This window comes from Lytechinus variegatus, chromosome 7, assembly GCF_018143015.1.
Source record: "Lytechinus variegatus isolate NC3 chromosome 7, Lvar_3.0, whole genome shotgun sequence".
Taxonomy (NCBI): Eukaryota; Metazoa; Echinodermata; class Echinoidea; order Temnopleuroida; family Toxopneustidae; genus Lytechinus; species Lytechinus variegatus.
In genome coordinates, this window is record NC_054746.1 from 3259781 (window position 1) to 3320728 (window position 60948).

Here is a 60948-nt window from a genome sequence, read left to right on the forward strand (position 1 = left end):
AAGACTAGAATTAATGCAAAATAAAAGGATTATAATTTCATCCATTGCATTATTTAGGGGAATTAGTTTCAATCCTATTTTAATGATACTTTTTCAGTATTTACACATCTTCTTTTTGTTCAAAGAAATGCAGCTTGTCCCATCTTTATTACATGTATGGATAGATTTAGAGACCTTTAAAAAAATAATTCATGTTCTAACTGTCAATATTATACACAGACCTGTATGTGTGGGGATGTATATCGAATCCTATGGGACACTACATGTAACTGCGCGTGCTTTCCGCTCGTGTCTACCACTCTATAGAAATACCATTGGAAATTTCATGTTTTGTTAACAATTTTGTCATTCCTGAAAAAAGTTCCCACTTTTATCCCTAGTTCCAATGATATAATGCTGATGATCATGATATCATATTATTTCCATTAAATAATTGAAATTTTTGCAAAGATGTTAACTACATTCACGTTTTTGGGTCAAAAACATCCCTTTCATATCAAAAATAGGATGAAACTCAACGTAAAATCCTACTTTATGTCACCACAAACGATTTCCCCCTCGTTCCAATTTTGCTTGATGGTATCCTACAGCTTAGTTCCCATGAGCCATTGTGCAGTTTTTTCTAAGCTTTACGATGATGTAAGAATGATGTTCATTGGTCAAACTTTGCGTTTGCGTTTTAGCTCTAAATAAACGTGTGTCAGGCCACAAGCCAATGGCAAAAGTTGTCATATTCGGGCAGGGCGCGTACTGTACCTAATATGCAGTGCAGCAGGCAGGGGCCACGGCCGCCATGCCCTAGCGTATAGCCCTAGGCCCCTAGCGCTAGCTGGCTGGGCTGCGCTTGTGCGACTGTGCGTGCGCCGCTGAGCATTTGCCCGCGCAAGGGGTCCAAAAGGCGTGAAAGGACTTGATATGTGTGAACTCTTGATTAGAATAGACTCTTAATTGTTGTACAACGCCTACTTAGCTTGTTGTACGCGATCAAATGGGAGGCTGAATGTCACACATTCGTACCGTTGCACACAAGACGTACCATCCAAAATGTACCATTGCACACGGCTTTAGGAGGTGACGTCACAATGCGATTTCATTGAATAAGGTAACTGCCCGTACAGCCCGCTGGCTAAATGCGCATGCTGTCCAAGACCATGTGCGCTTGTGGGCCCGGCTTGTGGGATTTTGCTTTTCGCTTTCAATATTTTTGCTCCCTTTTCATAGATTACTTGAAGGAAAAAACTCTTGTTTTTTTTTCATATTTTCGCTAGATTCCGAGGCGTTGTACAACACAAATAGCGAATATTCTTATTCGTGCAATGGTGCGAGATTTCGCATTCGGTGAAAGAAAGAAACGCTCTATTCAACTCGGCTAACGCCTCGTTGAATAGAGTATCTTTCTTTCACCTCATGCGAAATCTCGCACCATCGCACTCATGCCTATTCGCTATTTGTATACTGTTTAATGACCTCTAAATGGGGAAGGAGGAGGATTTAATCAGTGGCAATCCCATCATGATGATATGGGCAGATTCTAAACATCTCGTAGTCATCGCATTGGCATCGTCTGAAATCTTGAAGAGATTTACGTGAAAGAGACAAATTGCTCTGTGGCTCTTCTCTGATTTCTGCTAAGTGATTTATTTTTAATTTTAAGTTTTCTGGTTAATAGTTTTTGATAGCCCCAGGTGTGCGAACATCCTTGAACTTCCTCAGTATTGCAGTACTTAGTGCACTTGGGCTCTTGAGACTACATCAATGAAGTCCAGGTCAATTTGACTAGAGTTTGTCCAGTGACGATAGCCAGAGGACAATCTCGAGAAGCGATATGGAAGCTTGATACAACAAAAATAGCCCACAAGTCTCTTCTATTTTGGTTGATAATTACTGGGTAAATTATCCAACAGGGGTGTGGATTCAATCAAAGTGAGATTACAGAAATCATCATGCCTATCTGGTGAAGACGGAGAACTTGAGAATGAATGAACTCTTGGCAACGCACTTTCCTTGATGAGTCAAGGGTTTTTTAATCGCTCAGTTCGGTATGAATGAAAACTGAGATGGAAATTAATGTAAACAACTTTATGAATTGTCTCTTAGTAACTATAGAATGACACACAGTACTTAAAATTCATTGGAATCCTGATGCTGTTTTCCCTTTTGCAGACATTGATTGACAATGGTCCGAAAGTACTGGGGCTTCAGTAGAAAAAATTACTTCCATAATATTTTAGCTTAGGTAGACCTATGCAATACATGAATGTTTTACAGACATGTGCACTTGTACTCATTTTAGTGTAGCTTAAAAGTTATACTCAACAAAAAGCATCCAATATTTTGTAATAGAAAGTTATATTCAGTTCATACACAGTTCGAGAAATGTTAGGTAACATAGTGAAAACAGAGATATTTTGCAAAACACATTACCGGTTAATAATGACTGTCCTCGAAAATGTAATGTCAGCAATGATGTTTTGTTTGTATGTCTACTCTCACTCATCATCTGTTTCATCGATGATTATTTATAGGGAGATGCCAGCAGATAGTTATTGTCAGTTTGTAGTGGACAAGGACATGAATCATGTTGTACTGAACATTAAAATGGACTGGGGCACTATCTCATCCACTCCTACATACAGTATCTTACTGACTGTTTGAACTCTATATCTGCTGACAAGACAAGCATCATCCACACTTAAATTATTTTCAAGGGATGTCTTTGAGAAATGATTTACAATTCTTCTTAAGTTACAAAAATATCCATCTTGTACAGTAAGTATGTGGTGACTGGTTCTCTGGAAAAGTCTGAGGACTTTCATGAGGTTATACTTCTGCTCTCAAATCCCACCGCAGCTCCAAAGCACTTATTTCATCAATGGTTCAACATTTCTCTGCATTTTGGAACTCCTGACCCTGGTTTATAAATGGACACGAGGCAGTAGGCACCTCATAAAATCCAAACCTGTCTCAAATGCTCGAGATCACATAAGGCGGTTTCAAACCGCCTCGATCACAAGAATCCCCGTTAAATTACGAGAACTTTTTAAGGCTAAAAAATACCCGTTAATTATTCCTGCATTCACACCGCCCCGAAACACATCCTTCGGGATAAGTTCCCGAAGTTACGAGCATGCGCAGTATGGTCTGATAAGCAGACAAGGCGCGAGATTCAAAATCACTAGCCCAGCAGCCACCCACGCCGCCGCGCCGAACGACACGCTGGGATAAAAGTTCCCGTAATTTGCTTTCACATCGCCAAAATACCTGCGACCTTGGAAAAATCCCACGAAAGTTCTCGTAATTTCGCCAAGTACCTGCTATTTAGCGGGTATTTTCTTTCGGGGATATTACGCGTAGTTTGCTTTCACATTACCAAAATACCTGGTATTTTCTGATCGGGGTAAATTTCCCGATCAGAGAATACCTGGAACTGGCGAACTTCGAGGCGGTCTGAAACCACCTATTGATGAACGAACAACACCTTCAGCATCACATTTTTGCAGATTACATCATGCACAAATTTTCTAATATGAGGATTTTAGGGATTGCAGGTACATGTATTCTTGCACTGATAATGATGTTCTATGTTTTGAGTGTAGGGAATTAAACTTTTATAGAAACAAAAAGAAAAGTGGTGCAATTGGTATTATTATTAATTAATCATTTGACTCATGAATATATATCTGGGGTACTTTTGAAAAGCAATGTTTCTAAAATCTAATGTAATACAGCAACATATGATTGTGCCACCAGAGCTGAGAGGGGTCCAGATAATTTGACTGGTTCAGTCAGAAATAAAGAGGCCTAACTCCTGCTTGTCAAATGTGATATACAAGATCATGTTTGCTTTAAGAGGTCCCAAGAGTGAAATTGCTTTTCTTGTTCTTCAGGGACCATCCATTTTATAAGACCTACTTTCACCCTTGTCTCGTAAATTATTCCCCCATTCCTCTGACGTGGAGCTACTTAGATGATGAAACTATTAATAAAACATAGGGTGTTAGTTTATTGATGTTACTAGAGTGTGTGCTTTTCACTGCCAAACTCTTTTGAATTTTCTTCCTCTAAATCACTAATTATTTTCTAAATAATATCATTCATTCAAGTACCATAGAGTTAGTGAGACATTAAATATGGACTTTGACTAATTTTCTTTTGAAAATAAAATAATACTTAGAGTGATGGTTTGAGAAACAAAAATAAGAAAAAAACACATTCAGAGCTGCCAATTATAAGGACTTCATGCTGTTGAGTAGGATTATTAAGGGGATAGTGACACTATATAGGATTTTACCCTAGACATATATTTTTTTTAATGATTTTTTATGTTTTCCAAAAAATTAAATAAAAGTTAGATTTCAAGCTTGAAAATAGAATAAAAAGAAATAAAGAATAGGATGTTTTGTAATTGAGTTTGGGAGCATTGATGGTTAATGCTACGTGTACATGTAGATCAAAACCATAAAGATGACAGGTAAGAACTGCCTGCCAATGCATATTTGGTGCTTTTATACATGCACCTGTAAAAATTTGCATTCTTGCCTTGTATTTTCTTTCAAACCAATAGATCCCAATGACATTTCATAATCTCAGAGGAATAGCTCATCTATTCTTGAAAAGTACATGAAACTCCTAATGTGTTCTTTTTGGATTATTAGCACATTTTCTCCACACTGGCAAAATATAACATACACAGTAAAAATGTTAAAATTTTTATACAACATTTGAACCTTACTACACGTAGTTTTTTTAACAGTTTGAACAACCATGCTTTAAGGGATGGTTAAGGCTGGAAATATATCTCAAAGAATAGATTAAAATTCACCAAGCAAAATGCTGAAAATTTGATTAAAATTGGATAACAAATATATTGAGTTTTAAAGATTTGCCTCATTCCAGTGAAACAGTTCTAGGCATGTCTTTATGAATATACATTAGATGGGCTGATGTTGTCATATCCCCACTTGTTCTTTTGTATTTTGTTATAAAAAATTAGGTTTATTCAAAAATTTTCTACCAAGAACTAAAATAACTGGATTGACAAAGTGCCTTTTTAGTTACCGGTATTTATTGCTGCGACTTATTTCACCATAATGGAGACACATCATTTATGAAAGTTTAAATTAAACTTTGCTGTTTGAACACTTTTTTAAAACTATTCAAACAGTCAGGTTTATATATTTAAAGAGAAATGCCAGTAGTTGCAGTAAATACTGAATTCATGAAAAAGTCTGTAAAACAAGGCTTAATTGTCAGTATATCATCAAGGATCTAGATCCGTACAGTTACATAAACAGAACTTTGTGAAATCTTGAAATCTACGCTGACAAATGTTCACGCTGAAGATCACCAACACAGATAAGCGCACGTGGGACAGTGTATGATTATTGCCTTGAATGTCATGCCCGACGCTTGACCCAAATCCTGTGCTTATTTGCTGATTTCTCAGCAATTACACTATTTCTTCCAGAATCCTTTGGCACATATTTTTTAATTATACAAACAAACAACTGTCATTTCATTGGATTCTGTACGAACTCATTTTGATTTCGTTACCATAACTGGAATTTACCTTAACAGTGTTGTATTAAAAAAAGATTAAACAGCATCTTTAGTAGTGTACATACATTTAGGTCTTTTTTATGATCTGATTGGTATGAACATTATAGGTCTATGGTATGAAAGTACCAAGCTGGAAGCAGTGAATGTTTTGCAGTTGGGGTTCATAAGTTTAAAGACTGTCATCAATTGATATTGTGAACATCTTGTATGCTGATGATTTTATGGGAAGATGAAATGACTGCCCAAGTACCACTTCATGTCAAGTATGTAGGCCTGTATGTTATCAGGTATTCATCAGGAACCTTCTCCTTGTCAGGTTGAACTGTTAACTTATCTTTGAAAGTTGTGCACAAATGGCTCAAGTGCATTAAAGAGCATGCCTATTTCAACAATAATTTGATTAAATCAAGTATGGATGTAAATTAGAGAAGTTATCCCACTTTTAAAGTTTCACTCACATTCACAAAACAGTCACACAATGCTGGTCAAAGCAAACAAGAGAGAATATGAGTAAACACCCAACTTGTAGGCCTTACTTTGTTGTGTCAGGAATATCAAGAATTTTAGATTGATTTATATATCCTTGCAATTTGAATTTGAAAGTTTCATAGTGCATTTGAAATTCAAAGTTGGGTCACTGTCTGATGCATTGATTATCTGTACTTTATATTAAAAAGCAAAATGTTGTAATATTTCATATGATTATTATTAAAAAAACCCTCCAAAATAGTGAGTATGAGCTGCATCACTTTCTGCCTGTATCATGTATAGCTCGTAAAATAATTAAAACTATGAGATGCTTGAACTTCAACAAATCAACTTGTTGGGTTGACTTGGCCTGATTATAAGATTGGGCAGGTGCAGATCTAAGGGGCATACCTCAATTTTCAGGACTTTCTTTGCCTCTAATTCTGCCCCCTAACTTTCTCTGCTAAATCCTCAATCCATCCCTTATATTGTGGTTTAAAAGGCCTATGTTTTTATGTTCTTTCCTTTTGCCCCCAAAATATGAAAAAAAATAATACTCAGTATTGAAGAGGTGAATTTGGGAAAGATTTTTGAGGATTTTTTATTTTGCATGTCAGAAAATTCTCTGCTCTTGTAAAGTAATGAATTATTAAATTGATGATAGGGACACCTCTCTATGTAGCCTCCATCCTGTCATCTCTCTTTAAACTATGGAAAGTGATATGAAATCACCTTAAGTGACTGTTTATCTTGTGGTTAAACAGGTGTTGTTTTATTGTTTCTATGATCCTATCTGGCTATCCATAATTCTTCTGACCTTATTATGATCCTTCCTTGGTTATAATCCACGCTGGTCTTGACCTTTCTTGAGCTATCAGAATCAAGCATGGCAGTCGTAAATCTCCTCTAGTTCCACCATGTATTGTAAATCTTGAAGCGTTTCCTATAGACCTACTGGGGTAAAGGGCAATGGGGCAAAAGGTAAATTCTTCATTTACCCCACATGATGAACTTTACATGTATACTGAGGGGCTAAGGGTTGATTTCTCATTTACATCCTGCCTGAGTTTAAGCTCATATGACCAAGGTCAAAGCTCATTTAGGGTCAATGAACTTAGGCCATGGTGGGGGAATCAATATCGAAATCTTAACAATGGTTAAGTTTTTGAATTGTCATAGAAAGTATATGAACCTAGTTTATGAAACATAGACAAAGGGGTAAAAGTGTATCACTGAAGATTCTGCCTCAGTTTCAGGTCACACGACCAAGGTCAAAACTCAAAGGTCACTGAGGGTCTACAAACTTTGATAATGTTGAGGGTATTTGTGGCATTGTCATCATGACTTCAAAAGTTTATGGATCTAGTTCTTAAAACTTGGACTTAAGAGTAACCATGTATCCCTGACATGTATCCCTGAATATTCTGTGAGCATTTCAGGTCACATGACCAAGACTGAAGGCCATTTAAGGTCAATGAACTTTGGCAGTGTTGGAGGTATTTGTTTATTTCCATCATAACTTTGAAGGTTTATGGATCTGGTGTTGTTTTATAAAGCTGTTCATAAGTTAAGAGCGACTTTAAGAATGACTGGTGATCATTTCTTACGCGCAAAACCCTCGCCAACAAACGTTTTTATGTATACCATTTACCACAAGAAAGGAGCACCAGTCGTTCTTAAAGTCGCTCTTAACTTACAAACAGCTTTATGAAACGGCCCCCTGGTTTAAGCACCTTGGACTGAACATCACTGTACATCCTTTGTGAGTTTCAGGTCACATGACCAAGGTCAAATGTCATTTACATGTAGGGTCAACGAAACATAGACAGAAGGGTTATCAAGTATGTTCTGCAGTCTTTGACCATAATCATATGAGTGTTTTTTTTTTTTAAATAAGTATTCAATAGCTGCTTCAAAGTCAGCACTGTTGCTATATTGAATCGCGTAATGCAGGCGAGACTGCTAGAGGTGTTCCACTTGTTTATAATTCTGTGTTAGTTTTATTCCATTCTGCGAACATTTTATTTTGTTGTTGTTACCAGTACCAGAGTTGATCTTTTAACACTTTTTTAGTTCAAGTTGCAAAAGAGCCGTACTAAAGGCTGTAGTTGCTCCTGGTTTTTGAAACACCATATAAATAAAAATCAAAGTTTTCCTTCCGTGCTTGTAGGCCTAGAAGTTGGGAAATAGCAATATTTGTTTTACAAAAGATGACATGTGACAGATATTTATTATAATGTTTAGCTGAATACAGGCCCTATTTCATTTTTGATAACAAACCAGGATTCCAATCAATAATGAAATCAATTTCATTTTGAAAGGCATTATTCATTTATTTATTGTGATGTATGAAGGCTGTATTCACTTATCGACTGGGCATGTTTTCTTTGCCACAGGCAATGAGATTCAGTAAACATTATGATCGTTCACTGCCAGACCATGTTGAGAATAGTAATCAGATGTTGTGATGCCCAGACTTTCTTCATAGAACCCAGAGCCATATTTTATGATCAGGGGGGTGTTTCACAAAGATTTAAGTATGACTTAAGTTGCACTTAAATGCCGACGCGTACATGATATGCAACGCGCGATCTTATTGATAGATACGTAGTAGTATGCGTCCTCATGACACGATCTGACCAATGTGTCAAGCCTTTCATACTGTACGCAACTCGGTATTTAAGTGCGACTCTAAGTCATACTTAAATCTTTGTGAAACACCCCCCAGGCAAGGCAGTCTCACATTTTATATTGGCAAATCATGAATAGGTTTGTTTTTGATGGCAAAAGGTTTGCTGTTTGTTTTATTTTACAATATAAGATATTATTCACATCAGCAAAAAATAGTGTAACATTTGCAGATTAGAAAATATAGGAACTAATCATAAGCAAAAGATGTCTTTTAATTCGTTGAAGTAAAACATGGATAAAAAAAATTTATTGTAACAGAAGCAAGGTTACTTTTGTTAGTAAGTAATGATTTTTTAATTGCATCCAGAAAACAATTAGTAAAATTGGGTATAATCTCATTGAGGTTCAATGAATGTTTTGCCAGCATTACTGAACTACTACACAGACCTCTTTGTTCTTTGAGACATTGTTTATCTGTTGTGAATTTTCAACACATGGCCATTGCGAAAATTGATCGTTCTCAACTTCTCATCCAAAAAATATAAATTTAGGCGTACATATTGAGTGAATGATAACAACTGAGTAACTAGGAAACTCTGTTCAGTATTAAGCTATCATGAAGAAGATAATAAAATGGGCATTGATATCCCTTTTTTGTGATTTCCAAATAAAAGAAATAAATAATTAGATGAGGAAAAAAAAATGTGTCATAATTTCCTTTTTTAACAGCATTTTTCTCAGAATCAAGACTTGATATGATGGAGAATATATTATTATCATGGAGAAGGATTTCGTGCCAATTACGTATGTTCCAGGTTGTTTTTCAGAGACTCTGTCCTGAATATTTGTTGAACTGTTGCTCGTCATGAAATATTCATGCTTGATTTTTTTTCCTTGACCCCTGCTAACCAAGCCAAGAAGCATACCGGTTTGTGCACCTGAATATATGCAGGTTGTCGGAGGGAAGGCGAGATCTCATTTTAGATGCAGTTGAGAACTGAGCCTGAAGCATTAATAAGCTGTTTGTTTAGTAACTGGACATTCACCCACATGCAAAATGCAGGATCAATACAGGGAAACCTGTGCCCGTTTTGACAGAAAATAATGTGTCTCCGATGCCTTGTTTTTTGCACAATGCATTAAACACACTCCGAACGTCCATCTCGTCAACCTTGTGTGTGGGGCATGATGATGGGAGGAGGGTCTTGGTAATAGGAGACACACTCCACTGCTCGGCCACGCAGTCGCTTGGAACAAATTACCGGTGTAAAGCAAGATGCTCACTTCTTGTAATATTCACGACAATCAACGTAATTTTGTAGACCATTTGCATTTCGTCCGTGCAAAGGGGGACCCTGTTGTATTTGCTTAGAGATTCCCCTAGTGTTTAGTGTACGAGGAGGCTTAGTCATCTCATTTACTAATCATCTGCCTGAGACAGTGGTCATTTTGATTGCCCTTTCTATGAATATTATAAGGGGGTGTTTGTCATAACTGATGAAAAATAGATAGAGATGAGAGAATTTTCATGTAATGGGTTACATGTACATGTTAGTAAAAAAAAATGAACTCCATGAATTTTGTGTACACCTGCGGTTTACTTCATGTATGTCTGCATGAACATTAGATGGTTTTAACATTCAAAAATTCTTTTCTGACAAGTGAGGAGTACCTTCTCAAATTCTGAAAACAGCATAAAGTGTATTATTATAAAGTTAGTTATATTCTATTTCATTTACATGTAGATATTACGTTGACCTGCCTGTATTGTTTACTTTTCAATCTCTGTTTCAGGCTGTAGATTCTCTAAATTCAAATTATAAAAAGTATGTGGATGGTGATAGTTTTTATTCCCAGAACATTAAACAGAGGAAGTTTTGATACACAGAAAGCTCGTCAGAGGCTAGTCAGACATATTTAATTGGAGCTTGTTAATAAGAAAAATATCCTAAATAATGGAAGAATATTGTGAAAAAAAATTGTAGATAGCACTGATAAGGAAACAATGTGGTATATTTCATAAATTTATGAATGTTGTCTTCTATTACATTAACAAAAAGTAAAGCGATATCCTTCATACACCCAAAGTGACTTAAAAACATAGAACAAAACACATCATTAACGAAAGGTACATGTAGGAGTTTTCATACAGAATCTCAAGTTCATGAAGTTATGACCTATTCATTAAAAGTGATCCAGTTAACACATAGATGAGATTATTCTAGAAATTTTGTAAAACTTTGCCATTGGTACCTTAATAGTACATTCATGAATTTTGTCAATATTTCATTGTGAAGATACATGTACTGTATAGTGTGTTTGTCTTGTTCCATACTTCTGTGCAAGGCATCATTAGGAGTTTGAATAGGTTATGAAAGCAGGAAAAGTCTAAAAATGATCCAGGGAAAAATAAGTTATATTTTGCTCGTTTTCAAAAAAATAATTAATATTCCATTAAAAAAAATCCAGAAAGAGTTATTGTGAGAATATGAAATACAAACTCTTTACAAGTATAAACAATACGTGATATACTTTGTCCTTGCCAAAAATCCTCAAAGAACTGTACATACATTGTGAGAGTATGAAATGTGAACTCTTTACAAGTGTAAATTCTCTTTCAATCTTAAAAATGCAACAATAGCAGTATGAAAATGAACATGTTAGTGTATTGATCAGTGATATGGCATAATAAAGGGAACTAAACCTGAACTAATGCTATGATCTGAGTTTCACATGGTCTGATTAACTTGTCCAATATGGATTCTAACTTAAAGGTAATGAACTGGAATGATTTCCATGACCAAGTACAAAAGGGGATTTGCTGGATAGGGCTGTTGCTTCTGACCACCTTTTACACCCGCCATGCTGCACCTTCTCCCTTGAGGAATTGTCTACTTCCCTGAATTAATAATTTTTCTGTTGCTGCTCCTGTGTTTCACGGCCGGAGGAGATGGGGGAAAAACATGGAGGTAAAAGATGAAAGCATGCAAGAAGAAAGGGAAGATGACTCATCAGGAACATAATTGAATCGTCCATTACGACCATAATATTGCCTGGGGCATTCTTATCACAATTCATTGGGAAGAGACCAACTGTGGTGGCTCGCCTGGCATTCATTTACTCTCGTTCCCTCCCTGGAGTCTCTGCATCCACTCTCCATCATCCTCTCTTCCGGCTGGCTCAACCTTTTTCTTTTCTTCCTCATCTCCCATCTCTCTTACTCATCAAATTGGCGAGAATACCCCCGGTGTATGAGCACACAAACGCAAATAGTGCTAATGTTTGCATTCAGGGACGGCAGCAGGCAGCGAGTCCGAGTGTATCATCATCATCAACAGCGAGGGGGGGATGAGGTTGTGAATAGCAACGCATCCTTCCGCCGACTCAACCTGAGCCTCACACGTAGACGTGGACGCCGTGTGCCGTATTTGCCCTCAGTGATTGCACACGCGCGTGTGCGTTACACAGCACCGCCTGTATGGCCGCGGTGGCGTATGCGCCCATCGAATAGAACAATCCTTTGATTATTGTTGTGGAAAATGGCATAGAGCTGATCTCATGAGATATATTTACCTTTAGGTAAACATGGGGGATCCCACTCCGCAAGACATGGCCAAGATGAAGGTATGTCATTTCTTTCATTCAAGGAAAATGATCATTATTCCACTTTTATGCAACGGTTGTTTAACTGCCACTGTTCAGCCTGTACGCACACAGTGAGCTCACCTGTAAGATGAGTGTGTCCCTTAGTGCATTTTGTAAAGCTGTGAGAGTGGAGATTTGGTACTTTTGTTTAATCAGCGTTGCTGCTGAATATGACCTTTCATGGTGTTATCCAATGGAGTATTAGTTACTTCAGGACTGTGATTTTTTAAGGGTAACCATATATAGTCTTGTTATTTTGTGTGATCTAATCTACATGTAAGAGTCTTGTGGAACTTTTATTTGTGATAATTTCTGAGAGGTTATCTTTTTTTCTTGCCACTGTGTTAGTGATCCTGCAAATTTTGCGATTGTGTTAACCAGTTGTGATTTGGAAATAAGATTGAAATATAGAATAAACAAACAATAGGTATCCTTCCTTGTCAATATATAATTAACTATTGAGTCATCAAGATCTGAGACCTCACGTATTTTAAAATTTGATGGATCTTATCTGATCTTGTTATTACTTTTGAGAATTAAGTTGAGTGTTACTATGTTGCTATCTACTGTAGATAGCAACACACAGTCACATCTTGGGGAGCATTCCAACTTTGCAAGATGTGTTACATTCTCAGAAATTTTCTTTTTCCAACTCCAAACCAACCAATAAGTTGGTTATAAAAAGACTTGAATTCATTTTCATTTTATTTTATTTCATTTATGTCTATATCCTACAAACAAACAATGAGTTCATAATGTACAATAGGTAGTTAAAAATGGGTTAAAGGGGACTGCTGAAAAGCCAGGTTTTAGTAGATTTTGCATGCCAGTTGCATGATTGTGCAATATGCATGCGATTTCATTTTAAACAACGTTTGGTCAACACTAACAATCATTGGGCAGTGGCAGCAGTGCATAATTTTCGTTGAACCAACTTTATAGGATGGTTAAACAAATTATGATGTAAGCAGATATCAGGATTTCTCTTACATGTACATATTCTGTGTGAAATTATGTAACAAAGGATTTTGTGAGGAGATGAAGATGTACATTGCATTATTTAGAATTTTCCTCTTAATTTTCATCAGTAATATATAAATACGGTTATAGGTTAAGATATCTTGTCATGTTTCAATGATCAATGAAAGAACTCTTTTGAGATAAAAGAAGATTACTACTTATGCCATAGCTTTAAATTGTAGCTGTTTTATGAGATGTCATCTAATCCTTAATATTTTGCTCAGGTACATAATGTGAAGGCCAACCAACAATGTAAATTCCCTCAGTAGGTGGTTTCAAACCTCCTCGATCACAAGAATCCCAGTTAAATTACGAGAACTTTTTTTGGCTAAAAAATACCCATTAATTATTCCTGCATTCACACCGCCCCGAAACGTACCCTTCGGGATAAGTTCCCAAAGTTACGAGCATGCGCATTATGGTCTGATAAACAGGCAAGGCGCGAGATTCAAATTCACTAGCCCAGCAGCCACCCACGCCGCCGCGCCCAACGACACGCTGGGCTAAAAGTTCCCGTAATTTGCTTTAATACCTGCGACCTTGGAAAAATCCCCGCGAAAGTTCTCGTAATTTCGCCAAGTACCTACTATTTAGCGGGTATTTTCTTTCGGGGAAATTACGCGTAGTTTGCTTTCACATTACCAAAATACCTGGTATTTTCTGATCGGGTAAATTTCCCGATACCTGGAACTGACGAACTTCGAGGCGGTCTGAAACCACCTCCTATCTTGAATGAATTGTCAGTTATGGGTTTGTTTCCTGGGTGAATGTCTTTTAGATGATGAAGATCTTTAAGATTTTGTCAAGGCCAATGTTTGAAAGTGTTGCAAAGAAGTATGGGAATTCTATGGGAATGATAAATTCATGTGGAACAAAAAAGCTCTTAGAGCAGATGAGTGTTTCATAAAGCCATTCGTAAGTTAAAAATGACTTTAAGATGACTGGTGAACCTTTTTTTGTGGTAATTGGTATACAAAAAATGTTCATTGGCACAGTTTAGTGGGTAAAAAGGTCCACCAGTCGCTCTTAACTTAAGAACAGCTTTATGAAACACCCTCTTGGTATGGTTTAAAGTCACTTTTAAAATAATGATTCAATATTCATATAGCATCTATCGAAATTTCTCTTAGCGCTTTACATCGCAAAACCTAAGTACTTAACTTAATAAACTAAACTCACTTATCAAATAACTACCTTACATAACTTAACATACAACGTAACTACCATCTATATCTAAAAACAGTAAAGTTACTTACTTTGGATGATTAATTAAGGTGTCATCGTGTATTTACAAACATGCCAATTCATACCATTTTAAGGTGAATTCTATAATTCTTAATATTTATTGAATTCAACAAAAACATTCAATTTAAGTAAAATATTCTATTTATTCCAATCACAAATGTATCTTTTCAGACTGTTTTACTTAGTTTAGATAAAGAAATTCAGAAAATAACTTTATCTCAAAATGTCAAAAGAAACTAAGATATCAAGATTTTCATAAATTTCATGCAATGAGAAATTTGATTAAATTAGTAGACTGATTTTCAGTTATTCAGAGAAAACTACACTGTAAAAATGCTGTTTAAAATGTTCTTTTACAATTCTTTTAACTATATTTCCCTTTAAGAAGTTGTTTAACCATTTAAACAAGTGTTTCAAAATCTTAAACAACAAAGTTTAATTTGTAATATTAATCTTCAATAAATTAAGCGTGGATGTTAAACAACAACTGTAAAGTTCATATAGCCAACAATAATGTATAACATTACATGTATAAACATTCCTTTTACTGTATAGTTCCTATGAATTTAACAATTTTTTTTTGCTTTGAATTTCTTGATTTATCCTTCCAAACCATGGAATATTTCAGAAATAGAAACCTATGCTATGCATGTACAGTATGTAGTCAGGGACTTTGTGGTTTGTAGGGAAACTGGCTTGCATGCAGTTTGAAAACAATTATTGCTCTTGACTGTGCATGTAAAGCTAATATTCTGCACATATTGACATCTTGAAGATGGTGACTCATGAATTTGAAGTGTGCCAGATCGGTACCTCTCGCACACAACACCAATGCCTAGGGGGACCTAGGGCTAGGATAAGTAACTTTATATGTCTATAGTGCATGGACACCGGTCTTGACATTTTACAAGAACGTCTGATTCTGGCTCAAGATTATATTTTTCAATGTTATGTATATTGAAGACTTTAATTGTTTAAATGGTCTGTGATTGGACTTGTAACAAAGTTTTTTAAAACTTATTTATTTTCCATACACAGGGAAGCTTCTTCAGTGGATGCACTGTTAAACAAATTAATACATTGGTGAAACAAAACGCTACATTTAAAGTGCTACATTTAAACCAAAATGCAGTATTTCAAACAAATAAAAAAGTAAACTAAAGGTGAACCATTCCCAAAATAAGGTTAAAATCTCAAGGGGTTAGACAATTTCTCCTCTTGTAAGAAATAAATTCACATGATCAATTTTCTGGACATGAAACAAAAGTATCATACATGTATAAATAACATTTTCTCATTAATATAATCCATTAATTTCCTCTAAATGAATTCATTCATTCATCTAAAGAAGACAATAGCTTTCCAGATATTCGATATACTATAAGGGTAAATTTATTTCTTTCCACTTTTTTCCAATGATTGAAAAATGTTTGAAAAGGAAACTCAATTTATTAGTGTGCGTTTTATACATACTTAATGTCAGACTTTGTGATATAAAAAGAACACTTTCCCTCTACATGCTGCTTTACTTCTGATTACTTACTCTATGAATGAGTTTTGTATTGTACATTGTAGGGGTCTTTTTCAGTCTTATGAAAACATGAGCATACTGCAAGCAGGCATTTTCCCCTTTTTGTCTGGGTGCTGATCGAGTGGAATCAACCGCCACTATGATCGATACTGTTGCTTCTAAAGGAAGTAGTAGTTTGTCTTTAGTGGTAACATTTGCATGAAATCTATCAACCGCAATCCAATAAACCTGGGTTGAAGGAATTAAGGGAATAAGGATACTAATCACATGCAGGCAGACTGGAATGCAGCTTGCGGTTTATTAATGCCTTGATGATTTCATCTTTCCATAACAAATTGAATTCATAGATCCATAAGATTGTTTACATATTGATTTCTCGGAAGGAGGGGGGGGGGTGTTCGAAAACTTAGAAACATCTACTATTAAGTGCTTTATAACTGTTGTAATTGTTATTTTGTATTATTAACTTTTTAGCATATACTTGTGGAATCTAAGGTTGATCATTTCACATTTTGTAGATCTACATTATAAAGGCTTAAAGGTTGTCCTATTAGAATGCTGGAAATTTTTAGGTAAATTTTCCAGTGTATTGAGAGCAAATGTTCAATATTTCAGTATTAATACAATACAATACACAGTTTTTTGTTGGTAGATGAGATGCTACAAGAATAGGAAAAAAAATCAACCTTTCATATTGTAGCTAGCATGATGATAGATGGTATCTTGAAATTAATCCAGGAAATATTGTAGAAAAAATACATATCTACAGTTTTTAATATAAAATTACATTTTGCTTTTTTTCGTGACAGTGCATGATGATATTTGCAAAAATGATGCAAGAATATCCTTTTATTCAACATTTTCAATCAAGGATTTGTTTGTTACATATTTCATTTTTTACAGTGAGCGTTATTGTGGCCTAGTGGATAAGCACACTGTATGTGGACTTTGAAATAGAGGGCTGTGGGATTGAATCCCAGCCGTGGCGAAATTTCCTTCAGCAAGAAATTGATCCACGATGTGTTGCACTCAACCCAGGTGAGGTGAATGGGTACCGGCCGGAAATAATTCAAAAAGCTGTGCATGAGCACTTATGTAACATGGAAGATATGTGCACTATGTTATGTGTATCATATAATTGTGTTGTTACTAATCAAGGCAAGTTCAGATTCAACATACAGGCTACAGCAATGAACAGGGTTTAGTGAATTCCAATCTGATGAAAGATGAATATTGTCGGAAAGACTTAGAATGAATGAATAGACAAATCCACAGACAAGTTGAATAAGCTTCTATAATTCTAACAAATGTAACTCACTTTTATCATTGTTTTTAGTGAAGAACCTGAATAAACTTCACAGAAAGTTCTTAAGGCTATAAAGGAGCACCCAGTATAAGTTAGCTGCACTTATTCATGGGTTGTTGCTTTTATATATACAGTATCTATCTATTGTTGCTCATCTTTCTTGCTGCCTCTTCCTATCAGTTTACCAACACCGCACCTCAGTGTAATCCCTATGGCCATGCAGTGTCTTCACTCGTCATGACCTACTATCGCTTCCATCATCATGCAATACCTTAGCCGCTCCTGGAGGATTAGCTCTGTATCCACCAGTGTGTCACCAGCCCACCAATTGGTCCGCTCTTGTGGCATAGGTATGATGACATGTATCGTCTGCTCAAATGGTTTCCAGCCACTCATACGCCTTACACGGACTAATGCCTTTATTGTTTTGAAGAAGAAGATAGATATAAATTTACACTTTTACAACTGGACTGGGCCCTGTTGCACATTACATGCATAATAACTCTGCCATCCAATTCTATCTTCAATGTAATCCTTATTTTAATTGGCTGCTGAGCATTCTTTACTGTGGTAGTTTCTATTGGGTGGCAAAATTACAACAGAAATGTCATTTTTCATGCAACGGGGGCCGCAATTTTTGTTCTTTTACCGGGCCCAATCATTGTGGCTGCCAAGTAATAAACAGCGATTGTGGACCTTTTGGAAGGATGAAATACCCCGAAATCTGTATCAAAGACCTAGCATAAGAAACAGTTCTATCTATGGGAAAAAATAGTAATTGCTTATATGATGTCAAAGGTGGAATAATCTATTGATTATTACAAACACAAACCTAAGTATTGATGATACATTGCAGGTATTTATCCTTGGCTGGTTAGATTTCAACTGTGAATCATTACATTTCTTACAGCCGTGTACAAGTATGCTTTTGGCAACTAACCAAATGCAAATATTATTTTATATGTTAGCATGAAGATTACCATTAAGTATATCAACGGTAATTGATTGCGAAGTATCAACAGAATTCACATAGAGATAAATTTGCTAGTTCTCTCAAGATAATACACATAAGATAATCCTTTGTTGTTCCAATACAAGATGAGGTACATGTAGAACAGAGGTATTTCACATTGTATTCTCTTGCTGCTTTCAAATTTGAGATTTTTTATTGTTTAATTAGCATTAACACCCCCCCCCCTTCTTGAAGATTCTTGAAGATGCAGATTCCAATTAGAAATTGAAAAGAGGCTCACATCATGCTCACAAACATGTGATAAATCATTATTTTGTACTTTACTTTGACATAAGACAAAAATAAATCTCACTAAACAGGCAAGATGTGTTGGTCCCTCCATAATTCATGGTTTTAAAAACAAATTTGCCGTGAGACACAGAATGGATGTCGATGGATGCATCGCAGTCCAGATTTGCAATTTGCCCCACATTCCGATTTACATCCCCCTCTACCGAGCCCCCACACCTGGGGAGAAGCACTAAAAATTCACCTGGTTATTTATACTTTCACACCTTTGCCCATCTTGTGAATGAATTGGCCTCTGGTAGCTGTTCCCTGGTGGCATTTTGTTATAGGAAGAGGGCTACATGAGAGCCACTTGAAATGACCAGAAAATGGAACTTCTCTCGCTCTGCTGAATTTAATGAGGTTAGGTGCATAAAATGCATCCAAAAACACCTCTTTGCTGTGTTGTTGTTAATGTAAGAATTTACTTCCACACAACCCCATATCCTGACCGTACATGTGTATATTTACTTAGAACAACCAAGAAATGAGATTCTTTTTGGCCTGATGAACGCAAAATTATGGGAATCCTTTATACCGATTGTGTAAATGGTGATAATGTTTTTAAGAGCAGTGGTTTGCTAAAAATAAGAAGATAGCACCAACTCTGTTTAATATCAATCAGATTAGAATCTACATTAAGTGTTAAGACCATGGGTTTAATTTATAGTGCTGAGAATTCACTGTATATGTACAAACAAGTAAAAAAAATCTTATAGCACCGGTACTGTAAAGAGCTGTGACCTTCAATTATACATATTTCCACTTAGAATGACTTTGTGACAACATAACATACTTTACACACATAATGTCAGAGGCATCATGGAACGAACACAATGTAACATGTTCACATCTGCATGAGATAGCAAGGTGTACCTTAATGCATGCACATGTGTGTATGATAAGTGTTTTGGGGCTATTTTTAATTTCAACTGGTGGTGTGGGTGTAGTGGTATCATAAATGTGTTTGATGAGTAATTCACATTTGTGATATGTTTTGCTCAGGTTGTTTGTCAAACATGTCTCTTACAAAAAATATTTTCCTTTTAGTAGTCTAGTTGTTCATTATTTTTCAATTAATTCTTTCTCTTCATTAATCATTCTATTCAGTATTGTTTCTCATCTATTCCCAATCTTATTTTGGCAAGGTTGATTTTTTCTTTTCTTTAGTTTTTTTAAATTCATTTCAAGTCTTATTTTGGCAAGGGAGAACAAAAAAAAAACTCTTATCTTTATCTATTTATCTCTATCTTATTCTTTTAAAATCTTATTGTGGCAAGGGAGAATTTGTCCCTACATGTAGACTACATGTATGTTAACTCATCCATTATTACCTCTTGATACTGGTTTCCTCAGTCCAGCATATACCTGTCAGCTGCCTGCCTTCTGGATGCCTTCCTAGTATCCTGTCCTTGCCCGAGATTAATAGATCCACCGTTCTCGGTTACCATAGGTTAGTCCTTGGGGCTAGTCTGCAAGATGGCTGAGACGGGCAGAGCCTTCTTGTATCAGGCATCAGATATCTTGATTCGTATTCTCTTTGTTTTTGGATCCTTTTAGAGCGCGCACCTTTACATGTCTGAAGAGTGATTTTAGGAGTAACTTATATTGATTGATTATAGAGAGTGATTGTCTTAGGTCTTCCATGTTTAATATCTAGTTTGTAGACTTCAATGAATATCTAGACAAGTTGCATTTTAGATTTAATAATGACTTAAAAGGGCTACATAGAAAACACTTTTGATTTAATAATTAAAACCTGAAACAAGATAATAACTTGCTATTTGAAGGAAAATTAAATCCACTCGTAAGTTATATTCAAATGCCATTATGACACTGTACATTATGAAGAGAATGCCTTTCAATCACAAATTCAAAATCACTTTGAGATGATGGAACGAAATATAAATCATACAAGTCTTCCCTTTTTTTCATTTAATGAAAAATGAATGATCTGGTAATAAAATATATATAAATAACGTCAAGAAATATAACCAGAGCTCCCAACGTAGTACTGAACAATGAGTATACTGATGGTTTCATGTAAAATACTGATTTATGAAGTTTAGTTTTATGAAATATCCTACGGTATTTCTTTGAAAATCCTTATTCTCTCACCAAAATGCTGATTTTTCAGCTTTTAAAATACTGAAATTTTCTTGTTCAGGTTGGCAGATCTGTATTACTCAATCAATCTATACCGTAAATTAACAGTAAACTATTTACAGATTCAAATTTCATATTGTATTTGTAGTGATTTTAGTGAGCTGAATTTGAATCTTTTAATACTTTTGCTTGGTGTCTTATACTGCCCATTCAACCTATTGATTTAATGTATGTATGCAGATGGGCCACACTTGACTGACTTGGCACCTCGGGTTACCTTGTTTGTGGCTTCTCTGCAGCAGTATCTGAAGTTCTGTTCATATCTGACAGGAGTTGCAGAATATGCTGTTATTGTATATGGAAATATGCTTCCAGCAGCAGCAGGACACACATAGTGTGAAAACTGAATGATGTTTTGGGGTCCTTTTTTGTTGGTGGTGTTTTGTTTTAAAGTTTAAAATGAAAATCTTGGTAGCTTGTAAAAAGTTGGCTGTTTACAAAATGTGCTACATAATCATGAAGAAGAATTGAATGTCAATCTAAGATGACCTATTATGCAGCAAATGAATAATCAGTTTTACCCATTTCAAATGTTGTTCAGGCCCTCAATGATAAAAAAAATTAAGGTTTGATAAGAAAGTTTCTACAAAGTAGTTCAACATTTAAGAATAGTCAAGAGGGGAAGATTGTGACATACATGTATCTATTTTACTTGAATCAAAGTCTAAAGACTATGCCTAAATATCAGAAATAAATGAATGAATTATGAATAAATGAATACATTGATAATAAGTCAATGAATAAAGAAACAAATGAATGAGCAAATAAAAGGATATGAGTATAAAAAAGATTTTAAAAAAGAAATGAGAATGAAACAGCCAAAGGAGAACAATATATGGGTTGTAGTTTTCAAAAAGCATGATAGTGCTGATTGGTGTGCGAAACAATTCATTAATTACCGATCAGTTTGAAGAGTATTTGCAGCAGAAGTGACGTGACGAAGAGTTTTAATAGTCAAATATTATTACTGCTCAACATGTTTTGAATAATTGAAAATCTTTCATGGACATCTATCATGAACAGTGGACAATCACAAAACATATTGCCTAACCGATGATGCCATTGATAATGTGTTCACACATTTTGCTGATATGAACAGGTTTGTTTCAGATAATCTGATACTATGTGGATGTAGGTCAATGGAACTCTTCCTATAAAGCAACTCCTGTTTTCCTGACAGCAATCGCCGTATTCTACTCGGGGGTAGATATGGCCCTTGTAGGAACTGACCGTAAAGATTCCCTTTCTAACTTGCTATTGATTTTCAGTGCAGTATACATGTACGGTGTATCGGTCCAATTTGAATAAGTTATCTAGCCTCGGTATCTGATGCAATGGTCACAAGTAGGCTAATTTGTTTTCATGAAAATTTGTTGTTAAAGAAGAAAGTGGATTGCTAGCTCTTTTTGTGTTAAAACCCACGTAAATCTAAGTTTATGTTGTCTTCTTAGATAAAAAACAAAACTTTCTTATTGGATCTGTATGTTTTTCTATTAAACATCTTGGGTTCTTGACCAAACTTTTCTTCAATTGTTTTGACTCCATCCCAAACTAATACCCTTTTCATAAACCCAATTACTATGAATTAGGCGGCTAATAGCAGCATAATTTGGTCGTAAAATTGGAGGAGGACAAGAGTTATCCGCATTACTCTGATGCTGCTATTATCCGCATAATAGCAGCATCGGGATAAGATTTTGAGTTTATGAACGCATTTCCAAATAATGCGGATAATTGCCATGGTGCGGTCACAAGGTCACCCTTTTCCAACACAACCGCATCGGAGGGGGCGTGTCCAGTTGTCATGGCGATTATCCGCCTTTTTCAGGACGGGCGCTCGTAAAAATAATGCGGCTTATTTTCGGAGTTTATGAACGCAATTTTTATTGAATTATCCGCATTACTCTTAGGCGGCTAATTGGAGGATAGGTTTATGAAAAGGGTATAAATTGTAAATACATGTAGATAAAATCTTTCAGAAATATATATTGCAATGACATGGCTTGCATTTGCATGTGTTCTCTTAACACAAAATCATACTTGAATGGTGATGACATCAACAGGTTCCCACTGGGTTTCTTGCGCTGCTTGTAAGGTTCATATGTTATTGCCAAAGTGAAAATTTCTCAAGGACAGTTGCAAATCAAAAATAGATACCCTCTCTCGGGTATCGGGTTTAGTGGCGCTGCATCAGTCATGCAATTGATCCGGCAGTGAAGTTGCCTGGATGATTGCCGGGTGGGGGGGGGGGTGACTACTTTTAAAGTCTTTTTCTTAAATAATTGCATATAAATGCACAGATATTGTCCTTTCTTGGTGAGCAAATTATCATTTCAGATTACTTATTGTTTGACTAGTCATTTCCCATTTTCATCATTTCCATTTAATCTGGGAATGCATGGGGAACTTACCCATGTCACGCCCCCATTTCTACACCATGCATGTATTTAGTTCATTCTTGTCATGCGCCTAACCACCGGAAGGGCACACGGGTCTCATGTGCGGGGTTGAAGAGTAACAAGTTGAAACCAGCTTGCTTGTTTAGGGCTCTTTGTATGACAGATGCCTCTGGGAATCCCTGACAGTAGACCATTAACCATTGTCTCTCAAGATCTTGAGTGGGGAAACATGGCTAGAATATTAAGTAGTGCTGGGAGACAGTGGATGAGATAAACAACTACCGTATTTCTATCCCTCAACACTTGTGTTGTTTTTGTCCCAATGTGATATTTTTGTTCGAAGTTGTTCCTTCACTGATTGGTTTTGTAATCTTTACAAATATTTTGTTTAATTCATGAATGAATATACATGTAATTTTCTTTCTTCTAAAGCACAGAGAGAGAGAGTCTTGTATAAGTATGAGTATTTGCGAGTTGTCTATGAATGGGCATTTGTCTTGTTTACATATTGTGCAAAAACAACATCAACATAAATCTACTTTTTGATCTATAAATCCATATTTGATATCATGATTTCACTCTGATGCAGAAAAATGTATAGAGAAATCGTACAATTAATGAAATAAAATCCTTGTTAACTTAGAGATATACATTAGATTACCAGGGCCCCATTGCTTAAAAGTTAGCATGATGGTAACTTTGCAATCCAATGGCAGCTTCCAGGAATCCTTGATTCTGATTGGCTGATTAGCATGGTTACCATGGTAGTTACCATTTGATGACAAAGCTACTTTTCTAGTTAACAAATATATCAGGCTTTGAGAAAGTATAGTGGAATTATTTATCAGAGGTTGGTCTGGCAAGTAGTTTTGCCAGTCCAACCGAGGATTAATAATTTCCACTATGCTTTTGAATGAAACGCCTGATATATTTGTTTTATATACTTCTTTTAATAATTCATAACCAAAATCCATGCACTGAGCTTGCTAAGTCCGGTTACTTGCATTGAATTACCTACTTTTCTCTGAGACACAGCGCTCAGTAGAACGCAGATTAGTGCCTGCACCGACGCATCACCGGACTTGCCCGGGAGAGAGAGCTCGATGGTCGGTGCGCCCGTGAGTTTAGCTAAATATCCAGTTTTCTGAAATAATGACGTCAGAGTATTGGTATAGCAAAAAATATATCGAGGTCTGACGTCACGCAACATCATAGTTGAAATATAGTTGGTCACATGATGCTATTTGAACCAATCACTATACAGGATTCAATCTATGTAGGATATAATAACTTTTATGCAACGAGGCACTGCTATGTTGTTTATAATAATTAAGTAAGTAATTAATTAAGTAAGCTTCACATTTTTGTCTTTTCTTTTGGTTTTAGACGGAGCTTTCCCAGGCGTTGACATCATTATCAGAGAAAGCCAAGAGTGCCAAAGACTTTCTGGTTCATCTGAAGAACACTATAGACCAAGTGCAGGTGAGATATCTCTCAAATCATATTCCACGTAATAGAATTTTGTTGTCTGATTGGTCAAAATTGAATCACATGTAAACTGAAAAATTTTGTCCATCAAATACAAGATTGTTTTAAGCGTTTTGGTTAACTTTCCCATTAAGTTTCCCATTTTTACCGATATAAAACAAATGATCACCTATTGTTGGTTTTGTTTCAGTGGCTGCAACAAATCACTTCCTTGGTGATATGAATGTCAACAATGTTATCTTTCATTGGCTTTTATTCTGAAGATTAGCTTCATTATCGATTTGGAAATGATAATTTGTCTCATTACTTTAACCAAACATAATTATTTGCCTAATGGATACAAAGCCACACTGGACTGTGTATATGAGTTTTAAGTCATTTATTATTTTGCTTCCGATGTAAGATTTCTACTTTACAGCTAAAATCTTTTTCTCGATTCTGTATGATAGTAAAATACATTTCAAACATGTATTCATGAGTAACTGAACAAAGATGATATGCTTTTTGTCTGACAGTCAGATGGACATTGTCATTGTATTTCTGTGTTTACCCATTTTGTATTTTGCTCTTCTCTTTTTGCGAATGTACCTCACTATGTTTTTTGTTTATTTCTCATGTATGTCTTCAGGAGAGTAGTGTTGATTTTGAAGCTAGCCTTGTTGCAAAGTTTGATGAACTCATCAATGTTGTTCAGAAACGAAGAGATCAGCTAATTCTACAGGTGAGTGTTGTGTGTTCGACAAAGCCATTTCTGAAATCATATTAATTGCATTAATAATGTTTGTGTGTAGTTAACATTACATACACCATTCTTAAACAGGTAATTCAACTTTACTTCTTGCAAAATGTTATGTGTGAATGCAGGAAGTAAGAAAAATCTTATATTGGTTTCTCATTCATCCTTATATTTGTATGGATCAGGAATTGCACTATAATGAGGTTTGCCATCAATTCCAATTATATGGTCATCATAATGAAATAAGTATTAAAGTTAGAGGTACTGTTTACACTTTACATGTACTACATTTTATAGCTCTATTATCTAGTGTGGTGCTCTTGCAGAAATGTGTACTGACCTCTAACCTCCCCAATCAATATGTAATGGATTAATAGACCATAAAATGCAATGGCAATATCTGGGTTAGGAGACATGAGTCAGGGTAGGGTAATTAAACATTGTAACAGAATACATGTAGCTCGCTAAAAACTGGGACAAGGTTTCCCAGACATGCGTTATGGTGGGGTGAAGCTGACGGGAAGATTAGAGCCCGTCGGCCCGTGTCCACTGATTCATGCCCATGCCAGTGGAAAATCCTGATGAGTTTTTAAAGAAGGGGAAGGCACGATGACTCAGAAAGTTGTGTTTAATCATCAATCAGTCCATCCAGCCATCATTTGCTCTATGGTCTCTACAGCGACAATGATGGAGGTAGTAGACCTTTATCAAGGAAGCCTGGGGAGTGTTTCACGAAACAAAAAGTCAGTGATATTCACTGACAAATAAGCTCTGAGCCAATCAGATACAAGGATTTTGATAGCTTATGACAGTGGTTGTTTCAAATCACTGATTATTTGTTTCATGAAATGCTCACCTGTTGTTTGGCCGGTAGCTCACTCACCCTCTGTTGATTGGTCGATCACGTTGCAAATAATGAAGGGAGTCTCATCGGGAAGTGGCTGAACACGAAGAAATGGAATCGTCAGACCCTGCCTGGTCTTCGTTCCAATTTTGGGAATGAGTTCTGAAGTCAGGTGCAGTTGTGACTTGCTTTCAAGAGGAATGCTTCTGATTCATGCTACTTCCTTCCTCAGGGTTCACTTGCACTTATTATACCAGAAATAAATCAGTAGTATATATCATCTTTATGTATTCAAAATTTGGGTAATACTAATATCGAAATATTTAAACAAGCTGTAAATATTGAAAATTTGCTTCTTTTGGGAATATTTGCACTGTCTTTATCATTTGATTACACACTCTGAGGACATTATAATAGGAAAAAATTCGTAGAATGTAATTGTCTATATTGAATATTTTATGTCAGACATATCACAGACTTTATATTGAAAGTAATTAACATAGTTGGTAGGATCTTTTAATCTATGACTGCAATGAATACACAGATAGATAGCTGTTTTGATTACATTTCAATACTATGCATCACATTCAGCATTCAAGTTTCTAAATTATCCATGATTTTTTTATTTAATATACAAAATCCAATATTATTTTGTCATATGAGAGCTAACATTCTAAGAGATGTGCATGCATTTTGACCATCTTGGTCTTTATACTCCAAATATATTTCACTTCCCTGTAACGTCAGAAATATGTTCAATGAGAAACCTCTGCCTCTGAAATTCTCCTGAAAGTTGTTGTTACTCTTTTAATATGATAAATAAGGACTTTTTGGATTGATGCTGATTGGATAAAAAATGTTGATTAGATAAATTATAAGACCTGGTACAAATTTCAAATGTATGACAATCTTGATCTTTTTTCAACATTTTTTTTTATGATAAGGAATACGTCAACCAGATTTGAGTAGATATAAAAGCATACAAGCTTTTTATGATAATCTAAAAAGCATGGGAAAATTGATAATCCATTAGACCTTTATTGAAATGCTGGGTGCCTTGTCAGTTTATATTCAGACATGGTTTATCAAATTCCATTAGGAGAAAAATCACTCATTAAGTCCGCACCTCGCTTCTTCATGCATACAGGGGGATGATAAGCTTATATATAGGTAGGCAGGAGAAAACATTATACCCCTGAAATGACTAGGATGCATTTTAATTATAGGTACATGTAAATGACTTTTATGTTGAGATACATTGCTATATTTGGATTGACATTTCATGAAGGATTGATAAGATACTATATCTGAAATTCACTGGATACAATTATGCATTGATTCATTTCTAAAGGGTATCTGTGTAACTGAAATCTGACATATCAGAAGTAGTTCAGGGTAAATGTACATGTTGGCATTATAGGAAATACACAAGGTCTACCGGAAATTCCACCCTTACCACAGCACAAATTGCCCCTATAAATTCTTCCAATCACATTCTTTTGGTCTTTTTCTAGAGTTTCTCTTAGATCTTCCACAAGCAACATTTCAAGAATATACATGTAGAGGACATCAATATTGTAAATGTACATATGGCAGCAATCACTCCAATGTAGAATTTCCTATCCTGGGGGGGCCCTGTTGCATAAAAATTTTGCCATAAAATAACTCTGGCAATTTGTTTGAAAGAGTTTTTTTATGGCAAAAGTTTTATGCAACGGGTGTCTGGTGTGTAATATATTCCAAAGAGAGTAGCAGTTTTATAACCTGCAATGTTACCTTGCGTAAATTGAACTTGAAGTACATGGTAAATAACAATTCCCTTTGTCTGCATGCTTCTTTGAAGCACTTATATATAAAAGTGTTAGCATCGTCTTTGATTCCAAATGATTTGATGAAATGTGTTGATTATGAAAGAGAATGAAAAACAGTAATACTTTTATTAACTTGGCACCTTACTTCAAACATCCCCATTCATGGATAATACATTATTTAAAGTACTGTAATATGCACACTGAAACTGTAGCTATCCTTTGGGTTTTATGTCATAAATCATGAAATGAGTCCCAGTTTAAAAAGGGGGCAGGGTAATATCTTATGTAAAATAATGACGGTGATTTAGATATTAGATTTCCTAATAGACTGATGGATGTGTAGGGCATGAGTAAGGCTCCGGCAGAATGAATTAGTAATGATGTTGATAGCTTATTGTCTGGCGTGCACCCACACAACTGTGTAAAAGCACACATCGATGGCGCAACACTAATGAGTAATGACTCAACCCTATACAGCTTTTAGCTGAGTAAGTATGATGCATATTCTCTCGTCTAAAACAAATTAATCATGTACATGTAATAAATGATAATAAGGTTGATTTGTGCATGCATGAGCCTTTTTTAATGTATACATGTACATGCAGGATTATTTGAATGAATTTCACAGATAAATCTTTTCATATCATTTTTTAACTCAAAGTAGGGTGAATTTCAATAAATAGCAATTGTATATCTCTAGCTGATAAAACTAGTTTTCCATTATACTAAAATACCATGATACATACATGTCAGTATAAACTATGATATTTATATCTTGATATTAAATTTCAGTTAGAATTCAAAACTCTGTGAATTACATTGCATTACTACATTTCAATAAGGAGGAGGTCTGCATGCAAAAAATGTTGCGTTTTAATGTTTTACTTTTACCCTGACATATTTGGTTTATGGTCGGCTTTAATTTGATGATAATGATATAGGGCAGGGGTTCTCAAACTTTTTCTTTGAAGGGCCAGATTAGACTCCAAGTAAACCGGAAAGGGCCAGGGTGAAGTGGATACTTAAAAAAAAAATGTGCGCGAAGTGCAAAGACCCTTGCGGTCGGGTTCCTAGATGCTCTCTTGTGCAATCTTTCCCTTATTTTGGGAGCATTTAATCCAACAAATTTATAACAGTTTCATATGTTTTGACTGTCATTACTTTTATTACAGTTAGGTCTAACATGGATACACAATGTAATTATATTGAGCTATGTTTCATATTGTGACTTAAAAATGATTAAAAAAACCCAGCAGAGTCTCGCGGGCTGGATCGAGAAGTTCCAAGGGCCGGATCCGACCAGCGGGCCGTAGTTTGAGAACCCCTGATATAGGGTATTTATATTGCACACATGTCCACCTTGTTACATGTAGGTATGTAGTATGCAGGGTGCTACTCAATTACCCCCATTTACTAAGCTATGCTACTGGTTTCAGGGTTCAAATATTTTAAGGAAAATCCTTCCTATATCTTTGTTAGATCCAACCCCCCACCCTCCCAAAATCCACATTTTATTGTTTGAAATGGACATGAAATGAAATACTCTGAAAATTTGGTTTGCCCAACTGATCATGGGCCCGGCAGCTGTGTGCAGCGTCATATCGACAAGGGTTTTTCCTTTTAATCGTTGGAACGCCAAACAGGGTAGCAGCAACTCCCATCTTTTAACATCTTTTTGTCTGACTTAGCCAAGGTTTGAACCCCTGACCTCCCAGTTGTCAGATGGATGCTCTACCAACTGAGCCAACACAGGAATAAACATTTTTCAGAAGGGGTATTTTCTTTTAGAAGTTTTCTTATAGAAGTCAAGACTTGGTCATTTTAATTCTGTAAAAGTAGACAGAATATCTCTGTTAGATGTAGATGCAGCAGTGATCTATAGTATTTGCTGTCTTTTAATATACCTACAATTTGTATTCTTATAGAAGTCATGACTTGATTCTTAATTTCTATAGAAATCGAATATCTTTGTAAGATGTGGACACAGTAATGAACTATAGCATATGCTGTCTTTTTATGCACATACATTTTGTTGCACTATTAAAGAAGTCATTACATAATCATCTTATTTGTATAAAACTATGCAGAAGATTGTATCCATCCATGATTTTCAACATGTTTTTGGAGCGAGCTCACTGGAACATTTTCCTTGCAAGGTTCCGTGCGGGTCCCTCCATTGCTCTAAAAGATCTAACATGATAACATGTAACAATGTCACATACCAGCTTACAAAATACCAACATGATCAGTATACATGAACAATTCATTATACTAAGGGGATCCTTGCAGTAAGGGACCTTGCGGCGGCGGGGGTACAAAACGATTGAAATTCCAGGGTGTTTGTGTCATGTTGTCCCCACTCGTGTAGTAACGATCCCGTCGGAATTGCCAACATTCTGCCCTTCACGGCCGTTTATCTTCAGCAACTGGAGATTCAGAGGTGTGAATTATTAACTGGCATCCTCCCTCTTTTTCGTCCTCGATGCTATTCGCGTCTTTGGTTGATACTAGGCGTATTCAGACAGCCTCAAATTTCTAGAATACTAGGTATTCAACCTGACCTACCCTGATAAAAAAATAGCAAGTATTTTTTGCATTGTGATGGCAAATTATATGTAATATACCTGAAAGAAAATTCCTGCGATGTAATAAGTTTATTCAAGTTATGAATGCAAATGACTAAAACTCTCTTAACCCAGCAAATTGTTGGTTGCAGGCGACATGGGCTGCTGAGCTAGTGAATTTTAACTTCGTGAACTTATCCCCTAAAGGTTCTGCTTCAGGTTAGGTTGAATGCGGGATATGAGTATTGATTATTTTCTAGCGTAAATTCTTTTTTGTATCTTAATGGGTATTCTGGTGATCGAGTTGATCCGAGTACACCTAACTGAGTCAATGTCTCCCGGTCCAGTTCATGCCATGATTTGTGGCATGCATTGGTAATTATCTAGGAGCCACTACTCGATACAGTCGAGTATCTCCCAAACTTGTTACTGTCTTGAGCTTCTTTGTCTTGTGTTACTTTTGTGCTTGTTTTTGTTTTCACTTGTCTGAAGGGGTATCCGGGTATCCATTGAAATTCTCTGCTGATGTTCAGAAAGGGAATGGCATTTGTATTTTCAAAAAAAGCGCATGGGTAATTATCTAGGAGCCACTATGTGATACTATCATGTATCACCCATACTTGTTACTTTTGTGAGCTTGGTTATCATTGAGTATTTTCAATTTTATTTTTGTTTTCCTTTTTCTGAAGGCATATCAGTTTAAATCCTCCACAGAGGTCCAAAAAGAGAACAGATTTATGTATACATGATATATTAAAAACTAGAAGAGCATCACTTTCCCTTTAACAAACCAATAACGTCCAATAACTTCTAACATCCTACTTTTAAAAAATCCAATGGAAAAGAACTTTTTCAATATTTCAAAAGAACATTTCATCTCTCCCCTTCTTATTACAATTGAAATCCTTTATTTATGAAATATTTTCTTCAAGTGCTTTCATATTCTTTGAGTTTTAGTGCGTTGTGATATTGCGTTTGATGAATTTGCAATATATATCTTACACTCTTCATGTTATCATCCATCTACTTCTTGACAAGTTATTACATACTCTATTGCATCTGAAGGGGAAAATAGTACTTTGGGTTGATTAGTTCATGCAATTAGGCTTTCTCACAATACATATCTCATACTACTGTAAGTACATGCTTGTGAGTATAACTCTAACTCCGAGAAAAAAAAACAAATACACAAATGTAACCCGAAGAAAAGATAACTTCTATGCAGAAAAAATGTAGATAAAAGGATGCTTAGTAAAAGATAAAGGCCCTACATCTTTTTCACCAAACCTGCATATTGTGTAAATATCTCAAGGCTACACATCGTGTAGTTACTGGAATGACTCTTGCTCGCAGGGTGCAGGTGCAGTCTGTGCAGTCTATGGCCGCAGCCTGTGAAAACAAAAGCGCCCTCATCATTGTCATCATCATCATTGCCGTGGCACCGCGGATTGTTCCCATTACGCCATGTGAAATGATGGGGGATCAATTAGCATTGAGACAGTGAGTCATTGCACCAATGCTTTGCTGAGATGGGGAGGGCTTAATGGAGAACACATCCAGTTATTTGCGAGGAACAAGTAATTTTGCATGCATGTACAAGTATGCATAAGCCCCAGCAGGCATTGTTGTCCAATTTACAATACACTGTATTTTTCCACCAGTGCAAATCTGTATACACGTGTAGAGAGCTAGGTCCAATACCATTGTCTTTTTATAGAAGTGTGTACAATAAACTATTATACATTTCGGTCATGGTATTAGAAATCAATGTTTTGGCAGATATGTAACCATTTTTCTTTCCCTTTTGAAAACGGCTCCAAAATGGTGAATTTTGTCCATTTAAATTCTCCATAATGTATTGTACATGAAACGGCATCAAAAATGCAGATGTTGTTCATTTTGCAAAGCTAGCTCACTGTAATATGAATGTGTTTTTGAATTAGCAAATGAATAATGAATACCTGGTATACATGTAGGAATTGTTAAACATTAGGAAAAGATATTGTATTTATCTCCCATTCTATCAAAAGCAGTTTTCGTGACTTCCAAGGAAGTTATTCCTTCCCTTTAAAATGACGAGTTGCATGAAGTCCATTCAGTCTGATATGTGCAGTGCGGAGAAATAAATTTTGAGAAATCTAAACAATGAGGGTCATATTACTTTCCTTGTGTCCCTTTTCCTTTCCCATCTTATATCCCCCCCCCCCTCTCTCTCTTCCATCTTTTTTTTTTTGGGGGGGGAGGTCTTTGCAGTGCCCTGTCTCTCTGACTCTCACTCTCATTCTCACTCTCACTGTCCCTCTATTCATTTTTGGAACATCACCTCTGCGCTTTGCCCTCTGGACCAACTTCACAATCTACACCGCAACCAATTATGCACTTCAACCAGATATTATTTATTCATCCCTCCCATTGGCCAACTCTCGACCAGCCTGTCATAAACAGAGTCCCCCATCTTGCCGGTCCTAAACCAGTCCAACTCTTCTCATTAACAGCCCTGTTAGGATTCCAGCCATGTCTCTGGCATCCCAAATATATCCACAAGGGATTAGTGTAACCTCAGGTCCATCATCGGACCTTCATCCCCTTTCACATTTTAAGGATGAACCTTTAAACTGACAGTGTAACTGTGGGTCCATCATTGGACCTTCATCCCCTTTCACATCACCCTGTTCACATTTGATGGATAAACCATTAGTGTGTAACTGTGGGTTCATCATTGAACATTCATCCCCTTTCACATGACCCTTTTCACACTTCAAATATGAACCATCAGTGGTACAGATCTAGGCATGGACACAAGGGACACGTGCCATGTCTATCATCCATTGAACATACATTTTAATCCCATTGCAGCTAAGATCCAAGAAAATAATAATCTGGGCCCCTTTTCTTTCAAATTTTCTTTTAGAGCCCCCCCCCCCCCCCTGCCACGTCTACTACAAAAGTCTGGACTGCATGGCCACTACATGCATCAGAAAGGTTTTCATGAAATATACTTGATCATGTTCAATAAAAAGTATAGCATACATGTTGTATATTGAGCTAGCATGCATTCCATAAATTGATCATAAAGGCTAAAGATTTTAGTTTATTTGAATCAAGAGCGAAAGCAATCAGACAAAATTATACTTTGTAAAATTTCATTGACGTATGATGAAATATATTGAGGTTGCAGCAATTTGAACTTTGCTGTATTTTGTGATATGTACTACACAAGCTGTTTGAAATTTGTGAGCCAATAATTTGTATTATACTATTACACACAAAAAGTCATCCAACATGAAAATTAAGATTCACTAAAATTGAAAAAGCAACCAGCTGTTCCTTCATAAATGACCATGATGCGTAAAAGAAACAATAACAAGACATGAGAGTAATCAAATTCCACACATTTTTAGTACAAGTCATTTCCACAGTGTTATGTAGGATTATAAATCCTACATTAAAATTAACATTGACAAAACATGAACATTATCAATTTTCACACCTTTTTATACAGGCCACTAACACAGTCGTGTGTAAGATTATAAAATCCTTCACAAGAGCAAGACTAACAAAGACATGAGCATAAACAAATTTCATGCAATATTAATTTTCAGGGTGACTTCCACAATCTCATGTAAGATTATAATTCCTACTCATGAGCAACAATAACAAGACATGAGCTTAATCAAATTTCACACATTGTTAATATAGGGTCACATCCACAATCTGATGTAGGATTATAAATCCATGGTTGATTCCTACCAACCAGTACACGCATCCAAGCTGATTTGTGCAGCGATGCGTCAGGCTGAATATGAGCATGATGGGAAGTGACAGTTTGCGACACCGTTAGAATAGGGCTCGCTTGTTCTGGGCTGGCCACCGGGGTGATGAGGAACGATAATACGATTATCAACGCCTGATCAGGGTGCAAGCCGTGGGCTCTTCGCAAATACTTTGCGATGCGATGGACAATACAGGTGCATGCATGGGAATGCGGTGGGTTACGACGGGTACGGAGGAAGAGAGAATACCAGGGGGATGCCAGTCATCCTATTAGATAACAGACTTAATGTCGTCTCATCACTAAATGATAAGCCAAACAAAATTATATTTCATTACACGTTTGAATTATGCACTGTCCCTGCTATTTGTGAATTGTGATGCGGCTGATCATCATCATTTGATTTTGAAGCTGTTGTTCAATACCATCAGCTGTGAGGATGTTAACCAAACCATGTTTGATAGGTTATAATCATGAAACATGACAATACACCTTGACAAGATCAGAGACTTGATATCGTTTCATCAATAAACCTAACAAAATTATTTAGGCATCCATGGTCCATTCATGAGCACAGTTAGCAACTCTGCCATTAAAGGAATCCAAAACCCAAGAAGAGAAGCATTCTTATTGGAAAGAGTAAAATGAGAGGAACATTTTAATAAAAGTTTCATCAAAATCGGTTATGAAAAAAGCAAGTTATGGACATTTAAAAAGTCTTGTACTTTCTATGGGGATGGATCCTCAAATTGGCAAATGTGCTTCAAAATGGCCTATTTTATGGAAAACTCTCCATTTGTTTTGTACACAAATTTTCAGATTTTCCTCATCTTTCGAATTGCATCTTGCATTACTATGTAATTTAAGTTTGAAGTAATTTTCCACACAGCTGACAGAGGAGGATGAGATCGGAGTGCTAAACTTACATCTCTGTGCATTGGAGTAAGCTAGGCTAATCCATGACACTAATTCCATTCAGGATTAACCATGCTGCTGCACATGTCTAAACAGAGACCATAGGTCTGCCTCAGTATACTGTAGATAGGATATGGTTGGTGATGAAGAAAATAAGGAACTTAAAGGGATACTTTGGGCTGAAAATATTCATATCTTACTAAATAAAGTAAAATTCACAGAGCAAAGTGCTGAAAATTTCATCAAATTTGGATAAGAAATTATGAAGTTATGAAATTTTAAAGTTAAGCATTATTTTGTGACAATAGTTATATGCACATCATCATGAATACTCATGAGGTGCGCTAATGATGTCCCATCCCCACTTTCCGTTTTCTTATGTTATTTCATGAAATGATAATTGTTTCATTTTTTCATACATTTGTGAATAATGTGTCTCTTCTACAGTATAAAGAAATAAGTTGCAGCAATTAATATCAAATGCACTAATCAGTTGTTGATCCAATGTTTCAATTCTTGGTAGAAAAAAATTGAATAAACCTAATTTAATAGCATAAAATGCAAAAGAACAAGTGGGGATATGACATCATATATTTGCTCATTGAATATTAATGAAGACATGCCTAGAACTGTTTCATTGGAATAATGCAAATCTTTAAAATGCCATTACTTTGTTATTCGTTGCCCAATTTTGATCAAATTTTCAGTGTTTTGTTTGGTTTTCTTTTTATGTTTAAAACAAAGAATTTTCAGCCTGGAGCATCCCTGTAATATGATCAGACTTGGAGTAGATGGACAATAGGCCTACACTTAAATAGATGATGCTAATTCAGCTTGTGCCCTTTCCATATTGGGATTACATTTAGCATTGTGATGATGTCTTGAAATTGGATCCTGACAAAATAAAGAAGAAATGTCTAAATGATAATAATTTTCATCTGACCAGATTTTAAGTATGTCTTACGGCACATTGGCTCTATGAAGAAGTAAAATAAGAGGACAAGAACAAACAACTTACAGTAAAAAAAAAAAGAAGACAAGGCAATTTCTACAACACTTGACTTCCGGGAAATACCTGTACGAAAGTAGAATTAGAGGGCATTTATTGCAAGATATATGCAAAAAGCTCTGAGAAGATGTTATGCATAATATTTTGAACCCAAGATACCAACACCGGTGGTAGAAACATCTTGAGTGTATTATAGTGAGGTATTGTGAAGTTGTTTACAAATGTTCAAGTCTCTCATTGGGGATGTCTCTCATCAGAGCACTCCTACCATTACCATTTAGCCATTTTTAAGCTGTCTGCTCGGAATGAATCCCGTCCGCACGTCATCGATTTCCATGGCTTTCAACCCCTCCGTTATTCTAGTTCTCTCCGCTGGATGGTCTGCAGCCTGATTTGATCTGACACGATTTATGATTGGTGTATTATATTCTCAGAGTTCACTTTCTTTCTATTTTTGATAGTTAATAGGAAGGGTTTCTGGCATGTTGGTTTTTTAGAGTGTCCCAATATTTTTTCCCCTCAATGTGTAACAAGAGTGGTTTCAGATGGATTATATTGATACTTTCGATTTGGTATATGTTTATGATAGATGGAAATACTAATAGTGTGCATTATTTATAGTCATCCATGGTGAAAAGAAAGAATGGTTGATTTCCAGTGCTGGGCCACATTTCAAATGTACTACAAATGTATACTAATAAAGCATATGCGACTGTATTAATTTTTGAGGTAGATAAATCTAAAAACACTGCTGAAAATAATTCTGAGAAAAATAATGTAGATTTGTATGACAGAAATAGTTTTGCCCTTTCTCCCTAAACTACTCCCGCTTACCTGCCGAAATTGAGTTCATGGCTATAGAATTACAATACTCATTATGGCAATTCATGGATATTTTATGCTTGAAGTAGCCCCATATCAATCATTCGACTGCCTAAAATGTGATCATTTGAAATTTGCACCATTATGTCAGGGAGTTGACTCTTGCTTCCCTGGTTATGTCAAAGAGGTTCAAAGCTTAAACATTTACTGGTGTTCAGTTACATGATTCATATATTTCATGCTCGGGAGTTTAGTAGGGCATCCATAATCATATCTCAATTGAGGCCATTGGCCCATGTCAGATATAGTTCAAAATAGAAATTCAAAATCTATGATTATTCTTCATGCTTCTTAAGAAAATGTACCTATTCCTATTAGAGCTTCTCATCCCTGTACACATTAATGATGATAATTACTAAATAACTACAGTCCACCTTGATTTAATTTAAGTCTGTGCAATTTATAGTGTATAACAATAAGCATCTATAATGCCTGGTCTCTAGATTTCAAGGCAGAGTATTTCTACTATAAGAGTATTTGCCAACCCCCCCCCCCATCCATTATCAAATTGTTTAAACCCTTGTCAGTACCAATGGATGATCAAGAGCCCATCTTTACAAAGAGTTATGATTGATCCAATCTACTATGGAAACCTGCAATAGTCTGTCACAGAATTTGTTCTGAATATGATGTATATTCGTGCATGCATCATTGTCTTGACAATTCAATGTGCTCCACATAGGGACATTGTGCAAATTTTGTGTATGAACAATTATGACATTGATGGATTTCACTAGTCAACTTTGATGGCATCAATCACAACTCTTTGGAAAACAGGGACCAAGGATGTTTATTACCGTGTTTACACAGGGACACGGCTCGGGGGTTCGACACGCGAGCCGTGCTCAACACGGCAATTTTATGCTGTGTAAACGCGATCAGTGTGATCCGCGAGCCGTGTCGAACACGGCTTTTTCGATCCGCCAAAATCGTAGGTTTCAACCCGCGAGCCGAGTCAGACTCGGCAATTTTTTCGTGTGTAAACAGAAAGCCGTGTCGAACTCTCTTGACCTAGGTCACTGCGCGCGCTTTCACTTTTGGCATTGTTGTTGTTCGCACGGACAAGATTCGATTCCGGCGGTGAATTTCCCGCCTTTAATTTGCGACGTCATAATTCTTCTTCCGTTCGAGATCCGCGAGCTGTGTTGAACTCGCCTTTTTATATGTACGTATAAACGCGATCTCTGATCCCTTCTTCGCAGTGTTCAACCCGGCTCGCGGATTCAACACGCGAGCCGAGTCAATGTGTAAACACGGTATATGTAATCATCCATTGTATCATCTTCTTAATCTCACTAAATGTAGCTCCATCGAGACAAGGAGTTCAAGACGAAGATGTTAAGAACTATATTGTCTTACCCATTGCAATGATCATGATGTTTATATAATCATCCATTGTATCATCTTCTTAATCTCACTATACCTAGCTCCATCGAGACAAGGAGTTCAAGACGAAGATGTTAAGAACTATATTGTCTTACCCAGTGCAATGATCATGATGTTTATATAATCATCCATTGTATCATCTTCTTAATCTAATTATACCTAGCTCCATCAGACAAGGACTTCAAGACGAAGATGTTAATAACTATATTGTCTTATACCCAGTGCAATGATCATGATGTTTAATTAATCATCCAATGTGAGGGATTCTGGATGTTTATTTCATCATCCGTATTGTATTAATCCTCTTCGTCTCACTATTCTAGGTTCATCGAGAGAAGGAGTTCAAGACGAAGATGTTAAAGAACCACATTGGGCAGTGCAGTGGGAAACTGAAGCAGACGACGGGACTCTTGGAGTACAGTATAGAAGTGATGAAGGAAGGCGATCCCGCCGCTTTCCTCATGGTAAGTAATGATTATTATATTAGAATACAAAGAGACGGCTGGGCAATTCGCCATAAAAAAAATTATATTTATAATACCAAAATACATGGGGGCTTTGGGCGACCTGCCTTCAAAATATACAAAATTAGTAATTATGATGTTGCATGACGGAGTTAGCCCTCAATTTGCCCTCAGAGTGTAAAAAGATTGATCATTGTAATTTTCAAATACATGGGGTATTTGGCAATTAGCCCTCAAAATGAAAGAAAAATCCTATATTTGCAAATGTGGTCCATTATTAGAAATTGGTTCTTTCTCTGATGTAAAATGGAATTTGAAATGAACAGAATTCAGAAAATAGACCCCAAAACAGAAATCATAATCCCCATGCCAGAGGCTATATAATATTACCAAAGATACTACAAGAGGAAGATCGGACAGTATATAGAGTACGCAATGGAACGCTTGCGAAGAGCGCCCTACAGCATTGAGTAAGCAACAACCTTTTTTTTTACCTTTGCGTATTGTGATATGGTTGTGTACAAAACATATGAGAGAAATGGTGCAGGGGTGAACGAATAGACGATTTTTACATTAAATTTTTTTTTTATTCAATTCTTTTTCTGAAATTAAAGATAAATATATTTCAGAGGTTTCTGGATAATGAAAGGTGGAATTATTCCCATGCGCCGCCCTTGAGCCCTCTCCCAAATCCCCTCTCTCATTTTCCCCATATGTTTCATACACACTCGCGTGCTGATGTGCGATGGTTTACTTACTCAACGCTAGAGGGCGCCCTACCCCATGAGCATTATTCAAGTGTTTCAAAAAAATCACCAAAGTGTCCAATCTTCCCCATTAAGGTATCTTTGTTAATACCCCTCTGATGACTTTACACACATGACTCAAAATATACATTTTTATGAAAGAGTTAAGAGTGTAACGCAAGCACTATTTAGTGTCTAAGTGGAGCAACATAACATTATGAATTTTGTAATACTCTGCCCAAACCAAAATTCTCAGATTTATTAAATTCATTTTCGTTCATTAATACTTCATGATTTTTCATCTATTAAAAACATAATTCTACTTGTACCAATTTTAATATCTTAGGCTTGATTTGCGGGATTGATAGTTTGTCATAATCACATTTGTATGAGTAGAAAACCTTTAAAGAAAGCTAATTGCAAATCCATGCATTTAACTAAAATCTTGATGTAAAAAGTCATTTATCATTCATGAATTACTTGCCATAATGGATTGCCATAGTACTACATGCATTATCCCATGTCCTGAAAATGAATATCCTACAAGGCAAGTAAAGTGTATATCAACCAATTACCAAGTTAAAAATTAATATCTTTCACTGATCTCGAGTTTGCCAGTGACACCGCTGAAAGCTTGTTTTGGATGAGAAACGAGATCTATTCTTTAGAAAACGGCATGCTGTCCAAACCCAGAATATCATCCGTTGTTATGGATACCAGTATTACGAACAAGATGAGTCATCGTGGGGAAACAAAAGGCATCACTCACGTTTCCTCGCTTAGATCTAGTGTCCTCCAATTCTCCCTTCTCTCTCTATCTCTCTCTCTGCATCTCTTACTGCACACACCCCTCCCCATCACTCCTAGCTGAGACTCTTTTGAAATGCCACTTGCCGCCACAAGTTAGGCTTCAGGCTCTTTTTCCAGCTAATCTATTATCTTTCTATGTCGATGCTTTATTCTATAAAAAAACATGTTACATCAGTTCTATAGTCATATGCTCAATGGATTTTTGTAAGAAACTATTGCATGACGTATTTAGTTCGCATATTCAAAGTATAAGAAGATTTTCTAGGCAATATTGAATTCTCTATCACAAATTATGAGAAGTAGTTTGTGAGACACCATGGATGTCTGTAATTATTTTGAATGGACTGTATAACCATCACAATAGTTTGACTTGGCTGATAAACTAGTCGCAATATTTGGACAAAAAGTATGCAATTGTTAATGGTATCATTGTTTTCATCATCCTTGTCAACATCATCCTCATCAACATCCTCATTGTCATCGAAATCATCATCAGTGTCATCATCATCATCATGATCATCAACACCAACAAAAACAACATCATCATCAAAACAAACCTCATCTCCATCATCACAAACACGATTACCATGAACATTATCACCGATACCACCACCATCATCATCATCATCATCGTAATGAACATCAGTATCTATATCAAAACAATGATCATTAGTAGTAGAAACAAGTTTATTCTCCTTTTCTGCTTTCTCCTCCTGCTCCAATTTCTTTATTTCTCAATATTCTTCAACATCAGTAGCATCAGTATCATTTTCACCAGCAACATAACTATCACAATCATTGCAATGCTTTTCATTGTTGTCATCATGCACTAGCATCATTATTATCATCTTCTTTCTTCAATACCATTGGCTCACATCAATCGTCTCCAGCACCTCCAGAATTGGGCTGCCCGTCTTATTTTTGAAGTCCGCTGTGACACACCTCCTGAACCCCTGTTATATAATTTACACTGGCTTCCGATTAGACAACAGATTATTTTTAAGTTACTTCTCCTTGTATACAAATCACTCTATAACCTAGCCCCAAAATACTTGTCTGATTGTTTAGAAATTTATGTCCCAGGTAGAAGAACTAGATCCCTGGAGACCCACTTGAATTAACATATCCAACAAAAAGAAAACAGACTGGAGAACATTCACCGTTGCATCCTCAATGGAATGGAACAAACTCCCTCTCACAATAAGACAATCCCCAAGAATCAAGTCCTTTAAGAAGTCCCTTAAAACTCTCTTGTTCTAGGCAACTGCCTTCATGTCATACTGATTTTTGTTTGTATAAATATGTTAACTGAAATTGCGAGTGCTTTGGGCCATTTGGGAAAAGCGCGTTATAAATATTTAGTATTATTATTATTATCTTCCTTTCCATCAATGTCATCCTTTCCATCATTCAATTCAATTCAATTCGGTTTATTATGAAAGACATTGTAAAACAGTCCGAAGACTGACACAAAGTTAACAGAAAAAAAGGGAAAAATACATTGAATTATATACCTACGAATTAACAAAATATAATAAGAACATAATAGTAAGATTAAATATTGCACTCTAGGTTCAGAAATTGTCATTGTCATTGTCATCATTCATTGTCATCATTCACCGCCATCATCACTATCATCGTCCTCATCAATGCCATCATCCCCTTCATCAGTGCCATCATCACCTTCTTCAATGTCATCATCCTTTTCATCATTGCAATGATCTGTTTTATCATTACCATTCTTTATCATAATTGTAATCCACTTCATCGTTATCATCAATGTTCAACACCATCATCATTTGAGGATGCCCCCATCCATTCAACTTCCATCCAATGTTCTCCCATCGCAGGTCTCTGGAGCACTGGTCCAACGGGCGCAGATGTCGGAGGAGTCCTGGGACAAGGAACTTCTCCTCCAGGCGAGGGTTGCACCCGAGTTTGACCTGACCCTAGATAGCGCCTCCGCCATTCAGTCAATAGAGAGGCTCAACTTCAAAGAGATGAAACGTGAGTGTCTCCTGGTTTCGATTTAGGCCTTATATAATTTGACTTCTCGTCATACCTCACCACAGTATTCTGATTGCTTTTGTCTGAACTTTTATTTCTCTTATCTGTGCATACGACGAATGTACTTTGTTTAATTTGGAATGGAATGATATTTCGCCTGTTCATATCCCTCTTATTTCATAATATGAAAATCTGATTATTTAATTTTTCAGTTTTTATTACTTTATGTTGATTACTACAAAACATGTACATGAATCAGTTTTAACTGGTATTTATTTTTAAAGTTTGTAGTCTTTCAAGCAAAAATCAAATTAAATTTTATTATTATAATCTAGAAAACAATGATGCACAAACCTTTATATGTAATTATAGATATGGTTTGAATTAAATAAAACCTTGAAGTTGGACACTCATTCTGTTTCTTCACAGGCCGTAAAATGAAAATACAACTTCTTTTGCTATTGCAACTGAAGTCATATAAGCTTGCTTTTATTCATTTTCTGCCAATCTACAAAGCTCATAAGCTTTGTCACTTATATTGGCTGAAAATGAATACAGTGTATATATGTTCACAATGTATATGCTGTCTCAAATGTGGCTGTAATATCCTTAATTTGTCAAATCCAATTTGGATTAATGAGGATTATATTGTAGGTGAAATCCATTTTCCTAATTGCAAAAATCCTGCTAGCGAGTGGATGCAAATCCTGTATATGCTTAACTCTGATTGATATTTAATGATAATTATATCAAAATGCTTGTATTATGCATATCACCGTCGAATGGTGTCCCGTGACCTTTATGATCTTCCATTTTCCATTAATTTATTTGGGTGGGATGATACTGATTGATGTTTATACAATGGATTTCTTTGTCTAATACATAGCATGAGAGGTCCAAAAGTATTATCGTACACCCAATCAATCAGCATATCTAAATTTTAATCAACATATTAATATTAACAAGAATCTTATAGATAGATAGATGGATAGATGGATAGATGGATCGATCAATCGATGGATGGATAGATAGATAGATAGATAGAAAGAAAGGTGGTTTATTGATAGAAATTAGATAATCATTGCGGCAAATGCCATTTAAATGCAATAAATTTACAAAGTAATAATGGCATAACAAATCATTCAAACAATAATAAAGATAATAAGTACACAAATATGATATCGTATTGAAATTGCATGTCATAGTGGAATTTAGGAATTAAGTGTCAAGAAAAATTGTTATTTATGAATATGCTGTTGTAGCATATTTCTAGTCTTGAGTTGAGTTCCCATTTATAGCCTGGGTGAGGAGAGGCAAATGTAGATTAATACATGCATGTATCTTGCCAAAGGAATATCATGCTTAGGATGGGTTTTAACCTTGGACTTCAAGGTTCATTTAGCTAGTGGGCTTATCCACAAGACCCTTCTATGCGATACACTTAAGAGATGTATGCACTATGCAAGTACTTTACACTGGGACAAATTGAGACAATCTGAAATTCAATGCTGAAACTTGAGGGTGACTTGAAGTTGATGTTTATCTGATACATCAATCTTTTTTTTGTAACATCTTTCTCAATACTCCCCTCAAGCCTAAACACCAATATCATTCTCGTTGATATCACTTCCACCCAAAGGCAGTTTTGTTCAAGTAAAAGTTTACATCTACCGACTATTGTATGGAAAGAGATATGTTAATTGCTTCTTTATGGAAATTGAAGGCAACCCTCTGACCCACAGGGCCTTGCCCTGCAGTCACACCAGTGTGATCGGCCCTAAACCGACCAGTGATATGTAATGGAATAGATTTGATCGGACTGGAGTTTCTTTCGTTGGTGTGACTTGGGTGTTCCTGGTGTCCAATGACTCCTTTCTAGGAAATCAGTGAACAAGATACAAGAATGATAAAATGTGAAAATGGCTGCTGTCATCAAGAATACCATGCTAAGTACATTCTTATTGGCAATTGAAGGCCAAAGTGGATACTCATTGCCAAGGGGCCGATAATATCTATAAGTGATAATATATAAGAGGAAAGATTTTTGAGTAAGTTAAGAAACAGTTGTCAATTTGGAGTTCTCACTCTGCAAAATACGGAGGATTCAAGAACACAGTTAATGTATTAAAATGACAAAGAACAGCTCCAAAGTCTTTGTCAAAAATTGGTGAACCAGAACAGGTTTCTTCCTATTGTTGGAGCTGATGAGAAATTGAAGGTATGCCATTTTGCCAGAGTAGAGGACTACACTGCCATTTTGATTCACCAATTTTCGACAAGGACTTCTTGGTTGTTCGTCTTTTCTCTATTTTTTGAATCATCTGTATTGCATTGTGCGATAACTGCCTAATATAGCAATTTTCTCCATCATTGACGAATCTTTGTCAGGGGCTACACTGCTTTTCTGACATTCTGATACATGTACTGTTCAAGTATGAAGATACTAATTGCTTCAAGTGAATACATCTCTGAATCACCCATCCCTGCACAGTGCACCCTCTCCCCCAGCCCTCCGGCTGTGGGAGTACAAGAGCGTGTTGGTATGTCTGTCACCCTCACACCTTGTCTGTCACTGTTTGTTTGGGTGTTCTGGTGGCAGTGTGGGTCCTCCATATGGCACGTCCTTCCCAAACCGTGTTCACACAACCCCGCTGGTATGATCCAGTTTTAGCTAAATTGCATTATGTTTGCGATGTGAATCCACTTCGCCCATCCTGTCAATTGTACAAAGTGCCTTGTCAAAGGCTGCGAGTGCTGCGCTTGGATTTGAACCTGGGACCTTGTTGTTCAAAGTACAGGGACTTATCCACTAGGCCACAACACCTCTATTTTGTGTTGCTGTGACACTGATTCAAATGGACAGATCTAGTTCTTCAGAAAGTAGTGTGAAAAGTCTCTTTTCCCTTATAACTTGGCTGGGTAGAACTGAACGTGTGGGACTATCTTGAGATGTGAACACATTTAATCGTGAATGCGGTACTAAATGCACTGTCATAGTCATTGTTAGCAGGACCTTTAGAAGCAGGCCATTTCTCTGTGTATGAAGTAGGTTTTTGGTTCCAATCACAACCAGAGGTAGCCCATAATATCAATGAGAATGGGGCCTTCTATTCATGCAATGACAGCTAGGGCTGGAAGCAAAATCCTTTCTAGTTGAGTGGTTGTTTATAAGTTTATGACATGTCATTTGTTTCAAGGAAACGGTTTTAGAATGGAAAAATGATCTAGGTTTCTTCTAGTCGAACTACCCTGAAATTGCAGTAAATATTTAGGTTACATGAAGACATTTGATTGTCATCTCTGTGTCATTACCCATGAAGTTCTTCAGCTTGACTTGAAAAAAGGGCGAGGGGGCGGGGCGAATCAATGCCCCTTTGATCACCTTGTTCCCCAGTTCAGATAAATTTCTTACTGTTAATGTCCAAATGGGTGGAGGCAACCAGGCAATTCCGAAATTGCCCTATCAGTGTTCCATAGGAGCCATACTACCTTGCCGCACCCACCACATCATTTTATTCATCTTTTTCAGAGGAAAGTTTAATGGATTTTGCTTTCTTCAATTGCTGATATAAAACCAGCTTTTGGAATATTATGTTTCATGTGAAATGTATTTTTGTACCTGTTGATATGTTTACCATAAACTGTTTTAAGAAGTTGGCCCTAAAATACAAATCTTTGCAAGAAAAATGCCTCTTGTTTAGTCTTTATAGATCATTCATTTTGTCATGTCTTCCGTGATTTGTGTGGACTTTTTTACTGTTTGAAACTTTAATTTTGGTGTTAAATTTGGTTTTCTTTGTCTGTTATTTTTGCACACCTAAGGCATGGATATGACCAAGGGTAAGACTCAAACTGAACAACTAGAGCATTGATATTGATGCATGTATTGTATCAGTTCTAGTGTTTGTTTATGTATATTGCTTTGTGTTTTACATTTTAAACAACTTAAAACATCTCTGTAAAAATGAAAGATTTTTTGCACAGTCTTCCTTATAGTTACCTGTTGTATTTTGAATTTTTAAAATACTATTTCAATGTTATTTTTATCATATTATTAATGATATGAATTTTTAGAATTTTTTATTCAAGGTTTAAGAAAGAAATCAAATATTTAAAAAGTGAACAAATTAATTTGAACCGATTCATTTCAAGTAGTATTTAATCCTAAATTATGCTGACATAAACAAGTAGACAAAAAAAGGGGGAAAAAAAAAAAAAGAAATTGACTGCCAGGGTAAAAAAAATATGCTGTTGCATCAAATGTTGTATAATGTCAGTTGTGTCATGGTCAGTTGCTATTTTTGTATATTTACAGTCATTTTCTGTTTGAAATTTTATCAAGTGTTGTCTGTTTGTTTGTTTTTGCTGTCAAATATCAGTTTACAATGTCATTGTTATTGCAATCATTCATGTTTTGATTTAAATTTTGTGTTTAGTTGGATATTGATCTATGAATAGTATGTGTGAATGTTAGTGTGAATTTAAAGATCCTCATTTCAAAATGATTAGATCTTTTGGATGAGAAAATCACGTCCCGGCATTCGCCTGCACTTTCCTGCCTTTTCATCTCTTTTAGGTCTATGACACTGTTTCCATTACCATCCTTAGTGAAAACTAGTTTAACGTGTAATGACAACAGTCAAAGAGATCTTGGAAGCAATCTTCCAAACCAGTTCTGAAAACCACCTCGCTATGAAGTCTTCAAGATCGCTATGGCTCTTTAAACTGGTTTTAGCATATACAATGTAAGTGAGGACGCAACCGTTCTGCGTTACTCCACACACAATGTGTCGAATGCCGCTGTTGATTAAAATTTTGCGCGAAACCCCACTGACAGCATTTCTGTAGCAAAAAGACCACTTTACGTGAAGTGGTTTTGAAACCACTATCGGGTGATCAAATCATCAAATCGGAATACTAGCAAAGCGATCTTCCAAACTGGTTTCCTGAAGCGGTTTCCAGTAGTTTTAGAAAGTATATTGAGAACAGATTTTGAGAAAGTGATGAGCTAAGAGTGGATCAGTCCAGCAGACCTGCAGATTGAGTTTGAAAAATGCCTTAAAGCCAATGCAAACCAGTATCCTGTGAAGCACACCCTCAATTCCTGAACTAGTCAAATCTGACCAGGCTCCTACCTAACCCATAATGCAACATTATAATTTCTGAGCAACGCAGTCTTGTAATATAGGCCCACTAGAATGATGTAAAAAATTTATCTCTGCTCAATACATTTATACTAAAAATATGTTACCAAGTAGGAAAACAAGTACTTCTCTCAAAAATATTTCAGTTTCTCTATAAAAATAAAATCATAGGCTAATTCATTCTTTCTCAAAAGGTATAGACTAGTCAATGAGAGGCTACATATGATTTTGGCCAGTTTGCTCACTCTTTAAAGTAAATAGTGGCTCTTGCATTGCTGACTATAGCTACTTTAATGATCAGAGCAATACCTCTTGTAGGAAACTTTGGAATCAATGAGTTAACAATCCCGTCACTTTTGACATTACAGTGTAGACCCATAGCTGCGGCCACGCTAGTGGCAAAATTTAACCCTTTTGCTGTTGGAAACCCTCACTACCACTGGAATTATAGGGCCTACCTCCTAATTTTTCTCTGTTTCTGACAAGGGGGGAAGTTGTTCTGATTTTGTCTACCATGTCGACGTTCGATTCATCAGAATTCTGTCAGCCTGCTTTCCCTTCACTGGCCATCGATCGGTCCCATCAAACCTTGAGTTTTTAGTTTCCCTCAGTTTCTTCCTAAAGGGCTTTGAGTGTGTCCATACCAGATTCTACCCTGATTTTATCCAGAAACCGTCTCAGTGTGAGTGTGTCCATACCAGATTCTACTCTGATTTTATCCAGAAACACAAGAAGTCATCCATTCAAAATTAGTATTGAAAAAGCAAAGAAGAAAACAAATCTTTTGCTATTAGAGAAACAGACGATATTCAGTAGCTATCAAACATTAATTGGAAGTGTTAGACCTCTTCTTCATAAATATCTGATTTACAATTCTTTTGGAGGTGAAATTACATGTGATATACTTTCTATCAATGCGTTCATTCATGGACCTACTACTCTGACAGAGTAGTAGGTCCATGGTTCAATACAGGGCTGTATAAATGGATGGGATAGATTGCATGACCCCTTCCCCCTCTCTAGAAAAGTAGTTATTAAGATTAGATGATATTATCCTGGTTGTGAAAGTTAAAACCTTATTATGCCTCCTCCAAACATAGATGGTGCCAGAAGGATTTTATGAGGTTATTTGTCCATTTTCAGGATCTCTTTTAAAATCTTATCTTTGATTACTGTTTGGGAGTAGTAAAGTTGGTATACTACACTAAAGTTTAGCTGGAGAGGGTAATTTTCAGGGGAGGTCTGAAACAGGCCATAGAATGATAGAAAGACATCTTCTAAAAACAAAAAAAAATCTTCAGTTTTTGTTTTAAATCAAGAAAAATCCTCTGTATGGATGCACCATCCTCCCCCCCCCCCTGTTCAATTCTGAACAACTTTCTCTTGACATTCTGTAAAAAAAGAGTCTCCATCTCCTGAGAAACCACTGTTGGGTGTCACCCGATGATGGCATCAGTGGGGCAGACATCTTGTATCGATACAGCACCCTGCCTTCCAAGGGGGACATGGAAGCATGATACCCTACATTGATCCGATGACGATGGTCGATTATCTCTCTGTAGGTGGTTTCAGACCGCCTCGAAGTTTGTCAGTTCCAGGTATTCTCTGATTGGGAAATTTACCCCGATCAGAAAATACCAGGTATTTTGGTAATGTGAAAGCAAACCACGCATAATTTCTCCGAAAGAAAATACCCGCTAAATAGTCGGTGTTTGGCGAAATTATGAGAACTTTCGCGGGGATTTTTTCCTAGGTCGAAGGTATTTTGGCAATGTGAAAGCAATTTGCATGAACTTTTACCCCAGCTTGTCGTTGGGCGCGAGCGCCGTGGGTGGCTGCTGGGCTAGTGATTTTGAATCTCGCACCTTGCCTGCTTATCAGACCATACTGCGCATGCTCGTAACTTCAGGAACCTATCCCGAAGGGTATGTTTCGGGGCGGTGTGAATGCAGGAATAATTAATGGGTATTTTCAGCCTAAAAAAGTTCTCGTGATTTAACGAGGATTCTTATGATAGAGGCGGTTTGAAACCACCTTTTGTAGCGGCTTTCCTCTTTCCTGCCCCACATTTTCTGTTTCTTGTATCGGTGTCTGTATATTTGCATCTCTGTGTCATCTTCATGTCTCATTCATGGTGTAGCATTGCCGTCTCAGTTCTTTTCTTTCTACCGATCAGCCGCCCTGTCATATCATGTTTTTATGTCTCACGGATAATGTTCCCCCATTGCAAACAGGATCCACTTTCATTTTGTTTGAATTGCTTTTTTTTTACTTTGAATGGCATGAATGCTTCGAAATGGCATTTCCATCCATTTCTTCTAACGTTCAAAACATATTTGATGTTCACTAAGAATATAATCATAGTTACTGATCGTAGCTACTGCTTTATGAAAATTATTTAAATCTATTGATATGGAGTTGTATTTGATTTGTGAAAAATGCATCTATTCCAAGTTTTTTTATAGCAGTGTGATAGATGCTCATCATTGTGGTGGATTTATGCTCAATTATGACTTCTTTATTGCTTTTGTTTTCCTATTATTTTTTAAAATGTTTTTTCAACTTGTTTCTGTCATGTTCATGTAAGTGTTTTTCAGACTTTTGTGAATAAAAAGTCTTGTCTTGGACATTGTAATGTATCTGAATGTACCATTTGGACATTTTTACAAAATGCATGTGGTTATGATAATGTTACATTCCTGCAGAATGTTCACAAGTTACAACGTACGTCACACCTTTCAAATAGAAATTGGAAAAGTAAATTTATTGTGGTGATGGCATGTAACCAATGCGTTTGATAAACAATTTGAATTTGGAAGGGGCTTGTCATACTGCCATATTATTTAGCCAAGGAGTTTTCCTTTTCTGTATTTTTTTCTCAACTATTCTGAATATTGGCTATGATTTGGTGGCTCAGTTATAAAGGTGCCCTACCCCATAAGTTATTTTCAAACTCTTCATTTAGTACATTTGGCAAAGGAATATGCATTTTTATGTTTGTTTGTTTTATGATATTCTGAATATTGTCTTCAGTAAAGTTGGGCGGCTTTGAAAAATTGTACCCGTTATTTTCAACCTCTTTACCATTTTGCCAAGAAATGTGCATTTTGATGAGTTTTTTCCAACTATTCTGAATATTAGCTATAGCTTCAAAACATTGCACCACCCCATTCATTTTTTTTCAAACTTTTTATTTATTACCAATTAAACATTGATATTCTGATTTCAAAATTAAACATATGCACTCCAGTCCAACTAGATTCGGTTGTTGGTTTTTGCAGCTCCTGAAGCACCTAGTATCATCCCATCAGACTGCAGTGCAGAGAATAACAGTGTTACCATCGCATGGCAAGCTCACCCATCTAGCTGGGTTGAGGGATATGTACTCGAGCTAGATGATGGCAATAACGGAGAGTTCCGGGTTAGTGGTTCCTTCATATCTCTATCATCATTTGTTTTATATTTTTACATCATTTGTTTCTTTCATGAAAACTTGGAATCAAAAGGGACAGCCATTGGCAAACATGTGGTAATAACCAATAGGGGAGTGTTTCACGAGACAAGTAGTCAAGGATTTTCACTGACAAATTTGTTCTGAGCCAATCAGATGCAAGGATTTCAGGAGCTTATAACATTTATCGGTGAAAATCACTGAATATTCGTGCATGAAGTACTCCACTGGATATAAATTTACCTGTTTAGTAAAGAGGATAATTTCTCCTTAAAGAGAAATGCCAGTATAGTTGCAGTAAACTGATTTCATGAGAAAGTCTGTAAACCAGGCTTAATTGTCAGTTTATCATCGAGGATCTAGATCTGGAATAGTAACATAAACTGAACTTTGTGAAAACTTGAAATCTACGCTGAAAAATATTCACACTGAAGATCACCAACACATAAGCGCATGTGGGATAATATATTATTATTGCTTTAAATGTCGTGCCCGACACTTGACCCAAATCCTGTGCTTATTTGCTTATTTCTCGGCAATTACACAATTCTTCCAGAATCCTTTGGCACATATGTTTTATTTATACAAACACACACTTTGGTGGTCATTTCATTGGATTCTGAACGAACTCATTTTGATATCGTCACCAAAACTGGCATTTACCTTTAAATGGTCACAAATCTGAAGAGTACAATTACAAACTCATATTTGCAGTACAAACAGCCAAATTTTCATGGGTATAAAACTAGGTCCCGCCCTTAAACATTCTGTAATCCTCTGATATTGTCTTAAAGTGTAACAAAATTTCAATAACCCCATTGACAATGCTCTTAATTAATCTACTATATTCATCTATTTGAAAGGATATTTTTGGTCTTTATTGGATAATTTAAAATCAAAAACAGAATCGGAATGAAACTGAATTTGATAACAGATCAGAGACCACTTAGGGTAAATTTGTAGGAGTTAGTTTGGACAGACTTTTCAATTCAATTCATTTTGAGTTTTTGAAGGGTGAAATTGCATTGACACTTCACTTCATTACATTCTGCATTATATTCTTATAATTTCCCAACATCATATTTACCCATTCTTTTGATTGACAGCCTGTCGTAGCAGGCTTCTCCAATCAAAATTACAAGATGATTGATACAACAACAAAGGGGTGGAAACACAAAAGATTTTGGTTCCTAGATTTTTTTTTCCAAATATTTGGAGAATAACACCTTCTTCATTGTACCAATCATCTACAAAGCAGTGTATTACTTGGTTCTCAAACACCTTTCTGTTACAAATGGGGAATAAAAACAATATTTGTCACTCTGGGGTATGTAGTGCTGGTTGTATTGGTGTTTGTGGGTTTGGGACTGTTTAGGTAGCCTGGAAAAGAAAATCATTCAAGTTTGTTAGAGGAGAAAAAATTAGCAAGTTGCTGTTAGGACTCCCTAATCTTTTCTCCCACCACTTTATTTGGAGGAGGAACTGGGGAAAACCAAAAGGAAAAAAAGCAGATGACATTACAAAGAAAGAAACAATTTGTATGTAACATAGATATAGTGGTAGTATTAATGTTTATCTGCTTTTCCTCTTTACATTTTTATGAATTTTGATTTGATGATAAAGATGATTATGCATGTGTGTATAAATCACTTCTCCTTAAAAAATCTTTAAAAATCTGGGAAAGTAGCAAAATTTAATAGTTAATACAATCAAACTATTACGGTCACAGTCATCCTAGAGATCCAAAAGACGGGTCTTCACTATAGACAAGGTGGTTGCAAAAACAGGTTTGACTGTATTTATCATAATTATATGAATTATTAAAACATCAATGATGACCTATTTTCCTTGTGATATATCTGTTTTTAGGAGGTGTACTGCGGGCGTGAAACCATGTGCACCGTTGACGGCCTGCACTTTGATAGTACCTACCATTCCCGTGTCAAGGCCTACAACCATGCTGGCGAAGGGGAGTACAGTGAGACCATCTGCCTCCAAACAGCAGAAGGTAATAACTCCATCCATTCTAGGGCCCCGTATTGTAAAGCTTAGCAATTGATCGTGTGACTTTTTTTCTATGATTGATTGCATCAGTTATTGTGTATGATCAACCATAAAATTAGCCTTGCAATCAATCGCTATGCTTAATGTTACAGGGTCCTATTCCTTGTTTAACCTCCTTAGACTACTGAATTTCATCATATCCCTAGACTTTGTTTGCATAGGACCATTTTTCCCTGTAGACTGAAAGTTAATTTTCCTCGCTTGTAAGCATTAGAGGGTGTCAATTTCTTTCAAGTTTGTCTTTCCATTTCTATGGTTTTTCTTTCAATTTGCTTCTGAAAGCTTAGCATGTGATATAGGTTTGACTAAGTTGCTTTACATTAAAAGAAAAATGTTGTTTTTTATAATCAGAAAGTAGAGAACTGCATCTAGTGCATTATTTTTTAATCATTAGATTACATTATTTATTGATTGATTTTTACGTAAATTTATTTATGTAATTTATTTTACTTATTTTTTTTTTTTGGGGGGGGAGAGGGGATAAATTATGAGACCCATTCCTGAATAATCATTCAATATTTCAATATTATTCAATATTTGTAGGCCTGTATCAGTTAATTCAATATTTTAACCATCTCAATGAAAAACAAACAACAATTGAATAGCAATGTAAATGGCAATTTCCATGTATTGACTCAAAACAACGTTGTCCAGTCCAGTGTAGTTGTGTATTTGAATTGCTATCCTCTCATGTACAAATATTTACGTCCTTTGCTGTAAGTTGATGTGTCTTTCTCATCCTTTAAACTGTCATAACATAAGGACAGCATAAGTTTAGAACTTTTGGTTTGTTTTTGAGCTGTAAAATTAACCAACTTGTCCTTTTAGAAATGTGTGAAAGAAGGGAGTAAGAAAGTATGCTGTTGAAAATATTTGTTTTGTTTAGGAATCACCTTGTTCCATTCAAGAGTTTGTATGTACACTGCCAGAAGTTACATGGGTAAGGTCGAACAGGATCATGTAGTCCACTTTTCACAATTCACATTCTCTTCTACAGAGCCACTTTCACAAATCTGTGAACATTGCCATCCATAATACTGGGTCTTAATTTTTCATTTATACACGTTTTCAGATTGCTATATTGTGTGAGGGACAGGGGATGTTGGATATTGATCAGTTTACTAAACATTGCATGTTGAGTGCTAACCACAATATCAATTTGTTTTCTTTTTATACAGCTACCATACATATTCTTTTGTGACACAAATTCTTGGTCTTTATATCTTGATTTTTCCTGTGTGTTCATTATTTAGATGTTTTTTCTTTTCTTTATTTCCACCTTGAAATCTCTCTTTATGGGCCATCGCCAGCAATATTTCAAAAGAAATTGTATCTGCTCTTGAATTATAGGTAACCGAATATATCCATCTAATGCATTTTTTGAAAAATGCCTGAAGTTACAAGATGCCCATCATCGGGAAGTTAATAGGATGTACCTTCAATTGGTTTACCTTTTATTTACCATTTTGAAATACCCATTCTATTGGATGGAAGATCCATACTTTAATCCTATTGGTTGTTCTCTTTAATAGGAATGGAGAAAAGCCTATGGCCTCTCTGTACTCTCCTTCCCCTGCCAACCCTGCTATGTTTACTCTCCAATTGCACGCTATCCCCCTCTCCCATTATCCTCAAGAGCTTTCTCCTATTATATCTTTCTCAGTGGGAGATGGCACTGCGAAGGCTTCTCTGAGTACAAACTTTGCAGATCAATCAGCTTTGGGAGTTCTTATCAATGAATATGTTGCTAGCCTAGCAACAATGTACATGAATGAGTATGAAGAGGGGCTGGTATGAAGTGGCCTTCTGACTTCTTTCTCTAATTCTTCTTTCTCATCTATCTCTGTTCTCCTCTCTTCTTTCTCCTTTCTCTTATCTCTTCTATCTTTCTAATTTTAGCCCAGAATTAAATCACATTCTGTTTTCCTTCTCCTCTTCTTTCTTTCTCTCTCTCTCTTATTTCTCCCTTCTTTCTCTCCAACTGCATTTTACTATCTAGTATCTCCTTTCCCTGCACCCCTTACTCTCTTTTCTGTCTCCGTATTCTTATTTCTTGTTCTGTTTTTTTTTTTGTGTTCTCTCTTTTTTCATATCTTTCTCTTATCTTCATCTATCTCTATCTCTCTCTCTTGTCTCTTTTCTGTGCTGTCTTTTTCACTCTTTTTTTTCTTGCCTTTTTGTTTTTCTTCTCACTTTCATTAACTCTCGCTCTTTTTCTCCCCTCTTGCCTTTCTTTCTGCCCCCCCCCCCCCTCTTTCCCCAATGCTCAATCATATGAGTAGTGCAAGGTTGTGGCGTTTATTTCAATTAATTACTTGAATTGGTTTATCTTAATATAGTAGGAATGGTCTCTGAAGAAAAAAATACAGTACTTTTCCTTTTCAAGCAGCTTTACCATTGTACACAAAAGTTCATAGGATTAGAATAGGATTTGTGCAATATAATGGAGGCTTTTACCATAGTAAACACATGGTTGACTTATTTCAAGCTCTAGAAATTTTAATGGAAGTTTTGAATATTGAGGAAATCAAGTACAATCGCAAGACATGCTGTTTCATTTAATTGTTTTATTGGAACTAAATGCTTGCAAATGTACAAGACAATCGATAGGTAATTTGTTTTCAAAGCAACTAGATGTATATTATACAATATGATGCATGAACGTTTAAAAGTTTCCATTGGAAATCCACAGTTTCAAGTATGATTGCTCTTAATAATTGAGTCTTTTTATATTTTTGAACATAAAGAATTTATAGTTTTTGGCAAGTTGTAAGGGAATTGGTGACACCAAATGTCTTATGATTGTCATTATTTTGTAGAGTAAAAATAATGTTTAGTTTATGTGCAGTTGAGTAATTATGTTTTTAAAAATGCATAATTTTTCATGCTTTTATGTACCAAAAACAAATTTCTTTGTGTGTCATATACTCTTCTCTTTTCTAATCTAAACGGCTTTTTAGCAGGGTAACTAATTACAACATATATTTCAGCTACTAACAGATTTAGAGTTTGATGTAGATATTTCTATAAATTAATAAATTTTCACAGTTAATCATACCATAGTTTGGAACATTCTCTGAGTACATAACAATCTATTTGTATTTTATCTATTGAAAAAATTCATTATTTAAAACAGAAATACTCAAAGTAGTTCATATTGTTGTACTATGCATGCAGAGTTTTACAATTTATTTGTTTTGTAACATCTGGTACTCTTCACCGAGTATTTTAATGGGTTTTTAGCTCAGCGTTGATGGATTTTCTGGTCATCAAAATAATGATAATAATGATTGGAATATACTTTATTAACACTGTAGAACAGAAGCTGACTCCAGTTAAACTGTGTTTACTTTTTATTTATAAAGTACTGCATATGTTCAAATTGTATTTTATGTCAGTTAAATCTTGTTGAGTGCAACGGCTTTGGTTTAGGTTAAGCCCCAGTTTCAAACCCAAACAGGCATAGTTATGTTTGGGTAATAGGTGACAGTTTCCTTTGTTGTAGTAAATTTGAAGGACTTCTCTTTCTTAACAATCAAAGCTATCCCACAAGGGACCTTATCCCATTGTGTTCACTCATGAGTAGCCAAGAGGGATGAGCATGTTAAAGTGGCGTTGTTTGCAACTGTTCAAAACGTGAAGAAAGAGGGCACTCCAGTGTTTCACTTTGTGAACTGTAGAGAGTAGTGGTACTTAAGACAGAAAATGGGCCGTGCTGGAGTTAGTATTTGTGAATAGAGAGAGATAGTAACGACCATAGTATCATTATCAAATCACATTTGAGATAGATAATTGAATAAATGAAAGACAAGAAGGAACTGACTTGCTATTATCAGAGTGAATTATTTCCATGTTGATGGAATCAAAGAAGGTTGTTTCATTAACTTGAGGAGACACCATTGTACTACACATCTGAAATTTAATAATAATAATAATAATTGGATTTATATAACGCTTTTTCCAGAGGATACAAAGCGCTGTTAATTGCATAAGACAAGTTAAGGTTTATGGTTATATAAGTGTGTTTTGAGATGTTTTTTGAAGAGGTTAAGAGAAGAAGGTTTCGAAAAGTTTTTTGTGACTGAGCCACAGCATTTATGCCCCTGATCAAAGGTATTTTATCAATTGATGTCTCTCATTCTGTTTTTTCTATGGTGATGTTTAATGTCGGTCCCAGAAGTAAAACATATCTAATTGATACACACGTACACAATCATACGTTCTCAAAAGACTCCCTGTGTAAAAATTATACCATTTCATTATTATTCTGAAAAAGTTACAATATTGCATTTAATCTATTATTTTCCTTGTCTGCAACAGTTGCCTGGTTCCATCCTGACCCTAGGACAGCCCACAAGGACATCATCTTCTCCAACGAAAACATGACACTAACCTGCAACAACCAAGATGACCGTGTCGTCCTGGGGAACGTCGGCTTCTCCAAGGGTGTCCACTACTGGGAGGTGACCATCGACAGGTACGACAATCATCCAGACCCTGCCTTCGGCGTTGCGCGATTGGACACGTCCAAGGACACCATGCTCGGCAAGGACGACAAGTCGTGGTCAATGTACATCGACAGCAACCGTAGCTGGTTCATCCACAACAACGCACACTCGGATCGGTGTGAGGGTGGTATTGGTGTGGGTTCCGTCGTTGGTGTGCTGCTCGACCTGGAGAAGCACGTCCTGTGCTTCTATGTCAATGACAAGGCTCAGGGTCCTGTTGCGTTCAAGGATCTTAAGGGTATCTTCTTCCCAGCATTCAGCTTGAACCACAATGTACAAGTCACTGTCCATCCAGGATTAGAGATACCCACAGACTTTGATTGAAATTCCTAGACAAATGTATAAATTTCTATTTGTAAAAAGCAGAGTTAGTGCAGTTTTATCGATGAAATGGTCATTCGTGATCAACGGAAGTGGCTTCGTGTGATAACTTATCTGTAATTATGTAGAATACCTTCCGTTGGAGCAAATATGAGTTCATTCCTGGCACATGTTCAATGCACCTTGTCTACACTTTCAATAGATATTCAATATTGCAGTGGTTGATTATCTAGACTAAATTCTTGTTGTACCTGGGAAGCAGTGGCGGACCGTGACCCGGAGGAGACAAAGCATTGGGGGGGCACGGCATTGTTCACAAACAATGCAGTGCCCCCCCAATGCTTTGTCTCCTCCGGGTCACGGTCCGCTACTGCTGGGAAGTATTTCATGGAACAAAAAGTCATTGATTTTCACTAACAAATTTGCTGTGAGCCAATCAGATGCAAGGATTTCAGTAGCTTATAACAATAGTCAGTGAAAATCTCTCACTATCTGTTTCATGAAATGCTCCCCAGATCAAAGTGATTCAATCAACAGCACTTGTTTTGTTTTTCCCATTTTGATCAGAAAACATTCAGTAAATCAGATTTTCCTTGAAATGTGTTGAATTTTACATCCCAAATGCTAATAAGGGGAAACCTACAGATCTAGTCTCACCTCTGCACAATCAGTAGAATGTACTTTACAAATAAAAAATCACAAAAACGTCGCCCAAGTTACAAGAATACAGACGTATCAGCTTACATTTTGATTTATACTACATCTAGCCAGTTTCATCGGGCAAATATGCCCCCCCCCTCGTTTTGGAAAATCCCATTTTATGGAAAGAAGTACACATATTCTTACTAATTATAATTAATTCATTCCAGATTTAAAAGTGCATTTAAGAAAAAAAAATAATATTAAGTCATTTTTGATTATCCAGCCAAGGAATAGATAAATAATTTATGACAATGGACAGTAAACTCTAAAATTAACCGAAGAAACTGGGGAGCGTTTCATGAAAGGATTTGTCAGACATTTTATTTGACAGTTGCCATGGTGAAAATGCCTATTAGCCTATCAGAATCAAGGAGAGATGTCAGATCTGACTACTATATGTCGGACCAAAATGTTGGTGAAACGCTCCTCTGAAGTTTGTTTTCTTGACACGCATGTTTGCATTGTACCGTACTACCAAAGTTATAAAGGCAGATTTAAAAAAAAATTGATTGATGATTTAACCCTTGAATATTTATTCTTTTGTGTATCTATGTAAAGTATTTATGAGTTGCTTTAATGGTGCTTTTTTTATGAAGAAGACAAATAATATCCATCCCTCCAGAATGAAATAGATAGCAAAATTCATCCAGTAAAAATTGCTTATTGGCCATTTGCCATACGTATGTATATGTACATAGAAAAACATATTCCCTGCATGCTTCATAGAGACAGTTATTAAAAAATATTGCACACGATAAATATCGTTTTTGAAGGATTGTGTGGAAGAGAGCTGCACGATCAAAAATACTTTTTTTATTACTGTACATAGGTCATTGCTTTCATTTTCCAAGAATGGAAGTCAATGAAATCAGCACATTATTATTATGTATTCTAGAGTTATATAAATCTATTGATTTTCAATACTCTAATAGTGTTTTGTCTCTATTCTCTTCTTTCAAGATGCAATTTCCGAACTCTTTCCATGAATTCATGACCTGTCATTCACTTTGTACCAAAAGTAACAATCATTGTCATCATCCTGTGTGATAATGACTCAATTTGCATTTAAAAAAGTGTATTGTGTTATTACTTTTATTTATATATCCCCTATTTATATGAGTACATGTGTGCATGAAATGAATTTTGCATTTATGATACATGGCTGTTGTATTGTTCATGATTGTATTTATCATTCTTATATAGTATACTTGAAAAGTTTTCACTGAAATTATTATGTTTTTGTTTTACCTCATATTGGGGTAAATCCTTGTTTTTCTTTCAATCACTTTGTAGAATCTTATAGTTCTCCCATATTGGAATTGTCATTATATGGGAACAAAATTTTTGTTTTTATTTAAACAGACTGAATAATAATTTACATCATTATTTCATTGAAATTTATCTGTAGTAAAATGCATGGTATAATGGAATACTTTTTTCTATTCAATCATTGAGTATCCATTACGAAAGATTTCCCAGAAAGCAACAGACATAATTTCTGTTTTGGTCAGAACTGATAGACCCTATAAAATAATTGTACAGTTATATAGGCCTATCTATGGACAGATGTCAATGTTAAAGCAATTTTTCCAACTGTTGACTCATTGGTGCTTGGGGTTGGAGAACATAATCATTCATTCCATCCCCACTTGTTTTTTTTCGTAATTTTAAAAATGACCAATATATAGTAATGCCCAGAATTGGACAAAGTGAGGCATCTGTTACCAGGAGAGTATCATGAACATGGAAATGAGTCCGTTTTTGTTCATATTTTGGACCAACCATGATGTATCTACTTGTCCAATGTTTCTTTTATTTTTCGTTTAAGTCATTTTTGGCCAGACAGAATCCATTGTCTTGGGTGATAATATATACGAATAAGTGTTTGGTACCGCAAAAATCACAAAATAGCCATAAAAACGGACACACTTTTAATGCACTTATCTGAGTCATATTGCATGAATGAACAGAACACTTGAACAAAACAATGTATGATAGAATTGAAAGAGACAATGGACGCTTAACTATGAACTGTGACTGGCTATAAAGGTAAA

At 35.9% G+C, this 60948-nt stretch overlaps 1 protein-coding gene across 4 annotated transcripts; it reads left to right on the forward strand.

Annotated features, from left to right (window-relative positions):
- The first annotated feature begins 11800 nt into the window (after positions 1 to 11800).
- Positions 11801 to 58445, forward strand: LOC121418229 (E3 ubiquitin-protein ligase TRIM9-like). 4 transcript variants are annotated; one of them, XM_041611972.1, is made up of 10 exons: positions 11801 to 12282; positions 24657 to 24752; positions 25387 to 25479; positions 39001 to 39141; positions 42548 to 42704; positions 46527 to 46544; positions 51130 to 51269; positions 53169 to 53307; positions 54250 to 54303; positions 57684 to 58445. In XM_041611972.1, exons 1-10 carry the CDS (start codon positions 12244 to 12246, stop codon positions 58193 to 58195), a joined length of 1389 nt encoding a protein of 462 aa, XP_041467906.1. In that variant the 5' UTR covers positions 11801 to 12243; the 3' UTR covers positions 58196 to 58445. The 4 variants fall into 4 exon arrangements, with proteins under 4 accessions (XP_041467906.1, XP_041467907.1, XP_041467908.1 ...); XM_041611973.1 differs by lacking the exon at positions 46527 to 46544 and having other exon boundaries at positions 11804 to 12282; XM_041611974.1 differs by lacking the exon at positions 54250 to 54303 and having other exon boundaries at positions 11817 to 12282.
- The last annotated feature ends 2503 nt before the right edge of the window (positions 58446 to 60948 follow it).

What these genes read in the sequence shown, in the direction of transcription:
- LOC121418229 (XM_041611972.1), top strand. Translation starts at nt 12,244, where the DNA reads ATGGGGGATCCCACTCCGCAAGACATGGCCAAGATGAAG. An exon ending in GAGATCAGCTAATTCTACAG is followed by an intron (nt 25,480 to 39,000) that starts GTGAGTGTTGTG and finishes TCACTATTCTAG; the next exon opens with GTTCATCGAGAGAAGGAGTT. An exon ending in GCAATAACGGAGAGTTCCGG is followed by an intron (nt 51,270 to 53,168) that starts GTTAGTGGTTCC and finishes ATCTGTTTTTAG; the next exon opens with GAGGTGTACTGCGGGCGTGA.